A 71,635-nucleotide genomic window follows, 5' to 3' on the forward strand; every position below is an offset into this window, starting at 1 on the left:
CACCACAAAAAGTCCTCTGAGAATTAAACAAGCCCATTTTAAAGCCATGTGAGAGGCCGAGAGAGAGGGATATCGCTGCCGTTTCTGTGCGCTAAGCTCTAATGCTGAAAAAGACACTGTGCTAGGATGAAGAATTTATGGGATAATGCATTTACAAGACTATGGCTGTGACAGGTTGAACTCTCCAGACTCTTTCTTTGCTGGTGTTCTGTTTTGTTCTCTTTTATGGCATGCTTTTCCCCCCAGTTAGTGGTGCTTGGTGCTCATTTTACAGCGAACAGCATTATTACTGCAGGCTCTCCATAGGAACTCAATTTAGAAATGTCCTATCCATGTTCACAATGCTTGCTGCACATGAACCACAGACCTAACCAGGAACATGGAGCATTGAGCCTTTAGGATATGGTTTCCTGCAGCTTTTCAGAGCTCATCCAATTGCATAGAATAAGAAATCAAGATTTAATGTCTCCAATAACAATACGCCCCCCCCCCCCCCCCCCCCCCTCGAAAACCCTATAAAAGTTCTAGGAACTGAAGCCAAATGTTCATGTTCGCTCTGGTGGACCAGATGTCTTCTGCTCATATGGTCTTGTTTAAGAACTAGAGCAAGCAGATAGGTATTCGTTTATCTCTCACACTGCTCAGATACTTCCATAAGGTCCACTGGCACCACTCAGACAAAGCTGCAAACAGGAAGTACTTCAGAAATGTTCTCACGATATGTGATCCGGAGTGGCTCAGAGATACAGACTACCCCATTTCCTAAAACATCTTCATGAAATCTTAAACCCCAGGTTCATCCAAATAATTAATCATTAATTTAATTAATTGTTTAAATAGAAACACAAGACTACACATTAGTTTCTTATCCTTGTTCAGTCATAGGAGTTTAATAGGAACACGAATTTCATCATGGAACTCAACGAGGAACATGCCTGTATCGCACACACCCTGCACTATACATGGTAATGAAATAATGAAAATAGGCAAGCATGCCAAAATTCAATTCCACATTCTTAATCACATCCAAAATGCTATTTGCCTGTGCAAACAGCGATCGAATGATGGACCCCATCATCTGTCATGTTACTGCATGATCCTGAGGGCTCTGCCTTCATCCATGCTGTGCGTCATCCAGCAGGTCGAAAACGCAGTAAAGTCTCAGCAGAAGAGCCTCGGGGGTTGGCTGGAGATAGAACACGTGAGCCCTGGAGCACAGATCAGTGGGAGCTGGGAGGGCTTCCCAAACCCAGGGAGAGCGATCGCCTTGGTGGGGTACGGCAAAGCCCCATGGCTCTCATTTCCTGCAACCATGGCCACGTTTGATAGTTCAGCAGGCACCTGACGGAGTTGAGAAATGGCCCGGTGACGGAGTGGGCTGGGTGCTTCTTTCAACAGCGAGCTGCATGTTGATGAAGCGTTCATATTGTGTGGGGAATGCTTGAATGGCGACTTCCCTGTCTGCCCCAATGCACAACAAAAGCAAACAGGGTAAAACATGTTTGCAAAGGCAATCCCCTACACAGGCTGTCAGCCTTGTGCAAAGAGCTGTGCTGGTAACCTCCACCTGTTTTGCATTTTCGGGGGTTGAACTGTTCCTTGGTGCAGGAAAAGGCACATTAAGATGGATGGATGCCCCCCCCCACCCCCCCCTTCCCCATCTCCTTGGGGTTAGACTGTCTACCCACTGAATTCCAGCCGGTTCTGGCCCTTTGGATATTTGTCATCCCTCATCTCTCCTTTGATCCAAGCGCAAATCTCCGCCTTCCCGAGCCTCATCCATAGCCTCTCCACCACCAATCATCCTTTTCTAATTAAAACCAGGTTCTCACTGCACATTCGACCCCTTCAGCTCACTCTGACTCTAAGCCCAAATACAATCAATCCAGAGCCATCTCTGCCTCAGTAAATTACAGCCAGTGTATATAGAGGGAACTTTATTTAGCTTTCTAGTTTTTAAAAGGGCAGCCTGACCCTCAAGTGGGTTTATGAACTGTAAAAGGACCGCTCTCTGTGAGTGTCTAAACATGTTGCCTCCATAGTGTAATTTAGCTGTGCATTAGTAATACAGTAATGAGGTAATAAGGGTTTGTTGTGCTACCTCTGGCTGTTGTGCATGGCTCTTCAGGTTTAAGGTTGTGTATTACTATCAGTCTAATCAATTCTTCTACGATTCTGAGTACTGCGTTTGCCAGGCATTATGCAAACTGTAACCATGACTACAAGTGAGCAGTATTAAGAAAGAGGGATTTGTTACAGAGGTGTATTATTGCTGTGATGTATATGTGGTACACCAAATGAAAATACCCTCTTAAAAGATAACAGTAATTTGTCAAATGATTGTAGTACAGATTTTTTTTCTTCTAATTAGCAAGTCTTTCTTAGACCTTTAGAAGGACTTTAAAATCCCATGACATGTAATTAATTAAACTTTATAACAAACGTCTTTTCAACATGGCCAGTAAAAACATAACATTTAAAAGAAAGCTCCTTCTAAACACGGACCGCAGCTGCAAAAACAGAAAAATGCCTATCTTGTGCTTTATGAGCCCCATTTAATGGCACTTCAGCTATTTACTCAAACAAATGTAACAGTACGACCTTTAGAGAGGGTTTGGTCTCCCCGAGCGCTATATCACGACTGAGCCATTGTCCTAACATCCGGTAAAAGCTCGTGCGGTGAACCGGGCCGGTCGTTCGCTGCGTGTGGTCCCTCTACCGTGTCATCTCATTCTCTCCTCTCTTCACTCCACTGCCGCTGACCTTCCGAGAACAATACAGCCCGTGAGTTAAAGGGACCCTGGCCTGTGCGCGTGCCCGCCACGAGGCCGGCTAAAGTGCGATCTGGCTGTGAGACTTGGCTTTGCCCTGTGTGACAGTTGATACCCGGATCATCTCCCGAGTCCCGCATAGCATGACTAGACAAAATTAAACACCCTCAATTTAAATCCATTAAAAACCTTTCACGTAGTCTACTGCATCCGAAAAGTGTGCAAAGTAATATTCGTCGCACTGCTTATTAAGTAGCATCTGAAGAAACCTCTTGAGTAATGCCACGCAGCACGTATTATAGCTTTCATTGTATTTTTAATAACACTTTTTTCCCGAACAAATATTGCGTTTGTTACATATCTGATAGCACTGAATTAGGAGAACCACCGCAAGAGGATTAGAAATGCTTAAGGCAAGCTACTCACCTCGGTGCCCTTGCTCTAGTTTCATGCACATGGTACAGGGCAGAGGAGGAGAGAAACATAGCTCATCCACACAAACCAATGAGGACATGTTTTATCTTTTTTTACAGTTGTGTAGGTAAAAGTACAACAGTAAAAAAGTTTTACAACATTAACAGAATAAAAAGTATTTGGTAATTTGTGAATCTAATATCATACAAAATGGTACCTAGCCAATCAGTTGTTAAATATGAAATATGCAGGTAAAAATAAAAAACACAGATCAAAACAAGAGAAAGGGGAGCCAAACCATGAGCAAAACATTCCACAGAAACGACCAATTAACCACCTGCAGTTAGTAGGTAGTGTCCTGCTAACCAGCGCGCGCAGCCGCGTCGTTATCCCTCCCCAGCCCCTGGTAGCAGCGCGTGCCAGTGTTCCGGTGTCGATGCCTCTTACATAAGCAGTGATCATTAGTTCCGTGCCATGTAGCATGTGAGGGGGGGGGGGGGGGGGGGGGGGGGGCTAATGGCGTCGCACCTTTTTTAATGTAACGTGCATATTCTATTCCAGCTGTCAAAAGGAATCCAGGACGCCACTTTCTTTATATCTGTTTAAGTTGTGTTCTTATGATTCATAATGAATCGTAACAAAAACGGCTTTCAGTCTCGAGTATAAGATAGCCCATCTGTCCTGATCTCTCGTCTTTCTTTTTTACCTCCATCATAGTGAAGGTGCGGAAAGATGTGCTGCTCTTGCATATTTTCTGTCATGTGCAGCAGATTTTGGTGGGCTGTGTGAATGAGCTGATGAATGGACCTGCCCTTTGGCCCGAAACTATAGATTTTAAAAAATGACAGCGCACACACACATGCACACGCACATACATGCACACACGTTGTGAGGAATGTATATTCGTCATCTTGACTTGTCAGTACATCAGGGTTGGTGGAAGCACCAGCCTGCACGCACAGTTTAAAGACAGTTTAAATATAGCGTTTAATGTGTGGAGGCTTGTTTTACTGCCTGGACACTACGTCATGCTGATCAGCATTCGTAAAGTAAGAGACGGGAGGCCTGTTTCTTCTTTCTTCTGTTTATAACTGTGAGGTCCCAGATCAGGGTTTGATTATTAAATACAAGCTCCTGAGCGACTGTGAGATTCTACGAGGGCTTGTGAACACTGACCCTGAAGTTGCCAGGTGTTTCGGAGTTTGGAAGATTCCATCAGTGGGGTCATGTAATAGTGATGGTATAGATACCAAACATGTATCTGTGTTGTTCTCCGGATGACATAGTTCAGCCCTGTTCCCTTCGAGAGCTACTTGGACATCCTTATCCACTAGTAAACCCTCCGGGGGCCTCCAGACCAGGTGCTCTGGAACAGTAAACAGTGCAGTATGGTGGCCATATAGAGAAGCAGCGATTGAGAGCATGAAGAGAGACAGGATGTATGTCCATGTATTCACTACTGCTGTTACAAAACCAAACCAGAACCTCATTATACAGCTGCCTCCCACTGCTGAATCACTACCTGCCCGGGAGCTTCACCCAGGAGGGTGGGGGCTTACTGTTCATTAAATGCACCACTAGCCCCAACATAGTCCTGTCTTAATGTAACACACACACACACACTCCAGTCCAACAGACATGGACCATCACTGTGCCTGTCCCTCTGGGCCCAGTGCTGAAACACACAAACACATTCACACAATGTTCAAGCAAAGCAATAATTTTTCTTTATAAACACAAGATGAAACACATCAAAGCAAGCCACAGCATCTATACAGAACACAGAATGTACTTCTGCAAAAAACATGTAAATTAAATAACAATACAAGACTTTTGCCTTTGTAATGTCCCTGCCGACCTATCGGTAGGGAGGATTCTGATTACCCAGCTGACCGGTACTAGCCTCTTCCCTCTCAGTGCTCTCCCTGGGTCATTGGATGCTTCTGTCTGTCTTTCCCTTGGCCATTCCTGTCATTCTGATCATTGGCCACAGGGATGAAAGTGTGAGGCACCAGGTGAAGGAGTGTGGTGAGCCGTTGTGGGACTTGCCCTGGGCCCTTTGGCAGCCCTGGACGGCCTTGATGCAGACAGTACTGCGTCTACACTCATCATCATTATCTACACCCCCCCCCCCCCCCCCATCAATACACAATTATCTCCACTGTCTGCACCATGGGGCATACGGCCAAGAACAGTTTAATTTCATGGGAGTTCTGGAGCGATCCCGGGTCTTGCCCGGGTCTGGGTTTTGCAGCTACAGGTTGGCCTAGTGATTACGAGTCCTTTGGGTCTGTCCCAGGGCAGAAGAGAGCAGCTGTGTCCTTGACCAAAGTGAGGAGCCAGGCAGGGCAAGTGGATCACAGGGGTACGGCAGAAACAGGGCTGGACGGAGCCCCGCCGGAGACAGGGAGCAAATTCACCATCACATGATCTTGATCCCTTGGTCCACACGCTGCACCGCTGAACTCAAATCTAGAATCTCAAAACATTGTCAATCATTTCCATCAAGGGGACATATAAGCCAGGAGGAGCAAAGCAGGTTTATATTGCTGTACATTAGCACTTTGAGCAGAAATTCATGGTGAACAATAAAATGAATCCTGACCCACATTGAACCCAAACATTCAGGCACGACAAAAGAGTCTTTTGGATCTACTATTCCATTTGTTTTGTTGTGCAAAATGAAGGTCACGTTTGGCTGAACTTTGGCCTGGTGCAGACAGTGTCAATTACCACTGAGATTTTTACGTTTCTGAGATTTTTTACGTTTCTGAGAAGCTATCAGCAAATGGTCTGGAGTTGCTGGTCTGTGTCATGCCTAATGCAAGCCTTTCAAAAGGTTTTCAAAGACCTCTGGGTCAGACCATCCCACATACAGAGGAATGAAGCCTCTTAAGAGTGTGTAGGATTGGTTGTTCATGCAACTGGACAGAGGACAAAGTCAGGAAGACAGTCTTGCGAGTCTCTTAGATCTCATTCCTCACATGCATTATTAATAATATGTAGATAGTTTTGCATTAATCACTTTGCTTTTATTCATTATGTTTTGCCAGTAATCATTATTTTGATAAACATGAAAATACCCTCTGCGATATAAAACTCTCTAAACCAGAAATCAGCGTTCATTTTTTTCTATCCCACAATAGGTGCTTTACAAAATCAGATTAATGTTTAATGTGTAGTTAACCTTAAATAAAAATTAAATCACATAATGAGACCCCCTAAAAATCCCATGAGCATCAAAGCATGTAACCTAAGACATTCTTATGAGCCGCCCCCTTCACCCGAGAGACTCTCTGGGACTCAAAGGTTGAGTTATCTGCAGCTCACTCTATCTGTAAAAGGCAGAGATTCTCTACCGAATGGGCTCCGAGACAGCAAATCGATACGTCCTCCCGTCACGCTCCGCTATCTACACACCAGCAGCTGGAGAAGCTTCGGTGACCAGAAGTGCTTTCTCCAACTTTATCGCTGATTACCGATGGGTGAAACGTCAGTGAGTCGTGAGACGTGGATCAGTATTTGAATCACAGCCATCACCCCTTTTATTTAGCGTGTAAGCTAACTAGCGAGCCCTTTACAACTTAACCAGACTGAAGTGGACAAAATGTCGATTTGGACACCGGCGCTCCATCGTAACGGTATTACCCAATTGACCCCAGCTCTCGAAAAAGTACAGGAGAGTGCCTGCTATCTGTCCCATCAGAAACCGCGGCGCTATCTGTCTTCCTTAGATCGAGGGAAGGTCAACGCTGGAGCGACTCACCTTGAGATGATAGCGCAGATAATACACACACACACACACACACACACACACACACACACACACACACACACACGCCCCCAAAAAAGCACGCAAGACACAGAGTCCCACTCCTCCGGATAAACTGTGAGCCACACTGGCCCACGAGACTGCAGAGACTACAGTGACATATGTTTATTCCCCCTATATCGAGAACATCGATGCTAAACAACCTCGGGTCACCTACTTCCACTGCTGCAGGATTTGTGGGCATCAATTAAGTGTTGAGCTATTAACTCAACGGTCGTTTTTCAGTTGAAATGCTTAATAGTACAAATCAAATGACCCGAAGGCAATTCAAATTAGGATGATAAAGCTCTACCACCTTTATGATTTCCCAGTTTTGTAGCCATTTAGAAATCAAGATGTTCCATTAAGTATCTTTCTAATAAACATAACTAAACATTTACATGGTCTCGTTTGCATATATGACAACCGCCACGCAAAGTCTGCAGCAAAGTGGAGTATTTCTGAAAACTGCAGCCGTTACGGCTTTTATTTTACATAATAACATGTACAATCTTCTATGGTAATTAGTGATAATGGCGCTTTACAATGGACTGCATTAACCGATAATATTGTAATATTTAATAAACAGATCAACAATAGGTCCCTCTATTTAAACACAACTGAATAATGAACGCACACACCAAGCTTGCTTTATTACCTTGAGAGCAACGTTTTTGACAAGGTTTTGTAATAAAGTCTGCGTCTCTCGTTTCTCATCAGCGTTTTGCGGTGCACTCTGACCTGCTAAAAAGCGGCTCACTGCCACAGGCGGCGCATAAACAAGTAAATTATCACTACAAACCGAAGCTATTAAAACCCACCTCCGATCCGAAAGCGCATTTTGCGACTAAAAAAAAGGTTTATCGCAGGCCCGGCGATGAAACACACCAATCATGACCCATTCGCTAATGGCCTCCTTTATTTTCTCTGCTGTAAGTGAAAACAAACATTTATGTTGAGCGCGTCTTTAATGGTGCTACGTGTGCTGGCTGGAGGAATGAGGGTGAAAGGTCTCCAAACGCCCTCACGTATTCGGGCCCCGAGATATATTGAAGTCCTCAGGACAGAAGCTCAGGCCCATCCGGACACCCGCATTAATTATTTACAACGCCGAGGCCGCCGCTGTGCCAGATAAGTACGCGTTTGAAATTCTGCTGCGCTCCGTGGGCCGTTTAACCGAAACGGAGTGCTCGAATTATCGCATACTTTATCTACCCCAAAAACGGTCTTCCCGCGCGCGACTCCGAACGAGCTCGATGCGCTTTAATGAAGGGGGGGGGGGGGGGGTTGTACATCGGAGGATGATGATAACTCGGTCTGCAGGCAAGTGAGAAGAAGCACTACGCCAAATATGATTTGTTGTGCTATACTCTTCGCATGCTCGCGTGCCACAGAAAAAAAGACAAATAGCTCAAGTAACCAACTGCAAGAATTTGCATGCAATATTCAACATAACATTAAAAGGGACCTTACTTCTATAAAGTGGTTAATGGTGTTGCCTAAAAAGTAAAGTCCCTCCCAACAAATTTACCAAAACTGGTCCACTCTGATTTTGCGTAATTTAGCATTAGTGACTTCGATCCATTTATTCATGCAAACACATCTAATCTACGTCTCAGAATATTTTAACAAAACGAATCTTCTTTTTCGTTTGTGCCTACGCTGAACATGTTGCATAACAGCTGCGAACACTAAACTGAACTGTGCGCTGAAGATGAAGCACAAAACATTTTTCCTTGTCTATTTTCATGCAAATGCAGTAAATGACGGAGCAGATTTGCACCAGCCCGGCTTCACGTGGGCGAGTTTCAGGCGTGGTGTGGTACAAACAATTTGTCGCGGTTACAACTTGCTGTGGCGAAATGTCAGCAAAGCTGTTAGGCGCGGAGAGAATGTTCCCTCTTCCACAGACGTATTGGTCTCTGCCCTTCTGCCCTGAGCTCAGCACGGCTTTAGACACAGCACGAGGACTCTGCAATAAATGTGTCTACTTTGAAAGCTATGGGAGGTTTCCTTTTTTCCGAAATCCATTTTCACTCCAGCACATATGTGATGATAGCTTACTTCAACTGCTGTCCTTTGGGGGAGGAAGAGGGGAAAGAGAGGGAGAGAGAGAATCGTCCATTCGTCATTACTGAAGGCAGAAAGGCTTGTGCTGAAAAGCGTGTTCTCGGCGCGAGCTCCGTGATGGCGGGTGGGAGAGGGCACCGAGCTGTGAACGACGTGCTGCTGTTACACTGCAGCTGTCCTGCAGCGGTCAAGCACGAGCTCAAGAAACGCGCCTCAGAACCAAGCTTCGTTTTAGCTGGTTTAGTTAGCTGGGCTAACTGTGAGCTGCTTTAATAGCAAAATCCCCAAATATATGAGTGAGTGTACGACTACATCACCACTAGGTGAGAAAACAGTAAAATGAGCAGTGTGGGAAATGATTGCGACTCGTGTGGTCTACAGTGTGGTCTGAAGTACACTTCAGTAGAGTTCACTGAAACGCGGGAAGTTTGGTTGGTTCCCTTTTAGTCGAATTATGGGATTCCAGAATTGCACTACTGCCATCTGCTGGATCTATTTGATAATGCAGAAACAAGTCATAAATACTGTGAAGTATGTCCTAATTAACCCTGGGCCCATCTCGTATACGTGTCTCGTATATATTTATATTTATATATAGAACAAAAGCGGCATTTTAAGCCATGTTTGCTTGCTACCACTGAATCTCTCCTGCTACACAAGGTCTGTAAGACCATTACTAAAACACAATTTTGTTGGACCAAACACCTTGACTATAGGTGACCAGAGAAAATAAAGAAAGCAGTTATTTTTAATGATGTCTATAATCCATAAAATCCACTTAATAAGAATCTTAGTGTTGCTAAACGAGACAGACCAGGCTTTGTGTGCACAGTGAGAGTGAGGTGCAGGGTTGGCTAAACTAGGTAAGAACAGGCTGTACAGAATGATGGGAGGGAAAATGACTGAGTGGCTGAGGGTTGAGTCAGACTGAAGGCAAGAGAGATGCATTAGGACAAATACAATATGTTGTTTAGTACTGTGTGTGTGTGTGTGTGTGTGTGTGTGTGTGTGTGTGTGTGTGCACTGCCTTTAGAAAACAAACCCAGTGACAAATAACTGGAGGGCCCTTGGGAATATGAATGCCATATTTAATACATTTTGACAACATATTGAAAGTGTGCAACTGGTTAATTTCTCATTACTTTGTGCACTTGAAATATGTACGAATGACCAAACAATGAAACAAATTGAAACAAAAAACAATGAAAAATGGATCTGGTTTGAAATTATCTTTTGGCTTCTCAGAATTCTTCTAGTGCAACTATGACATTGTTATATTGTTATTGTTGTTGTTGTTATTGTCTTGTTTGTGATTTAAATAAAAATAAATGACATGTTTACAAAGTATTAGCCTGTGGTACCTTAGGAATTCAAAGGTGTTGATTGATGTCTGGGAGAACAAGCTCTGTCATGTGTGCACACTATTTGATGCAAATGGGTTTTCCAGCAACCTTCAAATGACTTTAAAGGCCTTTGGGAGCATCTGAGTGATACACAAACACTGTTTGCCAGTAGTAGCATTATAGGAATACAGATTTGGATCTGGATCTGGATTTGGTTACAAACCCTTATAGTTTAGGGCCTGATGTTTTGATGTATTTTTGATTCTCCATTACTAAGGTGACATCAAATTAAAACGGTACATTTCTGTGAATACGTAGATACGAGCTTGTGTTCAAAAGCTGCAGTGATGTCCTTGATGTAACTCGTTCAAACTGAGCCTTGCCAAGTGCCTCAGCAGACGACATTCTCCTGCTGGAGGTTATCACTGGCTCTGTACACACATAATTACACCAGATAAGGGCTTCCTGCTCAAACATGTGCCATATAGGCAGAAAGGGGGGGGGGGGGTAGCCCTCCTTTAATGTAAAGGTCCCAGATAAACAAGGCACTGATGATTGCTATCCACAGAGGGTAATAGTAGTTAGTCCAAATGACACGCAGACTCTGGTTCCATTCTGTGTTTTCCACTCATGAGTTTTGGATAATTCTGACAGTTCTGACAATTATGTTGATGAGAATGACAGTTAAACACAATTTTCTAGCAGCTATCCAAGATGCTGTGTGAGTTATTAAGCTTCACAGACAGGGAACTGTAGAGAAGGAACGTTTTATCATCTTTGACACCACGTGTGCTGATAGCTTAGTTATGACATATTGCGTCCTACAAGATCTGGTCAAGGAAAATTACACAGTACATGACAGGCACATGATAGGAGATATCACCTGTGTTTACACACCAAAAATCAACAGCAGGATAAATAAAATATACAGAGATAAGTAGATACTTAGTAAAACCCCAAATGCGTAACTCCTGTGATCTCCTGTTATTATGCATTACCTGAGATGCAACAACCCGTCCTGCTCGAAAGGTCTCATGGTTTACACACATACTGTGAGGAGCCCAGCAGTGAGTGCGTTTGCACTTCCTATTAAGTGAGTCACTAAACAAGTGAATTAGCCTGGCTGCTAATAAAGCAGTGTGAAATCCACTTAACTAGCTTAGGAAAGACAAAAAGAATTGTTTAGGCAAATTTGAGGATTTGAATGTGAGAGGATTCCATTTAAATGCCGTCCTGAAGATAATGGGTCCTGATCGAAGCATAGAATATGAAGCATAACATATTTCCCTGCAGACCTTCAACCATGTCTAAAAAATGACTGTAAATTTACTCTCTCTCTCTCTCCCTCCCCCCCCTCTCTCTCCCTATCCCTCCCTCACTCTCTCTTTGTATTTCTGTTTCTCTTTTCCTCTCTTGGTCTGTCTGTGTGTATATGTGTGCACAGCTAGACCACAGTTGTCTTCATGTCATCCTATACACATGACATCAGGCTGACAGCTCTGTCACCACGGTGACAGAACGGAGAATAACACACTGATATGGTCAGAGTCTGGCAACGTGCCATGCCATTGACTGACAGTATAGGACAATAGAACAAAGCTCTGTGTTTAGTCCCACAGCGCCACCTTGTGTTCAATTATGTGATTGCTCATGAAAAAAGGGTCATCTGCTGAGATCTGTGCCATTTAGGTTGATAATGATAATTAAATACAATACATTCAAAATTAACACTTCACAGCCATAGTGTTTCAAGTTTTGTCTGGGGAAAAGCTATAGAAGGGTCATCTCAGTCATTTCAACTTTGAAATGATAGAATTCTCATAGGCTTTATAAATCCTTGAACATGAATATTCTAGCTATAAATGATGTGTGGGGTTAGGATGTTGAAGCATATTTTATTGGCATGTAAGGGTAGTTTGTCACGGGGATGTTACATGTGGAGACATAATCAGGTGCTTAGCTTGATAATAAGTGCATAGAGGTGAACGCTTTGCCATTAGTGTCTGTATTGGAGTAATTAGGATGGTGCGTGAGGAGCAGTGTGGTGAAGAGAGATTGCAGGCTATAAATATCAGCAGATTGGTTGATGTGCAGAACTGCAAATTGGTAGTAGATGCAGGGTGAAAATGACAGGTCCCATGTTACATTGCAAAAACTATGCTTTAGCTGGATATGCTATCGTACTCAGAAAGTAAACTGTAAGTTTACATTGTAGAGTTCACAATTCCATTTGAGAATGCAGTTGATGAAGCATTATAAAGGAAAAAGCTGAAACGTAGATTTGGAGGCTGAGGTGAGAAAACGTGGGTGGCAGGCGTATATAAGGCCAGTAGAGATGGGTGCTAGGGGATTTGTAGCTATGGCCGCCACATTCTTGCTTGAGGAATTTGGTTTTAGAGGCTGTGAGCTGAGGGTACCGAAGGAATGATCTGAAGTGGCTGAATTGTTAGCCAGAGGTTATGGATGAAGAGAGCTCAGGTTAGTTGGGGAAATGCAGTATGAAGATGGAATAGCTGGTGTTTTTGTTCGCTCTATTGGGGCTGTGGCGGACTGGCCAGGTGAGTGGATTGTTGTGTCGTGTCATTGTCGTGTCTGGAATGGTAGATGCAGATGGAACTGGTGGCATTGAGAGAGCTTGCGCTGATATTGGCAGTGAATCTGAGTAAGGCCTTAGTCACCAGGGAGGCCAGTATGGGGCGTATGTGTTGAGGAATGTTTGATGGTGGAGTGGGAAACTCATAGGGCAAATGTATGGAGGTTTTTTCAATGCATTAATAGGGTTTGGGGGAAGGGGGTTGGTCCAACCAGGAAGGCCAATGGGGTTTTATATTTTAAAATGTTTGGTAAAGGTTTAGTAAAGTGTGTGGAACTCCAGAGCAGAGCAGTTGAACAGTTGAGCCTTCCAGAGGTGCCATATGCTCTTTTCAGCAAAACGGGGGGGTGGTTGGGCATCCTAGTGACATTTGGAAGGTCTGTACAAAGTAGTGGCTTCTTAGAGGGTTATTATGAGTGAAAAGAGTGAGCTAGGCCCTATGGGAAACCATAATGGTTTGACGCAGAATGTTTGACAACTCGTCCTGTGTATAATTACATTTAGACTACTCAGTGATTCTTCAGTCCTGGCAAAGCTACAATAAATGGACTGTCACATACACTAGTGCATGTTGACTGACATTATACTCAGAGATATGTTAATTTATGATGAAACTGTACTACTTTATGTTGCATGACTGAGTAATACTTCACATTCAAGAGCTGTTATGATAAATGTTTAAGCCTCAGATTACGTTTCTACTCAGGTTCTCAAATGTTATATGATGTGTCTAGTTCATTAGGTAAAAACAAATACTGGCTACAAGATGAAGTTTGTGAATCCTGTAAAAATTCATGTTCTGGTATTTTTAATACTGTCTATAACAAAGTAATACTCTTAAGTTTGTTGAATTTTTTTTTTTTTTTAGAAAAAATGCAGATGAATCATGAATCATTCCTGAAGGCGGGGTGGTGGTGGTGATGGTGGGGGTAGGGTTGACACACATGAAAATAGCTCATTTGAAGTGTGACTACTCACCACACAAAAACCTTCTTGCATGTTTCATTTCATGTGTTTTTGAATAAAGTTTGATTAAGATGGTGTGTTATTGTTAAAAGATTTGCGAAGGAACAGATGTAATGCTAACAAAATGGACAGTATAAAACAGCACAACATGATAATCTAATTCATAATAATAATAAATAAAGTTCTGATTAAATTTGGGCAGACCGAAAGGGCATAAACCTATTTAGAAGGGATTCTCTCTCTCCCTCTCTCTTTCTCCCCCTCATGCTCTTCCCCTCCTTTTCTCTATATGTTTATTTTTTATCTCTGTTTATTTCCTCTTCACTTTACCCCCTTCCTTTTACGTGTATGGGTGTATATGAGTGAATCTCTCTCTCTCTCTCTCTCTCTCTCTCTCTCTCTCTTTCTCTCTCTCTCCTTTCCTCTCACTCTCACTCTCCTTTCTCCTCCTTTTCTCTCTCTCTGTCTCTATGTTGAGGCTGACTCCTCATCTGTCCTGCTCTTCCTGTTTTTAAGCTCACCCCACCAAGGCAAGCATAATTAAAGGCAGGCACTTCAGTGTGAGAAGCTGGACGTGGAGGCTGGTATCAGTGAGTCACATGGCTGCTGACTCAGGGCTGTAGAGGGCAAACAGTGTCGGCTCCCGAGCTTTCGAATGCAGGGATGGCACCGCCAGGTCAGTCCTTGGAAGGGAGTTACTCTCTGACATGAACTCTGGCCAAACTTCTAAAACTGATCTGGGATCAGGTTTTCGCATATTACATTTCAACGAGTACAGCTATGAGGATGGCAGAGGGACAGTATCCTGATGTTTGACTGCTTTATTCACTTGTCTCTTGTACAAGCAATATGTTTGTGTGTGTGTGTGTGTGTGTGTGTGTGTGTGTGTGTGTGTGTGTGTGTGTGTGTGTGTGTGTGTCTGCATATATATACGGCTACAGCAGGAACATTTACAAAAAACGCAGTTAAATAAACAACTAAATAAACACAAAACACAGAAAGGATGAAAGGAAGAAAGAAAGAAGGTTTTGAAAAACATCACATTAATATTTCATGGAGGATGTTTATAATAATAGTGTGGAAGAATATTTTAAATTCTTCTTGATGAATGAGCTATATTTTGAATGCGTAATCAAGAGTGATTATGAATAAAATTAACAGAATAAAGAGTGGCATTTTCTGGTTTTAGAATGGCCATTCTGAGAAGTGTACAGGAACTGGGCCTAGTTAGGAGTGACACCATCAGGGCCCCCTCTGTGTACATGAGGACGCGACCGTGAAATGAGCCAAGCCTCACAAGGGTAACCCGTCCTCTTTTGGGTGACATGTCACTGGCACCATATCGGATTACCCATTTGTTTTTGGTATGCCTTTGTATGTTTTTAACTGAGCCAAACGCTGACCCAGTTCAGGCCTGGCCTGGGCTTTCAGTGTTTGGAATGTCCCCTCTTAGCAGAGGCCTGGTCCACTCTTGTGTCCACATAGCCTCTTCAAGGATCTTGAAAGCCTCAAGGTTTTGCTCCACGGTGGGATCAGCATGACAGCGAGCGGCGAATGGGATGGTGGGGTGAGCGGGCGACCCGCGCCTCCTTGTGAACGGGCGAGGCTTTTAGCCTGAATGCTTCCTCTTTTCTGCCCCATCAGGGCTGAAGTTCGAGGCGACACTGAGCTCGGGTGCCATTGTTATGGTAATGGAGGGTGTTATAAAACCATGAATGGTCGCCTGCGCCTTTGCTAAGAAATAAGCCACAACACTCCCCACTGCTGTCCTTACTGTGAAGAAGAACTGCAGAAGCGGGTCAGATCAAGGCAGATCAGGGCAGATAAGGTCTTGAACTTAACAGTCTCCAAACAATCCAAAGAAAATGTAAAGCGATAGATAGATAGATAGATAGATAGATAGATAGATAGATAGATAGATAGATAGATAGATAGATAGATTTGTTCAAATTAATTTATTTTTGCTTGAATACAGTTTGAAAGTGATGTTCTTTCTATCTTATATTTTTGGTAGTTTTTTTATTGTAATGCTTTTTATCTGAATGTTCCTGTTATAGCTGGGTGTATGTGGGGTCTAAAAACAGACCCATTTAATGTGGGTCAACCCCACTTCCCATCAGCTCACAGCCAGTTTTGCACTTTGTGAGTTAGACATTAGGTTGTACATACTGATCCTAGATCAGTTTTTATATAAAGAAACCACTCTGCAAACATATATGTAGTCAGCATAAATGTAAAACAGTGAAAGTATTTTACTTCAGCATTTTAGAATCAAGTTTGCCTGAGCAGTTCTCAAAGGACCCTTACGCAGTTAACACCTTAGAGCCTTAGTGTACATTTATTTCAGTTAATTATATTTAGATATTCTACCGTTATTAGAGAAACAATATGCTTCATTTGTTTATTAGTACTATTATCAGAATCAATGACCCAGTCTTCAAATTAATTGTATATATTGTTTGCTCAGAGACTTAAGTGAAGTAAACAGATATGACCACAGAAATATCTGGAGTTGTGCCTCTGTCTTGAGCATAAGTAAGTTAACGTACTGGCCTCAATAAGTTTATGCTCATATTATGACCGATTTGTCCGTCATATATATATATCGTGATCTCATACACGATTTTCTTAATCAAAGAATCCCTTTGAAAGTATCAGATACTTTGATGGAGTGCATGCATGCGTCTCCTTCATCGTGTAGGCAACTGGCTGAACGAAGTATTCGAAGAACTGTTCAGAAGCAACAAAGAAACAGCGCTTCGCAATGTGGCGGCAAACCATTTCTCGAACCTCATCATTATTAAAATTAATGACTACCTCCCCAGTAGCATCCTCTTCACGTGCACGCGCTGCGCGCTCGTTTTAGGGGGCGCGCGTAGAGGCGGTCCGGCTGCTTCAGTTTCTGTTATCGTTTTTTTTTCTGTTGCTGCTACCTTCAGTTAAATAGCGAGGAGACGAGAACGAGCGGACGGCCGACTCTGGATATCTTTTTCATCAACGAAAATCATTTCGGATTCAACATTGACGGCCGCTTGACAGGTAACATTTCCGCACGTCAATAAGTGCCCTTCGACCGTGCGTGAAAAGTCGGTAAATGTCCCGTGAAAGTGGTGTTTTCCACTGAGGGGATGTGTGTGTGGGACGTGCCTCCCTTTGTGCCGAGGCGGTGCTCGTGGTGGTCACTGGCGAGACGTTGGCGGTTTCGCACCGTTTCGAGCTGCGCGTTTGGTCGTTGAGCCTCGACGGGCTCCTCGCTGCCCTCCAGACGAGCCGTGTTCGCGTTTAATCCGCGCGTATTCCCCGAGTTGTGGCCGCTCGGGCCTGTATCGACTCAAACGGTCGCTCCTAACGAGCACAATCTGCGTTTTCATGCGGGGTTCGTTACGTCCCCCGTCTCGTCCTGACAGCTCTCGCTCCGCTCGTTACCTTCTTCTCTCGGCACCGAACAGAGCCCCGAACCGCTCAGGGACCCATATTGTCGCTGCTGAAAGCATTAGGCGAGTGAGTTGGTGACCCCGAGAATCAGGACAGAAACTCTTCATGCGTTTAGATGAATAAAACGAACATTGCAGTCCAGTGAAAGTGAAATAACTCGCGACTCTAAACAAGGGAGCATTAAAATATTAGTCAAAATCCAGTTTTGTGGTCTTCAGCATCGCTTCTTTGGCGAGAGCGTGTGGATTGTGTTGTCTGAATGTTTTATGACCCATTTTCTCTGTTATAAGGAACGATGGAAACCTTCTGAGATTATACACTTGAGCAGCTGTATCATCAGCTGGTCAACGCAAGAGCTCCTTCCCATGGCAGATCCGTTAGAATGGACCTTTTTGTTATAACTTAATGTGATTTGAGTGTACCTATCTGGGAGTTCCCTCTGATCGTCAGCACTGCCCTGCCAAAGAGATTCATGATGTCTAATCCAGTCTCAGTTTGTCGGGACACGTCAGATTATAAGAATTGAGGAAGCCACGCCCCTTGCAGGACGCATCAACTTAATTGAACTGCTTCATATTACCTAAATAACAGATGGGGAAGGTTTTCCTCGTGGTGATATAATATTTTATCATCACAGTGGAGAAGGCGCTGGGGGACTTTTTACATTCGTAACGAGTGGCAGTTAGAATAATTCAGCAAGCTATGGGCATTTAAATTGAAATAAATGACCAAAGACATTTATCAAGTGTTCGTGGCAAAATGTCACCGATGCCCCATATCTGTTAAATCATAAACTATTAGCAACAAAAGTGAAATTTTATTGGAATGCTGGGGGCTGTGTCAGAAGCAAAAAAGGCAGTAAATTCAGACAAATGTTACAGGCTTTAGTTAAAAGTCTTTTGTAATGCTTTCCTGTGAACATGACTTTAATACCTGATACTGCAGCTGTAAACCCGCTAAGTACTTCAGACACCAATACTGTATAAATGGCACACGTGTACTCCAAAGCCTTTTGCTAGTCAGCAAATGATGTAGCTTTGGTGGTATGTGGTATATGTGTGGCCAGCTGCATTGGGTTATGTGATAAGAAAGGTGTGTGGGGCTCTTCTTCTTTCTCTGATTGCTTCTGACTGCAGTGGCTCTAGGTGGCCCTTTGCCATCCCCCTGCTAGATCACATTTTTGTTGCGTTCCTGCTCCGAGCATGCCTGCTGTGATGAACTGATTCAAGTGTGGATGTAGCTGAAGGTGAACGTACAGGTAGCGTCTGCGTCCTCTGACCGTCTCAGGTTAGTCTTGATTCCAGCTGTTGTGCGTTGTTCAGCAACAGGGCTGGACCCAGTGCAAGCTCACTGCGAACCGTATGCGTTGAGATTGATTTGTTGTCTGTCTGTCGCGTTTCGAGTAACATTGGGAGGTCGTATATCTCAGAAGGGACCCGTCTTCCACCTGGAAAAGGAAGGCAGGCTGTGAACCGGTGTTAGGAGGCTGAAATCGGCATGGCTGTCCACACAGCTTCCAGTCTAGTGGCGTGTGGGTAAATGTGGGCTGTTGCAGGGCCAAAGATGTCCAGCGAGGTGCAGAGACCGGACGACAGCCCCAGCACGAGTGGAGGGAGCTCGGACGTCGAGCAGCGCGAGTCAGCTCCCCCGGAGCAGGAGCGCGAGCAGGCACAACCCAAGAAGAAGGAAACCAAGATCTCCAGCAAAACCGCCGCCAAACTCTCCACCAGTGCCAAGAGGTGAGACCTGGGTCAGAGAGAGGCTTAGCTCCACCCCTTCCTCTGACCTCCTCCTGCATCTTAACTTCACAACAAAAGTCTGCACAAACCAAAAGTCTCGCTCTCTCTTGAAAGGCATAAGGGGGTGGTGGTGTTTATACAATGGCCAAAGATATTGCTACAGTGTGCAGCCCTGAGTGTGTGGCTCCTGATTCACAAGAGCCAGCTTTATTAAGAGCCATTTTGCAAAGAATAGAGACCCAACGAACACCTACTCCATTAGTTCCCTTCGTTACAGGACACTGGTGTCCTTATGGGCTGCATGGCATGGAAGAATTTAGATCTCCGTACTGATGTGGTGCTTGTTGTGTGTGTCTCCTGGGACAGTGGCACAGTGTTCCCTGTAGCCCTGATTGATCTGCAAGCTGCAGACGTGGTGGAGAATTATGGCCTAAGCTCATGCGGAGTGCGATGGTTGTGATGTCGTCTTTTTCTTGCCTTACTGCTCCACTCTTGTTTGGTAAGACCAGGGATCCTGGGGGCCCAGGACTGCCATGATGCAGTCATGCGGGAGGCTGGCTGATTGGTCCACCAGGGCTGTGATGCTAACTGTCGTCCCCTTGCCTCAAAGTGCAGCAGTCTGGATGGGCATTGGAGAGGGCCCAGGCTGGGTGTTGGAACGGGCCCAGTCTGGGCGTTGGAGCGGGCCCAGGCTGGGTATTGGAGCGGGCCCAGGCTGGGCGTTGGAGAAGTCCCACAGCTGGGTGTTGGAACAGTCTAACGCTGGGTGTTGGAGCATGTCCAGGCTGGGCGTTGGAGGAGGCCTAGGCTGTTAGCTATTAGGGATTTTAATTTGGGTTGCAGCCTGGCATTGTTCATTTCAAGCAGAGTGAGGGCAAGGCTTCAACCACCAGAAGATCAAGAGTACAATAAAAACAGTGGAGGGAGGACTAAAAACAAGATTCCGGGGACTCTAATTGTTTGGGATGTTAAGAAGACTTTCTGTGTGCACAAGCATCTTTTAAAATGCAGTGCTGGTCGTGGATTCTTCGATTCAGGCCCGTTTGGTCAGGGCTCATGCTCTCAGCATCCTGCACGAAGGGGCCTTGCTGCTGATAGGGTGATGTACACTATAGAGCACATCTGTCACCAGCTGTGATTCACTAGCCGCACAGAACCGTGATCTTCATTATGCTGATTGGACGGTGTGAGAAGAATACTGCAGCACCACGTCACTTTAGTTTTGATAATGAGTCGTACGTTCATCAAAATTCACAGCTGTAAACCGTGTTTCAAGCAAGTGTTTTTATTTACGTTTTTGACCTTCTAGTTAAATAACAACAGTTACCTCACTGGCACAAACAGGTCTTTTTTTTTCTGAAAACAGTTTTATGTGCCAGGTCATTTCTCAAGTTCTTGAATAATGTCAGAGAGGTGCGCAGTGTGGTGTTTATAAGAGGCAAGATTGCACCATTATAACAAATGATGCAGTGCTTCTCTTTATGTAGTATCACTTTAGTCACTATATTATCAAGATGTCATTTGTAAGAGTTGTACCTGTGCCACATCCATTATAATGTGCTTTTTCTTTAACGTAACATAAATGCAGGAGTGCATGTGTCCTTTCTGTTGGACTTTCCATGAATGGTTGCTTTTCCTGGGAAAATAAAATTGTACTTTTGATTCAGTCTTAGATTTTTTTTCAAAATAGTAAAAAAAAATGTTCCCCTTGCAATCCTCATCTTATCAACCTAATGAGCTGCTCCAAATAACAGATGGAAAAGTTTTTTTTATCTTAGTGGTAAGATGATCTCTTATCACAATGCAGAAGCCACTTGTTTGTGTGAGATATCACAGCTTCTCTTCTGCATTCCTTGCAGAATTCAAAAGGAGCTTGCAGAAATCACACTAGACCCGCCACCAAACTGCAGGTAAGATCACGGCCTTCCTGTCTGTTTCCTGTCTGCTGTCTGTTGTGCTGATACCATCTGAGTGGCTCCTTTTTAGGAGAAGATAGAGAGTGAAGTGAAAAAGAACAAAAAGGGCGAGAGAAAAGTGAAGCGAGACTGCGTGAGATGGGGGCGAGAGGCGGGCGAGAGGAGGGCGAGAGGCGGGCGAGACCCTGCTCCAGAGAGGCCTGGTTATTGGGTGTTGATGAGGTTGTCGTCTGGATGAAAGGGTTAGGAGCGTGGTGACACGTGTGCAGCCCCACGTCGGTTGCAACGTCAGCGCTGGGAGAGCCTTCCAGGAAAAGACAGACTTTGTCGAACAGAATAACGAAAACAGACACCGCCATTGATTATCCGTGGTGTTTCTAGCAGGTCAGTAATTGTTGTAAGTGCTGCATTTGGAAGCCGAACAGGAGCGGACATTAAACAGCATTAGTTAAGGTGAGGCCGTCCTAAGAGGCATGGGAGAGGTGGGACAATTATGGAAAGGGTCAGATAGTCGTGTTTGAAAAGCATAATATATTGAATACAGCACTGCTTTAATAATGTTGTATCTAAATATAGTACTAATGGAAAATGATTTCCTTGATTAAATACATAAATCTATGTAATTACGGGCTTATGAATTACGCAAGAGCTCTATAATATGAAGCTATTAGATCTGATGGCTTGTACATGAAAGTATCGGTGATTGTCATAACAGGGAAGACACCAAGTTGTTACAAAGGAACAATTAAGATGTGTTTCTTTTGTGTTTACTTTTTCTCTGCTTCTTTCGTCTCTGACAGTAGCAGGCCCATTTTGTGCCTTGTCAAGAAACCTCAAAATTACACAAAGATAAATCATGTTTAGGATGTGAATGTTTTCTTGATAAATGGCATGATTTGTACAGGAATATTCTAAGACTTATTTTATGTTAGAAGCTTGATCAAAGAAGGCACCCATAAACTCTGCTGGCATTCTTTGAACAGTGATAGTTGAACTGATGATGACAGTTCAAAAAATTGTGATTTTTTTTTCTGAAAGCATTGTCTACCAATAAACAATAGCTGCCTTATTACATTAATTAGACTGTTTCCAAATCAACATTGCAGTTCATGTCTGCTGCAGGAGAATTGTGTGGATGCTGTTTCAATATTTGTGTGCAGGTGGTTATTGGGTTTGTGTGCTGTGTGTCACACGACTTCTGCACCAAGGGGGAACAAGAGCTGCTGTTTCTGGTTGAATGAGGTTAACAGTGAATACAGTAGATCTTTATTTGCCATTGCTTTGTCCCTGTAAAGCCGTTTGGTAGCAGTCCGCTGGACAGGTAAATCACACGTTCAGTCTTCTGCGAGAGCCAGTCGCCTGGCCATCTTAATTCAAACCCCTGTGATGATGTAGTGAATGTACAAAATGCTGAATAAAAGCCTTCTGGTCAGTCCCTGCATTGGAGCACGCCGATGAGCGTTATTTCTCTATTTCTTCACCACTTACCCATTTTCATCTTAGCAATAACTGCCCCCTAAGGCTAAAAGGAATGGGGCAAAAAGTCACAGGGGTTGATTAGGGCAGCAGATCTTGGGGGAATCGGCCTGAGGCCTTGAATCAGAGCTGTTTTTCACCTTCTGACCATTAGCTGCAGCAGGGCGCAAATGCATATTCATAAGGCGGCGAGCACATGTGGTCTTGGGGGGGTTAATCCTCATGATCAGTCTTTCAGTGGCCTTGCCTGAGCCACAACAGTGCAGGAGGATCTATAAGCCTAGACGGCTGAACACAAAAGAGAGGGAATGAAAAGGGCCTTTCTCGGTTTTGTTGTCAAGTGCCAAGTATAATATTAGAAGCGGCACCTGAGTGCTAAAGAAATTCTTTAACAGAACTCCGTTTTTATCTGTCATGACATAATAATAGTTTGGGTGGTTGTGATTTGGGGGAATTTGTGCAAAACGGGCATCCAGAAAGACACTCGAAGAGGGTGTAGCCTGAAACATTTACTGGCTAGGGTTATTTATCAGTGCTTTGATTCCCAATACACACAATCACACAGCTATGTACTGAACAAACACACACAGCTATAGACTGGACAAACATACATAGCTATACATTCCACACACACAAGGCTCGTCATTCCATAAATAGACGTGACCGGAATGGTGCATTGTAAGTACAGAGAAGAAAAAAGGGTCATATCCTTGGGGATGTCCAGTTGGGGGGGGGGGGGGGGGGGTGTGTTGTCACCGGTAGGGTTCCCACTCCACCTGCTATCTGGTGAGTAACGGGGGCTCCAGCCTGTTTCAGGTCATTGACTGTTTGATAATGCTTAATATATATAAGAAGAGGAATTATCTTTAGTCTTACCCAGTTCTGCTGTTTTGGTAAGCGTGTACTGTTGATAATACCAGTGTAAGTCCGGTGACCCTTTTGCCACTCAGCTAATTTGATATTCAGTGTGGATAATGGAGCTGTAAGCTTGGGACAACACGAGACTATACATCAAACGGCCAGATCAATACATGCCATTGGATAAGCTACCTGCCAGTAGTAGCCAGTGTGTGCTGCGGGCTACGTGCTGTCCATCACACCAGAGAGTCTGACGGCAGTGTCATGTTGGTTTAGGGTCCAATATGTCTCTGTGATTTACGCTGCATGTACAGTGTCTCCTGTATGATGTGTCTCATAAGAGAAAACACCTGACCAATCTGGTGTGAGAATGTCCTTAGTTTGCTTAGTTCTGTGTTTTTTGTTTGTTTGTGCTTTCGTTTTTGGATCACATTGTCTGTGTGTGTGTGTGTGTGTGTGTGTGTGTGTGTGTGTGTGTGTGTGTGTGTGTGTGTGTGTGTGTGTGTGTGTGTGTGTGTGTGTGTGTGTGTAACATATTACAAAACAGCACCTGTCAGCATAAACATGTGATGGCCCAGATACTTTCACCACCAGAAAATAATAACATTAAGCTATTAGCTAATAAAACTATCAGTTATTAAAAGTAAATGACCAACATGTAATCGACAACCAGCATATATTCTTTCCCTCACAGTCTTGAGTATGGATCATGATTTGAAAACACTCAGTAAACAGTTAGTTTGCCCCTCTGTAAACAGTTGTAGTTTGACAGCAAACAAAGAAAGCGAAAGTAAACATTCACCCTGAGAATCCATTAGCCATTAAAGCAAGGATGTTGTCCCACCTCTGATGGCCTCCACGGCGCTACACCCGATCGATACACGAGAGCTGGTCTTTTCTTTGTCCTTATCCATTAATCAAAATAAACAGCGGCACCGATAAAGGTTGGTTCGGGCAATCAGTACGTACAATTGACGTAATACGGATTTCAGATTAGCAGAAAGCAAGCACAGTGAGGGACATGCGTCGTAATGTGAGTGCCTGTGTGTGTTCGTCCTGGCTTCACAGTTTGTTGTTGTTACTTCAGGTGTTGCATCACTCTCGTGCTGCATGCAAATCCCGCTCATTAAAATAATTATCAGGATTACATAAATGCCCTAAAGGCAAGCGTTGCAGCAGGCTTGGGATAGTGCTGCAGGCAGGCTGATCTGAATGGGAGGGGGCCTGGTATTCTTCTTCTAAATTCATCACTCCTTCAATTTTAAACCCCCCCCCCCTGACAGTTCGGCATCTCTAATACATATGCATGTAAAACAGATTACAAGGACAACTAAAGCACTAAAAAGGTTTTTATTATGGTGCTTCGCAAAATAGAATCCCCCCCCCCCCTCCATCAACTGCAGCTACCAAGGAAGAAGACATTTGTTTGGAAGCGACATGGAAAATTCTATTTTATCATCTGTGTCCCTGTGAGACTGGCAGTAGGGTAGTCTCTTAGCCTTATATAGAGCAAATATATCCCTCTTTGGTGCATGTTACGGCGCTAATTGCTTCATATAATTGTGACATTTGTGCTGGAGATTAGCTATAAAATGATGGCATTAAAATGAACCATATCATCTGAGCAGATCCAGGGTAGAGGAGGACCCACAATCCCCTTTGCACTGCAGCTGTAATTGGTAGTGGGGCATTTCACGGTCAGAGGAAAGGAAGATTGCTTCATTACGTTTCTGTTCTGATAATCACCACAGCCCTGCTATAATGGAAGATCCTAACTGAATGAATACACGATTAGAAAGAGAGACTGGGAGGGTGAAGCAGCTTCGCTTCGTGTCCCACTGAGAGCTCGAGCTCGATTGCTATTAACAAACCTGCAGGCAAATGTCTTTTGTGGTGAGGATTAACACCCCCCCCCCCCCCCCCCCCCCCCCCATTTACTAGCGTAACCTTTTCCCGAGATCGTTTTAGACCAGCCGCACAACTACCATCAAGTCCTGATCGGCGCAACAACACACCCTTCCTGGTCGTAAGTGGGGCACGACAGCTCTGTGAGCGCTTTTAACGGGTCTGGTACCAGGCTGCACGTAGTCCTGAATTAACAAGCAGGTCTGACGACAGAGTGTTTGAATCTCCTGCCTTCCTGCACGTGTTCCGTGCCGTTCTCGGGCCCGGTCTATCCTGTCTCTGGATAATTAGCTTTGCGCGCTGTCTGTGGGTCTGACCTTGCTCCTGGCATGCACATAAATAATCACACACTGGTTCGTTGTGTTGTTCCTTATTGTGCTCTCAGTGCAGAAATCCGGGCCCAGATGTGCTACAAGAGCAGGAGAATGTTTTGTTGATCTTCACCCTGTTTGGGTATGTTTGTTTCTGGTTTTGTTTGTTTTGTTCCCTTTTGTCTGCGTTGGGAAAAGCAGAGACTCTGGTTGGGAACATGCCAAATGTGTCCTGATGTCTTTCTGCATTAGTACTCAAAAATGACTCATGAATGAGACCCACTGTCTGTGTGGAAGAGTCTTAGATACCATAAAGACAACAAGGTGATGTTTAGTGTTGCGATTTAACAACGCTAAGCTGGCTATCATGTAGCATTACAAATCACAACCACAGTAACATGGCTGTGATAATAATTGATAAATTTGACATATTCTCAAATATCAATTTGTGAAGTATTACGCTCTCTTAATTTGAAAGGCCTGAAGGTTTTCAGACAGATGCAAGCACAGAAGTCACTTTGTTTGATGATGTACACCAGTGATAAAGTAACACTGTGAATACTGATCACCACTTTAATACTGTGGCTGTACGTTTTGCCACGTGGCTTTGATATTGGAAGGTCTCTTACTCCACTTTCGGCATGCAGACCCACTGCACCCGCCAACGACCCCCTAATGATCAACTACCTGGACTGCAAATCCATAAAGTCTGTTAAAAGTGTTCTTTTTACTACAGTTAGCTCGGAGGTGCACAGCGCCAGGCAACACATCACCTGTGCTTGCAGTCTCCAGCCTCGACAGGCCCATGAAGCCGTTTCACGCCGGGGGTCCGTATGTCCCCTCCTAGAGATCTGCCGTTTTGCCAGTTTTGAGTTGGAAATCTAATCTAAAGCACCTGTGCTTGAGTGTTTGAGTGTTTGAGTGTTTGAGTGGTCTCCTGGAGGTGGGCGGTGTGCATCAGGACGGTGCCCAGGCTTGCATGCCCCGTGGCATTCTGGCAGACAGCAGCTTCAAGCAGACATGAAGGGGCCCACAACACCAGTGCTTCTTTGGAAGATACATAGTCCTTAGGTGTCTTACCCTCTCTTCTTCTTCCTCAACCACCCTTCCTTTGTCTTTTAGTAGTCAGGACTGTGTTTACGTATCATCCCCGGTACACCCAAAAGGCTGCAGCGCCTTTGATTGCGGCTGAAGAGAGTAGAGGTGTCGTGCGGCTCTCACAGGCACTTCCCTGCACCCGTGAAGCCCACACTCATCGGACCCATAATCGGGCCTTTTTTTCTCATTCCATTTCTGAGTTGTTTTTCACCGTCAGTCACAGGATCACGTTTAAATTGGGCCTTCGCCGATTTGAAGAATCTGTGCTGTAACGGTTTTACACTTTAACACAGTTCGACACAAGAAGCCAAAAGAAGCTCTCTCCGCGTACCTTGAGTGCTCTGGAGTCTTTTGATGATCAGCCTTGGTGTTGAATGATTAAGGAGTTTTCTGAGCCTGAGAGTCGTGTGAAGGCGTCCTGGTCAACAGCCACTCTATTAGGCTCTCTGTGTTGACATTGTGAGGGGTCTTAATCTGCTTGATGTGTGTTTACAGCAACTGCAGTTGTGATTTCTTCTATTTATCTGTAAGAAATGATTGATGGCTATATCTATTGTATCGGGTGGCTGGTTTGGGTTAGTTCTGTGTGTGTGTGTGTGTGTGTGTGTGTGTGTGTGTGTGTGTGTGTGTGTGTGTGTGTGTGTGTGTGTGTGTGTGTGTGTGTGTGAGATCCAGAGCAGAGGAATACACTTGTCACCCCCAATCTCATCAGTGGGCATCCTTCAGTGTTCATTCATGCACTAGTTCAGTAGGGGTTAAGTAGGGTATTGGGCCTAGGTAGCTGTGACATTAATGCCTAGGGCAGGGCATTGTAAAACAACGATCATCTTAAAAAGGCAGAGCTAGTATTACATGGAGCACACACACTCGTTTAAGAGTATCTTAATGCTACAGTGATTTGGGGGAAGGGGGCCCAGTGTAGACGTGTGTGTGCTGGGGCTGCCTCCGGGATTCTTGGATGTGAGTATCAGCACAGACTGTATCCCACCCACATTTTATTGACAATGAATTACCAGATGATGGATTACACAGTTCGAACTAACAGAGCTGGGAACATAACATTTGGTACATTTGTATCATATTAGAAGAATACAAGAGTCGTGCTTTATGATTGGTGTGTGTGTGTGTGTGTGTGTGTTTGTCTATAGAACCTTAATTGGAAATGTATTAACTTTCCTGTAGCATTGTACCTACCCAAGGTGTTTTTTTTCTCAGGACAGCCTAAATTGGAATAGCCATTGTTTTTCACCATTATGATGCTGGCAGGGACCTGATCTGGACCTGATAGAGTTGCTCATTTGTGGTATATCCCTAGGGAACAGCTCTGGGTGCTTCTGGACTATATCTACAGAACTCTTCTATCCACTCCAAGTTAATGACTTGACTCGTATTTAAAATATGGCTTCACTATCCCAGCATAGAAGAGCTGATATCTGGTTCATTAGGGTTACGTGCCCGGGCAGTGCTGTCACCTGAAGAACGGGGCCACAGTTAAGCCGACACACGGAGGCTTGTCAAAGAGACAGGACTGCTGTGTGAAAATGAATAGCTCTCCCACAAAACAATGTGGCAGGCATTTTATTGAACTATGGGCGGTATGTTATTAAGTTTTTATATATTCATATTTTAAATGGCATTGAATACAGACACACCACCACCAGGCTCACTGAGAGCACTATGAGATGTAAACAAGGTGTTTGTGTTTCAGTGCATGACAGCAAGAGATTGCTTATTTATGTGATGAAAGTGAGGAACTGGTTATTTGATTACAAACTAAAAAACATGTTCACTTTCTAGTGAAGCTCTGTGTTTTGGTGGTCACACTGATTAGGTGAGGCATTTATCTGAAGCTGGACTAGCAGGTGATACTCTGTCTCTTAAGCCCGACCCGACCCGGTCATCTAATTCAAGTGGTCAGGCAGCTGGGGTCCGTAAGCTGATGCTTCAAATAAAACTGTTCTGTTTGGCTTCTGCTGGTGGTACTGTGAATCCGCTCACGGCGGGTGTGGTGGGGGATGAGGTAGAGGTTGGTTGTGGGGGTGGGGGGGGGGGGGGGGGGGGGGGGGGTTGTTGCTGGGTAACCATGAGTTCTGGCATGTACTTTAAACTATTGACTTAGCATTTAGCCAGAGGTCAGTGTCTGTCAGACATGCACACGAGTATACATGCAGAGGTCTGGCAGGGCTGATTCTCTGCAGGCTCGCTCTCATTCTCTCCCTCCCTTCCTTTTTATTTCTCTCTCTCCATCTCTCCACCACTCCCTCTTTCTCCCCCACTCTCTCTTTCTCTTCTACACTGCAATATGGGTTCCCAGTCTTGCCTGTCAATGAGCTTTTAGGAGATTTTTTTCAACCTCAGCTTAATGGAAAAATAACTCCTTTTCTCTCACTTGTGCTAAGACTTACAGATACATCACCCTTGCCACAAACCACATGCCACACATTGTTCATCCAACAAAAATATTTGGGCAGTGGGATTTCCGACTTGGAGCGCTCAAGTGTAATAAAACACAATTTTAATTGTTTTTTTTTTTTTTGTGGTTTGGTCCACGTTGCAGTGAAGCGGTTTTGAAACATTCTTCGGGGAACCTGTGGTCGCCTAACGTAGCGGTCCTCATGCGCTGGTTCTCTGCAGAGCGCGACAGAGGTGACCCCCCCCCCCGGTCGAGAGCGAGCATATGTCTCGGCTGGATTTATGACTGACTTGCATCTGCTTTCTCCGTATAATGGCCGTGCGATAGGGGCGGTATAGCCAGATTGTGCTCTGCTCAGCAACCGGCCAGCAGGTGCAGCTCATCATTCATTACGTATATACACACAGGTTATCGTTCATGCGTGCGTGGATTCATTCATTTACAAAATACATATTCAGAGGACTATTGAGTCGGACAACTGGGCTTTCACATCTTCCGTATTTGGTCCCTTTGGATCAAATAATGATGCGTCTCCACAACACTTTACCATAATCCAGTTTAGAAACAGGCAAAGGTCAAAGGTAGAACGATGCATAAATAGGTTACAGCATTTAAAATATGGACGGAAGAAAATTTCATTCGTTAGCCTACATTATGTAACTCCTCAGTAGAAGTCTCTGGGAACCACACATACATGTTTAATGTAATTAAATAGAAGAAGAGGTTGAGACAAAATGAGATTTAGTTTTGTACTATGGTGTAGCTAGACAGGTGATGGGTGAGATTTTTCAGTACAGTTTCGCCAGCACGCTCCATTTTAAAAATAGCTTGTCCAACATTGTGAAGAGCACATGAAAGAAATGAATTAAGCCCACAAAAACAGTGACATTCTGGGATTTCTCAGGGATAGCCAGGGCCAGGCACTGGAAAGCCGTCGTGTTTATGGCCAGATAGGTTTGCGAGGCCATTTCCAGCCCTGGCCGCCGTTCCCACACACCATTCAGCAAAAGATCCTCGCTTTCCTGGCGCCTGTCTGTGTGTGATGTCGAAGCAGACCAAATAGAAAATGAAGCAAAGGTATCGGTTTCACTCTGATTTAACCGTATTACCCTCCTAAATGTCGCTGAGCAGTACCTTCTGGTGGAAGCATGTTCACCCGCGTCTGCTAAGTTGTGGTGTAGCACACCGTTTTGGGAAGCTGGTGTGTGTACAGTGGTATGGTAGAAACTCTTGCTTTTGTGCGAATAGCCTAACAGGTGAAATACTCCCGCTTCTGTCGGAAAATGTTGCCTAGCGCCTTCTTTCATTTCCCCGTCCCAAGTGCTGTAAGTGATGCAGGCCCCTGTTAGCAAGCCCACCGAGAAAGCTAGAGTCTGTCAAAATTCCCTTTTCATTCATTTTTGCTGCTGTGCACATAACACTGAAATTGCTTATCTAGACCTGCAGTGGCTGTGCACGCGTTTGCCTGTCAGTAACATTACCATCTGTTTGAATTCGCTTCTTTCATCCATAACGGCTTATTCTCCTATACAGCGCCGTGCATATATTTCAACACACTCTGTGGTCACACTCGCACGCACCATCCATTGGAACCTTTCACATAATTCAAATGGTGTCAGTGGATCAGTGAACACACGGTAGATTTTTCACCATGTGAAATGAATCCATACATTATATTTATATGCATACCGCTGTTTACATATCTTGTTCACTACATGCTTGATGCAGGACCGTATGTGCATATATGTGTACGCTGCTCTTTCTTGCGGGGGTAATTACATAAAATTCGGTTCTGTGTACTATTTATCACCCTGTGCGCTGGACGCTGTCCCAGGCTGCTCCCAGCAAGCAGGCAGCCGGGATCCTGCCGTCAGCAGCACCGGGACGGAGGCGGGGGAGGCCCATAAATCCTACATATGGTGCTGGTCAGCCAGGTGGTCCGGCAGAGGTGGCAGCCTCTTCGATTTAGAGAGGCCATCAAATGTCAACAGAGACACCTTTTCACACGTGCCACATGAGGCAGGCTGTTGAATTGAACTCGTCCTGAAGATCATGGTAGTTGTTTATGATACCATGGTAGTGGTTTATGATGACTGCTGTTTATAAAACACCACAAAGGTAACAACCCTATAGCCTGCACACAGTCACTTCTCTAATTATTTATTTTAGTCTTCCACGTGTATCAACAGATTGTATTGATTGATGGTCTTCTTGATCCAATAGGTGCTATTGATTAATGGTTTAGTTAATAATTTACTTGTAATTAGGCTGTTCTCAGCTTCAGATACCTGTGATCAATCTTCACTGTATAATTCAAATGCATAGCAGCGCATTCTGTGGCTAAAACAGAGTAGCTAAGGGCTGTGTTTGATTTTCCACATTATGGTTGTTGAAGACCTACAGCGTGGGTTTAATAATGCGGTGTTGTGATTGTTCTGAACCTCATGATGGTTAAAAAGAAACTGGCTTCTGCTTTTTTGTGGTTGTATTTGTGGCCAATTCATGACCACATGTCCTCAAGGGGTCTTATTATTCAGTGTTTGCTACAATCATGTTTATTCACTGCCCATTTCTATTCCTGAAAGAGTTTTTGTGAACATTTATCCATTATGAGTCTTGCCTCTTCAGATTAATTTCGATTGATTAGCGTTTCTGCAGCCCATGTGCACATAGACCTTGGATGAATTTCAGACAACTATGCTCTGAGTGCAGACAGCCAAAGTGCTGCCATTAACAAGACCTGGAGTGGATGAGTGTGAAGACTTTGAAGTATCTGTATAGAAAAGGATGTCATTTTGTTCACAGTGCCGGCCCCAAAGGAGATAACATCTATGAGTGGAGGTCAACCATCCTGGGACCACCGGGATCTGTGTATGAAGGAGGAGTCTTTTTCCTTGATATTGCATTCACACCTGACTACCCATTTAAGCCACCTAAGGTGAGAATCTCATTACACAGTCATCCCTTTATTCCACTTCAATTTTCATTATTTTAGCCTCTTAAGTAAACTTTTTACTGTCTGAATTCATTTTGGAATATGGGCCTCCTTCTGGAGAACTGTCCTTGTGTCTCTTAATAAAAACATCTTCACACTTGAGTGCAGTACCCACAAAGTGAACTGAGTACTTGCAGCACATATGCTAACATTGCTAACGGTTAATGAAAGGCAGCAGGTCCAAGTAAATATGGAAGTGAGGGCGTGTGAGGTGATCCCTACAGAATGTTATCCACTTTGACTTGTTTTGGGTGGCGAATCACTTTAAGTGGTGTCAGGATGTCTGCCCTCGTCTCTCACTAGGGTAGTGGGGGAGTGACTTGTAGGAAGAGACGTGCTTTCTCTTCGGTTAGACATCACCTTCCACAGGAAACGTGTACGTTGTGACTGTCACTGCTCCACTTCCAAGGCAAACTGTTATCACTGTTATTATGGTGGCTTCAGCCTGCAGTTCACTGGGCTTCAACACGCACACCATTTTCCCCTGCTCTCATATACTTTCTAAAATCAGATGTGAGTGATGGTGTCGTAAACGGTCATATTGCCTCACTCTTGTGAGTCTTTCATGCCTTGTTTCCTTATCTCTCTGTCCCTCTCTCTGTTTTAACAGTTTTAAAATAAAAATATAGATTAAAATCCAATACATCCTGCTGTACTCAGATCAATCTTTCTATCTCTCTATACACACTCACTCCACTATATACACACATGCTCTCTCTCTACTCTCGCTCTGTCACTCTCTCTATCTCTGTCTATCTATCTATATACACACACACACACACTCACACCACACCACTATATACACACATGCGCTTTCTATACTCTCTCACTCTGTCTCAGACTGTAGAACTAGTATGTATTTTATGCATTTATTTGGGGGGGTCTGTGGCTTGATGTATTGGCTGGTTTTGTACCACAGAGGATTAATGATCAGAGAGACATTTTTAGAGACATGCCTGCTCAGTGGTCCTACCAGTTTGGTTGTTCTCAACAGCTCCAGTAAATTTATACAGATTTAATGCTGTAGTGAAAACAATAAGAAGCTTTTTAGATTTAGGGGAATATTGCTTGTGTTTAAGTGCACTTGATGATGAAGTTCAGCCAGTGAAGAAATAACGACATAAACTTGTTTTTCCACAGTGGACGTAGTGCATGGAAGAATATAGACACGCTTTTGTTTTCCAGGAGACAGAATTATTTCCATACCTTTTCATACCACTTCCAATAGCCCTGGGCAAGTGTATCAGCATGCTTCCACAAAGTAGGCTGATGTCGATGATTATCCCACTGATGAAGTGGTGGTTACAGGCACAAACTGCTTGGATCTGCCCGGATCCAACATCATTCATCAGTGTGTTTCCATGTCAAATCAATGACAGACTATTATAGTTCTGATGAAATTAAGGTAAATGAACAAAATATCACGGTAAGTCATCTAACATATGATTTATAATCATGAGCTAATTATTATTTGGAAAAACTACATTTTGAGCTAACATCTACACTGAAATGAGATCATTGGCCTGGAAGGGTGAAACAGTACAAACACACTGTACAAACACACAAAGAACAAAAGGTAAAGAAACATTTAAAAATCCATTTATATGGTGTAGTCCTGCTGCTAATGTACACACTCAGTCCCATAAAACCGTGTTGGAGCATATTAAACCGCTCCTGGAGATCGATTCACTTAAGATGCCCCCCCCCCCCCCATTTCTCTCCCAGGTAACGTTTCGTACGAGGATCTACCACTGCAACATCAACAGTCAGGGAGTGATCTGTCTGGACATCCTGAAGGACAACTGGAGTCCTGCCCTCACCATCTCCAAAGTGCTGCTGTCAATCTGCTCCCTCCTCACAGACTGTAATCCAGGTGAGCAGCAGAGTCAGCTCATTCTTTCTTTCTCTTTTAACCCCTGTGATTAAGTGTGAGCAAATGGAAAGAACCCATATTATCCCCTCGTTGGAAAGGAGCCATTGTTGTTATTGTCTGAAACACAGTAATGTAATGTAATGGGCTATAAAGACGGAATTGGGTTAGTGCCTGACAATTCTATGCTTTTTACCTTGTTTACAGGGTAGCTGAACTCTAACCTCATTTTTGTTTTGGGGAGGGGGGGGGGTACATTAGGAGTGTCTGTGAATGTTGCTGTGGTGTATGGATAGAGCACTCAAGCCCTCTGGCTGTCAGTGTCATAATTAAATGCTGTATGGGCCGTAAAGTTAACAATAACAGCTCAGTGGTGCCGGATGAATTGTAGCCAGCGTGAGTTCGTGCCGAAACTGCGCACGCTTCACAGTGTCCTTCTTGTGCACTGGTGTGTGTGTGTGTGTGTGTGTGTGTGTGTGTGTGTGTGTGTGTGTGTGTGTGTGTGTGTGTGTCCTGCAGCCGACCCCCTCGTCGGGAGCATCGCCACACAATACCTGACCAACAGAACGGAACATGACAGAATAGCGAAACAGTGGACGAAGAGATACGCCACATAAAGGACGTCCTCCGGGCCAGGCGCTAGACATCCTCCCTTTTCCGTCCCCACTGTACCTTTCTACCTCTCCCCCCGTCCTCTCAGAGCACACTCACCAAGTGCAACACTCTGTATATCTCAGCCCCTCCTCCCAGGCCTCTTATAACCCTTTTGGTGAAGAGAACTGTCGTTTGTTCCTTGTTGACTTGAAATCTTCTTTTTTATACAAAGAGTAGACTGGGATTTTATTTTCCAATTATCTGAATGTTTGAATTATCCTAGGAGGAAATATTATTGTTGTTGTTATTATTATTGTTGTTGTTGTTGTTGAACTTAATGTATGTACATCTTTTAAGTGGCATCAGGAACAAACAGATTATAAACCACACTACCACACGTTCTGACAGAAACTGAACACAGTATGTGCATGTAACAGGATGCCAGTTTGCATCCACTGGAACTCAGAGGTCTACCCTTTTGTTTGTATGTATTTTTTAAACAAGCTGTCGAAGCAGCCACTGGGGGGGACAAAACAAATAAAGAACAAAAAAATGAAACGAGTCTTGCTAGTGGATAGATCAGAAATCACACAGACCTGTACATTGCTACATACCACATCTGACTGGCCAGTGAGGTTTGTTGTGCACTTGCTTTATGGACTACATACAATAAAACACTGTGTCTGAACTGTAGCTAACATGCTCGGCATTTGGGTTTTATATGAGTGTGACTGCATGCGTGTGTATGTTGAGGGCAGGGTTTTTGTTGTAAAATGCTTCCCCGGGAATTTATGGTTCTTGTGTTGTAAATACTGACTTGTCTGTAGTTTGAACACGTCTCATCAGATGGGCATGTACGTGGGTAGGTAGGTAGCTCTTTGTGAGAAAGAATTGATAGCTAGCGAAGGTAAACAGCGAAATCAAATAATTTTACTAACCAAAAAAATACATCTTGTAGTTAGCTAACCATCGAGTTGTATTTTAACTAAATATAAAACTATAAAACATATACGCTATAAAACAACTACGCTTTTCCCCAAGATAAGCGCACACACAAAACATTTTATCTCATCAATGCGCTTCAAATGGCGAAATAACGTCTGTTTTAGCGATTTTAGACTAACCTCTCAAGTGCGGTTTGGGAACACGCCATTACGCTGCATTATATGGTGCTTAACTGCTGACACACCTGATTCAGTTCCTAAATGTCTTGATAAAGATCTTAGTCATCAGTGTATTAAAAAAAGATTACGCTGAAATTCGCAGTAGGTCCTCACTGTTGAGAACAGCTGAACTGTAAGATAAAACTCGAAGGCGGACGGAATTGGGTTTTCTGAACCATTAGATAAGACCCGTCTGCTATCTGACACCAGTCCTCCAGCTGACGACAAAGGATAAAACTGCCTGCTTAGAAATCGAGCTTGACCCTTTTCTTGACAAATTCGTTAGCAATGCAAAAAGAAGAAAGTGTGTAAATAGCCTCGGTTATCTTGGTGATTTAATTTCATCTCTTGCTCTGTCCTTCGTGGTGTTGGTGGTGTTTTGACATGTTTGCCACTGAGAGCAGAGTCAACATTAAAACACTATAAACTGCCCCTGCTAGCAGTGCAATGTAATCAAATGCACGTTTGGAGTACACTGATCCTTGTGCCAATACACCTCGTGTCAGATTTGAACCCCTATCCCACTACAGAAAGACTCTTGATGTTGTGATACCACACATCGCCTCTGCACTTCCAGTAGGTCTCTTTATTAGAAACAACTGGCTTGTTCTTAGGCCTACTGTGATTTTATTACATACACCTGTAGGTGCATTTTATAAGCAGACACCACAGAGTTACAGTTTGTAGCCCATATGCTGCTGTAAATTACCTTTCATCCAGTTTCTGCCTCATTTATCACTAATGAATGTCTGACAGCAGGACGAGGCAGGGCTACTACTGACCAGAAATTGTTGGGCGATGGGCCATTTCCCAACAGAGCAGTGACTCTGGCATGGTAGTGAGTGTATTGTGTAGACTTTACATGCGTAATTTGTCACTACTGTGTTACAGTTTTTCTCAGTCGATTTGGTACAGTTCTCACATCATGATTTACATTGTTATCACAACAAGTGCATTTCTCAAAACAGTGCAAACAGCAAAACTCAATGAAATACCTCCAAAAGCACATACTTCACTAAAATTCTTTGTTTTTGCCTCAAAAGCAAATATTTAGGTCAGTCAATTTGTCAGTGCCATCAGAATATCTAGTCTGTGTGCCATTGCCTATGAACAAGGCAGTCAAAATACTTAGTCATGTTGTCAGTGCAACTATAAGTCACAGTCAGTGCAGACTGTATATTCTGATGGAAACTAGCTAAGCTTTTGATTTCAAGAACGCTGCACATTCTGTGGTATATCAAATACATGTTACACACATACAAACTTACATGGAACACAAAGTTACACATGACTGTATGTAGGAGACATAGCAAGAAATTGGACTGGAATCAAATTTGTACAGCAATATTGTTTGACTGTATTGTTCGCACTGTAATTCGTTGACAAAAGCAAACCTGATTAAAATTGTCAGAATTTATGTCAGTGTGCAGCATTATAGCAGAGATCACATTTCTGAATTACATACATGTTTTCTCTATGAAATGTTTGAAGGATTGAAAACACAGTTGTTCTTCTAATATTCAGCTGCACCCAGCGACCAGCTCCAGCCATTGTAAGACCATGGGTTACATGTAAAACATGGTCAACTATTGTTACCCTTATTTCACTGTTTTGTCCCCTCAGCCTTAAACCACACAGTCTTACCCCTCTACACGACAGTCTTACTCCTCTTCTTGGCTGTTCACCCTGTACATGGCCTTGTCCTTCCATTATAAGACTTTGTGATACTGCAGTGTTTAGCGTCTATCAATGTTTGCCAATTACAGTAAAGGTTCATGAGACGCACCTCTGACCTATGGTTGAGACCATTGGTTGATCTAAATCTTCACCAATTCCCTTTCTTACTGTAACTGAAAGTTCACCTGCAAGCAATTTAATAAAATTAGGAAAATTACCAAAATGTAACAAAAAAATAAACTAAATAAATAAATGTGAAATGATGCCTTAGAGATTATGACATGTTCATGTAATGACCTAGGCAATGACCTAAAGACTATATGTTTTGGAGAGTAAGACAATTCAACAGGCAATCCGAACAACACATTTTGATAAACATGACATAAGCAATTGATAATGTAAAAAACAACAGACAATTGTCCATGTCCATTTGCAAAATGTTAAAAACAATGATTAATGCAATTATGATGTGCACAAGTGACAAGGAGATGTGGAGATTGAATGAACAGTTTTGAGAATTTCAATTCTGATCTGAGAAATTAACCAAATCGACTGAGAAAAACTGTAACAGTTCACAAGCATCTAGAACTATCCATGCTGTCAACACCAGATCCGTAGGAGAAACTGACCATTAATAAAAATGTTGGATGGTGGATGACACAAATTACACACGGCACACAGATGTCTCAGACCGTTTAACTATCAGGTGTTTTAAATAAGTGTTTCTTTGAAGGTGGAGGGTATTCACCACTGCCACCACCACTGCTGTAGGAGTGACAGGACTGGAGTAACTGACACCCACTGTCAGTCATGTAAATTGTCTGTAAAAAAAAAACGAATGCATTTCAGTTCACAGGGATAGTCTGTGGCTTTCATCATGTCGTTGTTACCACTGCAATCATGAAAAAAAATTATTTTCATGAACACTATGTGCTTTGAGGGTGGCCTATGTGTTTTTATTTCCTTTCGTCCTGTGGTGGTGGGTGGTGTTGCAAAAGTGCTGCATGACAATATCAATATTTTTTCCATCTTTTCTTTTTTTTAAGTGCAGTAATTTTATGTTGCCTCAAAAAATAATGTCACGCAGTGTTAACTGTCCCACTCAAAACAGCACATGTGCCTTGTTCGTTGTCTTTGTGAATGGTGCACTCTATTCCTTATTATTCCACACGCCAGTGTGTCTGAGACAAACCGTAAACAAAACGCTGTGTGAGAAGAAGTGAACTCTTTGTCATTCTTTTACACAGTGTTTTCAACAGAACTGAATGAACCATGTTAATTTTCTCAATTTCTGTCACCTTAAAAAAGAATTCATAATTCTATACCTAACTACACGGATAATTTAATGTCCTCTACAATTTGTTAGAAATGCTCTACAATTTATTATATGTCATATGTTTGACATTCCTATTAGATCAGAACATCACATGACCCACTTTCTGTGAGCTTAATAAGGAATACTATACTAAAGAGAGAGGGTATTATAGCCAATACCTATTTAAATGTTTTTACTGTGAGGGGACCTACCAGACTCCGTGTGCAAAGGGTCTTATTCTCAACATCACCATGATCGGCTACCTTTTGAATTAGGCCTGTATATACTGCACTCCATTTGAGGCAAGATATGTCGCCTATCCCCATCAGCGCATGCCAGGCGGACTTTGGTGAAAATGTTAAAGCTAAATTCATACCTTTTTAGAACGACCCTCTGATCCAGCTTTATTTAGGTCTGACTGTTACACTACATTCACATTTTCACTAACAGAAGCAACGCGAGATGGTAAAATGTTAAATTTAGTCTGACGCACGTTCACGCATAATAGTTTAGGTGTATACGGCACTGCTTTTAGTAACCACTAGAGGGCCCTAGTGATCGTTCGTTTTCACATGAGCTATTTTGTAACCAATATCATAGCATTAAGCGTCTCGTTCTCAGGTATAGTCTTTGTCATAGCTAATTAACCCCTTGTGTTGCACCTAGTTAATGTTTTACGAGGATCTATCTCTGCAATCAAAGAGCAGCCAATTGCAATTAGAACTAATTCCAAAAACTAGTGTTATTAATACAAAGCTTTCAAAAAAAGTTCTCTTTTTGCTGAAGCAAATTATGATCAATTGCAAGTAATACATTAATAAATGAGGGAATAAATAGTAATAAAAGCAAAAATATCCGTGACCATTGTATTTTGTAGTCTGGATATGGTTTATATTTCACACATACAACGCATTTTACCAAAAAATCATATTTTGAAGTGCCAAGAAAGGATGAAACAAGTTCTGCACTATAAATCCCTGCTCCAAATGACTGGCATTCATGGGCTGATAAAGCCCACAGAAAAGCATATAACTCAAAGGTCACAGAAGCCTGAGTGTGCCATGAGGGAGTGGGCAGGAAGTATCATGGCTCCATCGTTTGTGCACGTATAGATCCTACAACTAGACGAAAGTGGAGGCTTTCAATCGCATAATGCAGTCTAGAGCCATATGCCTCTTCTGGTCATAAGGTCATATGTACTAGTAGACAATGTTTCGAACATACACATTGACGTCGTAGAGAGCTGCTCAACCCTGTGCCAAGGCCACACATCAGATGGCTGTAACCCACAGCACCAAAGGTGCTTCTGAGTTAAATACAGACATTTTACAGCCGATCACAAATGTGCACTTTTTGTTGTCTATGATTGATGCCACTGTGAGTTTAATGTGTGTAATTGTGTGGTTCAGTTTGTGGAGGGATTTTTGACAGTGACTTGGCACCTTTGTGAGAAGAATTATAGAATTATAGAACATTCTGTTGTTTCTTTTGAAGAAAGATTTAATTCTTCAGAAACTGCATTGAAAAAGCGATGAGGTAATTTAGGCAACAAGATACTCAGAAATTGAAGACAAGTCTTCTGCTTTCACAAAACCCAATGACTTTGTTACCAGCAGACCGATCAGAACCAACCCAGCAGACCGATCAGAACCAACCCAGCAGACCGATCAGAACCAACCCAGCAGACCGATCCCAGCAGCCTGATAAATTGGCAACATCATAATCAAGCACACACTGAGCTAGTGAACCAGGCGCTGCGTTTATTCTATATATAGTCTTTTTCCTTCAGAGGCCTGTGAGCTTGGTGTCCTTTGTAGTATCTTAGCTTCTTCCCAGGTCTGCACTCTCCCGGTTGTCATTCCTGGGACCTGCTGGACTGCTGGATACACTCTCCCAGTTTGGACTGCTGGATTCACTCTCCCAGTTTGGGGGTCACTGGTGGCTTTGATTCTCACTAGTCTTTGGTCTCCTTCTTACTGTTAGAGTACAGTTTCACAGTGCTGGATTAGGGATGAAATATTCTATGCACTGTACGTAGTTCCCTTTCTTTTGACCATTATTGCAGAGGGGTATCTGATGACCGATAGAGCACAAGTGATAATAGCACAGGTGATAATAGTCTGGATCTTGTTCTTTCTATTCAGAGATTCAGGGTATTTCCTTGGTAAATCCCACAATGGATGGTGACTCATGCCGCTGGCCTGAAGTTGGCCTCTAGGTACAAAGGTCGTCTTCCACAGCCCTCCAAAACAGGCTCTTAGACTCCTGTTTGGTTTCCTGTAGTCAATCCAGCCGCTGTGCAGGTTGCTCTGCCTGGTTTTATGTCACCTTCCTGCACCCAGCTCAAGTAGTGAGTGCTGCACCTACTCATGTGCCTAGATATTCAGTTTGGATCACAACATCCTGTCTTTCTGAAACTATTGTGTGCCTCGCTACAACCCCCCCCTCCTTTCTCTCTCTCTCTCTCATTTTATATACATACACACACACACACACACACACACACACACACACACACACACACACACACACACACACACACACACATATATATATATATATATATATATATATATATATATATATATATATATATATATATATATATATATATATACTGCTAGGTAGATATATAGATAGATAGATATCTATACATAATAATATAGATAGATAGAGAGTATACTGAATATATACTGTACATTTGTATTGATTTATTCTTGATGTTATATACTTGAACACTGTTGAACAGTGATGAATGGAACAGAAGCCGATGACGAACTATGCAATGCAACAGATCAGGTTACAACCTGTAAATGTACGCCTGCGAAATACAACTGTATAAATGCAATCTAACACAGTGGAAATGTACGTGCAAAGTAGGTGTCAATAAAATGAGCGGTGAATTCACTTTAAAAAGCTTCCCTTTAAAATGCCAAATGCCTGTACAACTTTGAAGGTCATCTTACGTAGGTCATTCCCGAACAGTGATCCCTGTCACTGACTATAACTGAGTGATTTTGTAACGACATAGACAACGCTATCGAATGGACAGATATCATATAGCCTAATGACTCACTACACTCAACCTTGCGACGACGATGACGTGTGACTTGGTTGAAATACAAACCAGACGAAGACATCTTATCATTAAGCCTGCCCAAACATTATCTGCCTGTAGCCTAGTTTTGTTTGCTTTCTGTATTTTGCTCTGTGTATTTCTTATATGCATCGTATAACATTTTCCCATCTAAATAACCGAAACATACACCCCAGGCATATAATAATTCCACATCCATCAGATGTTTTGCTGCAGTGTTCTGCTCCGCCCCGGTCTGCAGAAAGTGTGTCACTGGGTTAAAGCGCCTCGCGCGCCGGGGCAGGGGGCGTGGCCGACGGCAGCGTACATCTCGGAACATTCAGTACCCTACAGTCACTATCAGGGAGTTCCGCCGTGCGCCCTCACATAGTGTCTTCCAGGACATATCGGCAGTTTGAGAGACGCATATTGCTTTCGTTGCGCATAGGACATTAGTAGTTTTGCGATTATACTATAAACGTTGTAAAGATCGAGGAGATATCCAGACGTTTGGGCATAGCATGGTCGTGTCTTTCATTCACGCCTTCAAGTGGAAGGACTTTGTTGATGAGAACTAATAGACATTCTCTCGCATCCTGAAACCTGTACGGGGTGGCCAAGTGTCATTTGATTACTAAATTATAGCTAGAGTGCTGATATTTTAAGGAAAGAAGACATGGGATCAACTAAACCAGGTAAGGACCTCGATTATTTTAATAGTAGCTAACGCTTCCTAGTTACGTTAACCTTGCTTGTTTTTTATTTCAATGAAGGTAGGGATAAACCAATGAATGACCTTTAGCGATCGGAATCATCGTTAAGATTTTGTATTCGTTTCGGTCATACTTTAGTTGCTCGATTTTAAGATATATATATATATATATATATATATATATATATATATATATATATATATATATATATATATATATATATAATTATTTATTTATTTATTTATTTATTTAGTTCCACGCGTAGCAGAGCCACGGCTGGCGGCGCCGTGCTGCGTGTAGGAGGGAGTGTTTGTGTCGCTGCGGCCACTGTGTACTTTCAGCTCCTGTTCCTGAAACTCACATGGCACGGGCAGCCTAGCCACGTGCCTCTGTGTACGCGAGTCGCTACGCTCTGGCTTCCGATTGGCTGAGAGGAGGAGCCACGCGCTCATTGCATAATCGTGCACGGCGCCCTGGCGCGGAGATTGACTGCAGTACCACGTGAGGCAGCGCGAGACGGTTGTGGTGACCCAGATTATTTCCCCGTGCAGAATACGCGACGTATCCACGTGTGGGCTGGGTAACCTTTTCGTTCGTTTGAAGACAGACGGATCGGCTTTCGCTCGTCGTTAAACGTTGTAGCTGACTGCACACCTAATTTATGTTTCATTCCCATTTTGACAATGATTAGGCCACTCTGTTATACTATGCATTGGATTGTTGAATGCATAGGAATTAATTATTGGAAATACCTTTTAGTCTATAGTCTGCAGCAGCGACGTTCCTGAGCGTGTTTATTCCGTCCAAATCCCACTGTGATATCACCTGTTGCGCTCTGTAACCCATGGTTTTTTTTAAGTGGGACAGGCAAATATATGCTTTTTTTGTACAACGTTAATTAACAATGAAAGCAGAGAATGAAAATGCTGGTACTATTGAAACGATTCCTTGAGGCGCAACTCTGAACGAGCTGCTCTTGGTAGCTTATCCGTAGCCGCCGGGGCCGTTTCCTCGTTTGTGACGAGACTATCTTTTGAAATGAGATTATGTAAGTGTTATCCAATTTGTGAATGAGCAGTATTAAAACAAAACAAGCCGTGTTAATGACAGTAAAAGCTCTTCTGCCGAGTGCTAGTACAACACACCTTCACCGTCTGTGTTGCAAAACTGCAATACCAGGATATTGTTACTGATTTATGAATAGCGTTGACACTGAATATGTACTGAAATTTAAGCCTTGTGAGCTTTTCTCTCTCCATTAAAGTTTTGACTCTGTCTTCCTCTTTTTTTCAGCTGGTGTGATAGCCTACATCTGCTCTTCGGGCCCCGCCTCTAGCCCGGAGTCCTGTTTGAGTGACACCTCGAGCAGCCACTCGCTGTGCACATCCCCGCCCCCTTCCACCACACAGAGCTGCAAGGTGGAGCCACCTGCTGCTTCGCCCCTCTGTGTGCCAAAACAACCCCACTCCCGCATGCCTACATCAGAGAAGGCTACCCTGTCCTCTGCCAAGTGTGGCATCACGAGTAAGACCCGTCCTCTGATTTACGCTTCCCACGTTACGCTTCCCATGTTACTCCGTTACTGCAGGTGCTCATCGGGTCGCCTGTTGTTGTTGTTTCTTCCAGAGCTCAGTGGGATGGTGCTGCTGTGTAAAGTCTGTGGTGATGTAGCCTCAGGCTTCCACTATGGGGTCCACGCCTGTGAGGGATGTAAGGTAAGACAGCCTCAACGCCGACGGGACTCGCCAGCCCTGGTCCACGCGTTTGTGAAACGCTTCTAATTTCATCTAACAAGGGACGGAGAGCTTTAATTAGTTGAACCAGGCGTGGTTCTCGTGTGCTGGAAGCCTGAAACCACTCTGTGGTCCTTTGTCTGTTGTAGTCTTCTAATTTGCTGCATTTTGGTATGTTAAAAATGAGCTGAAACGGAATCGGTCCTCATCAAACATGACCTGCAATTACATTTAAATGCATACAGCATTTTTGGGTTGAGAGCCAGTGGATGGTGTCACTGCTGTAGATGTGCAGTAGTGTGTAGTGATAGTGCCGTAGTGCAGTAGTGTGTAGTGATAGTGATGTGCCGTAGTGCAGTAGTGTGTAGTGATAGTGATGTGCCGTAGTGCAGTAGTGTGTAGTGATAGTGATGTGCCGTAGTGTGTAGTGATAGTGATGTGCAGTAGTGTGTAGTGATAGTGATGTGCCGTAGTGCACTGTTAGGTGTTTGATTTGTGGGCCGCTCTTCCCCAGGGTTTTTTCCGGAGGAGCATTCAGCAGAACATCCAGTACAAGAAGTGCATGAAGTCGGAGAACTGCACCATCGTGAGGATAAACCGCAACCGCTGCCAGCAGTGCCGCTTCAAGAAGTGTTTATCAGTGGGGATGTCACGCGATGGTGAGAGAGAGAGAGAGAGACACACACACACACACACATACACACACACACACACACACACACACACACACACACACACACACACACACACACATACACACACACACACACACATACACACACACACACACATACACACACATACACACACACACACACATATACACACACACACACACACATATACACACACACACACATATACACACACACACACACACACATATACACACACACACACACACATATACACACACACACATATACACACACACACACACATATATACACACACACACACACACACACACACACATACACACACACACACACATGCATACACACACAGGCACACACACACATACACACACACACACACACACACATGCATACACACACAGGCACACACACAAATGCATACACACACACATACACACACACACAGACACACATGATTGCATCAGCCGTGCTGTAACAGATGTTACGCTCACAGTCCTGGGGTGTGTTTTGTTGGGAGGTGGCCTGGTTACTCAAGGGGGGTGTATGTAGGTTTTCACAAAAAAAAAAAGCCACAAAGGAGGGTTGGGTTTGGCCGTGCTTGGGAATGTTACGAAGTTGAAAGTTGTAGTCTTGCTGGCATTCCGTCTGAAAGCAGACGTCATTAAACCTGTCTGACCAGAAGCCTGTAGATGCAGGAGCACCTGTTTCCACGGATTTTCACGTGCGGCCATTTTCCTTCCACAGCCGTGCGGTTCGGCCGCATCCCCAAGAGGGAGAAGCAGCGCATGCTGCTGGAGATGCAGAACGCCATGAACAACATGATGAACACTGCCCAGCTGCACAACATACTCCACGACTCCAGCTCCTCTACCTCGCCCTCTTCCTCCTCCTCCTCCTCCTCTTCCTCACCCCCGTGCTCCCCAGAGTTCCCCCAGGACTCTGAGCCGGCAGTCCCTATGGACACCTCCATGAGCTCAGCCTCTTCCTGTTCGTCGGACAGCGGCGAGGAGGACGCGCCGGGCCCCGCGTCTCGCTCTGAGCTGTTTGCCCACGGCCAGTCTGCAGGCTCGCCAGCGGGGGGCGCCCTCTCGCCATGCCTGACGGAGAGACTGAGCGATGGCTGCACACAGACCGTCACCGCTGGGTACCATGCTGCACAGCAGCGCAGCTGCGCCCCTAGTGGTGGTCAGATGGATAACACCGGCTACTGCCACTACAGTAGACATAATATGAACGAACTTGCTGGAAGAGGAGGGAATCGTGGACATCTGGTAAGTGGAGCTCCATATAAAAAGAAATAGTATATTTGATGATCTCAAATATATATATATTTGGCATGATTACCTGAAAATATATATTTTAACAAAATTAAACAAGGTAATAATACATTTTATGGACAGACGTTGATGTTAAAAGTCTTTTTGTCCTGATTTGTGTCATTCTAACTGTGATTGTGACTGTTTTCAGGTGTGTCCTATGAACACCACCCCCATAGTAGACCCTGCCAAGCCCAGCCACACGATCTGGGAGGAGTTCTCCATGAGCTTCACCCCTGCCGTGAGGGAGGTCGTAGAGTTCGCTAGGCAGATTCCTGGCTTTCGCGAGCTCTCCCAGCACGACCAAGTCAGCTTGCTCAAAGCAGGGACGTTTGAGGTACGGACCACGGCTCCAGCTGCTGCCATAGCTCAACATGCACGAGGGTAGAGGTCACAGGTCTTCAATTGGAGGACATGTCACTTCTTTTTTAGACATAAGAAATGTGACCTTTTAAAGGTTGTAAAGATTTAAGGGGTTTGGATATATTTAGAGTAAGGTGATGTTAAATCAATCACGGTTATTTTAATCAAAGTAGGAGTATTTCTTGAAGAAATTTTGAGAAAGGTTAAAAAAGTAAAGTCTAAATACTGCGGTAGCATGTTATCTGAGCAGTTCCCTTGTCCTCTGTCCCTTCCACAAAATATTGAGCTTGTTTATTCTGTAGTTACTCTCTTAAGACCAGCACATCTCCAGACCTGAGGTAACTCCTGTCCTGATTGGCTGTCCCGCGCAGGTGCTGATGGTCCGTTTTGCCTCGCTCTTCGACGTGAAGGAGCGCACGGTCACCTTCCTGAGCGGCGCGCGCTACAGCGTGGAGACCCTACGCTCCATGGGCGCTGGCGAGCTGCTCGCCTCCATGTTTGACTTCAGCGAGAAGCTGATTGCCCTGCAGCTCAGCCCGGAGGAGACCAGCCTGTTCGCCGCCGTTGTGCTCGTGTCTGCCGGTGCGTCCTCCGCCCGCCTCGCCGCCCAGAATGCAGTGCACCGTTTACGTATTTTTAAGTTGTCTGCCGATCTAAAGGGTTTAGCGTTAATGGACTACATCGTATCTGTAATGAGCTAAGGTTAAATTACGTTTATATTCTGTACATTGTGTATTGATACAAGATTTGGGGTTTAAAAGTCTAAAAGGCCTTTAAATGAATGCAGCGTTTGATAGAGACCCCAAGTAGCCTACTGAGCAGTACCGTGAGAAAATGGAGCCGTTGTTGGCCTGGTCTACATCTCAACTCCCTTCTTGTGTTGTCTTCCAGACCGCACTGGCATCGAGGACCTTGGCTCGGTGGAGGCTCTGCAGGAGAACCTGATACGGGCACTGAGGGATCTGGTGGTGAAGAACCACTCCAATGAGGTGGCCGTCTTCACCAAACTACTGCTGCGGCTCCCAGAACTGCGATCCCTCAACAACATGCACTCTGAAGAACTCCTGGCCTTCAAGGTCCACCCTTAAACCAGGACCAACTTCCACTCTGCCTCTGACCAATCCGGGTTGTATATTTCAGTCCTGAATGTATTTAACACAAGGGATCTTATTATTATTATAAATAATATTATTACTATATCAAAAGCTTTAGGAAGAGACTATTGGAAGATGTTGTATCTTAAGTGTGTGTATATATATATATATATATATATATTCTCTCATATTGCACACATTGTTTTTTGGAGTTTGCCGTTTCATTGATGTGAATGTGTGTCACTGTTGCAAACATACTGAATGCCACAGAGACTCATTTTAATTTAGACGCAGCACCACTGCTTACCAGGTGTCTGGAGTCACGACCATATTTGGTATGCCCAGCCAAGACTGTTCTGTTTGCTTTTAATGCACTGCTCTTTGCAACCAGAGACATAGACTGAATAGTATCAAAGGTTTTGATACATGTGCAATAGGTGCTAATGCATGGTTACACGTAGCTTGATGTGATATCTTGTCCAGAATAGTTTGTGTGCCTTTTTTTTTTTTTTTATACCACACCTCCAGTTGTCATGCGTTTTGTGTCTAGTTTATTTTTGTTTGACCTGTGTGTGTGACAGCAGTTAGCCAGGATGCACGTGAGCGTCACGTTCACTTTGTACCTCACGTGTGATGCTTTTGCACATGGTGACGCGGAACAGATCAGAGGCCACAAGCACATCTCGCAGTGTTCGATATCTGAACGTCTATGCATAACCCTCACAGCAGTACAACACGCACTCAAACGGACTGAACGGGCTGGCGGCCCGAATGTTGCCATGTTCACGCGGTGTTGTCCGTCTTCCTTTATGAAACCCCCAGGGGAAGATGGTTCTGGACTGGACATGAACTCCTATTATGCACAACACAAAGAGAAACTGTTTATGGACTCCTTTAGAAGCTCACAAGGACTCATACGGATGGCCTTACACCGTTTGTCATCACGACAGACAGACGGACACGGTTTTTTTTGTACTTTTTTTAATGATGTTTCATTTGGTCCAAATGGAGGCAGACGGCCGCGGTGCCGTAGCCCTGTAGCTGCTGGTCTCGTCTCCTCTCTCCTTTATCACTCTATGCATAAGAAAGCTCAACAGTGTGGACAACCTTCAGTATGTAAACCATAGGAAACAAGTGATGGAATGGTCTTTACATGTCCATATTTGGTCTGTTGTGTATCTATTTCAGATATCTATATATAGTATATCAATAAATATCTATTTAAAAAATCTATTTTTTAAACCATCTACTTATTTTCTTTATGGCTGGAACATAACATTTTTTTTAAATCTATTTATTCTCAAACGTGTGTCCATTACCGGGAATAGACCTCCTGGCTATTGTCCTATTATAGCTGTTCAGTTTGTTTATTCACAACTGCAGTTGAGAGCATGACTGAAAGTGCCTCAGTCAGCTTGAGACTGCGTGCAAGTCCCTTGAAGATGAGACATACTTCTGACAGGGCTTGAAGAAAAAGCATCGGAGGTCCCCTAAGCAGGACCGATGCTTAGGAAACTGAAACCATAGCAAACCACAACCTCAAGATCTATGCAGGGGTCAGTGTCTACACACACACACACACACACAACAGAGATGTGGTCCATTTCCCAGCTAGCTGTCTGCTGTTAACATGTATAGTTCAAGATTCATTAATGCAACAAGCATAGGAAGCGTAGAATTTAACTGCATGCCAAATATATTTTCCTCATCGCCATGAACAAGGTATACAGCATGTATTCTACAGAACCTGGGTCAAGAAATTTAGCTTATAAACAACATTTTTGGAAGCACTAGGTTAACAGGTATTTTGGGGGATTTCTCCACTAAGGGGAGAGACACGGTTCTCGGGTTTCTTTGTGCTTGCATGTATTCAATGTTGCAGTTCAAAGCACATGATGTCATGGACTTGCAGGTCTGCTGTTTCCAGCCCTCCCCTCTAACTCACCCCTGCCATTGAGAGAGAATGAGAAAACATGTTAACACACACACACACACACACACACACACACACACACACACACACACACACACACAGGCAAACTTTTTAAAACATATTTTCCAAACAATACCTGACCACAGGTGCATTGTAACAACCACATTGGTCCAGTATGTCCTCGATCATAGTCTGAGAAGTAGCAAAAACACAAAAGTCCAAGATGGCGTGAGCGGAGTTGATACAGGATATGTGTGGGATTCTTTTACAAACTGACCTGTAGCTGCTCGTATGTGATCCCCTCCTGGAGGCTCGAGTAACCCTTCTCCCCTGTTTAAAAAAAAAGACATTTTTACTCTTTTTATTCTTTTACTACCAGCACAAGACCAGTACACATGGTCACCATGCAGAGCTACCGGGTGTCTCAGCTCTGTGTGGGTGTCTGCTAAAAGACCGGACCATGGACCACCGCCGCCTGCTGCCTGATATCAAGTCCACCATCTCTTGACTTCCCTGAAGGACCTGTTTAGGTCAGAAAGCAAAAAATGCACTTAGAACTAACGTGGCTAACACTGGGCAAAAAGTAGTTATGGCCAGGTTACTTGCACAGTGCACAGTAAATGATCCATTTCACTCAATATTTTACACTTTGGGATAGGGAATGCAGTGAAAGAAAAAGTGTCAATATTTGTTTACCTTATTTAGCTCGATTTTCAGGACAGACGGACTGCTGCCACATTGGAAGAGTGTTTTCTTGAAACGTTCTACTGCACGCCGCTGGAAAGTGTTTTCAGGTCCTGGTGGAAGCTGCTTGCAACATAACGAAGTACAGTTCAGATCACCAAAATGGCTTCGCACGAGGTCACAACAGAATCGATGCCATAAATGTTGCACAATTTCACCTGAGTAATGAATATAATCTTATGAAGTAGTCCAAGTAGCCTAATGTTAGGATCGTCGATTTGCCGAACCTTTCTGTGGGATACGCAGATTCCTGCAGGTGCTGTGAGCCATGCAGGAAACAGGGTGGTCATAAGACAATTATAAGACATTACAGAAACGTACTGCGGTGTACAAATTGTCCAGAATGTAGAACTTGTTGAAGTGCAGTTGGAAATCATCATCCACATAACTAATCAGGGAGTTTCATGCAAGCTTTACAACCGTGTGCTGGTTGACGATTGCTTCTGCACCCAATCAGAAATGAAAACAAGCACTGTTACCTGGTTGCGCCTTGGACTGCACAAAATCAAGCCCTCCACTAAAACATGAGAGAAGTGGTAATAAATAACTCATGATTGAATTTGCTAAAACCCTTCATGCATCCAGCACCAGTGCCTCATAAACAATCATTTAGTATGATCGATTATATAATAAGATCGATTGATCTTACATACATATATACATACATACATACATACATACATACATACATACATATATATATATATATATATATATATATATATATATATATATATATATATATATATATATATATATATATATATATATATATATATATATATATATCTGCTCAACTGTGGAAAAACATTCACATTTGCTTACCCAGTTTGGGTTTCTTCCTCAAATACTGAATAGCTGTCAAGGGACTTTACTGAGTCTGAACCTTTCAGAGAAGAAAGATCTTAATATCAGATGTCAGAGATAAAACTTTCCAGTATGTATATTCCTGTTTGGTAGAAGACTTACTTTGACTTTGGAGTACATTTGCCTGTGTTTGGCCTGTATTCATAGTAGACCCAGCTGCTATTGTGATATGACTTGATTCAATATCTGGTCGAAAATACCATGGTTATATTTCTGGATCATCATGTGCACATAAAAATATACTGGTATTTTTTAAATTGCCTGTTGGGCAATAAAACCTCTCAAGTTCAAATTAAGTTCAAATTATTTAAAGGTTAAGTTCAAAGGTATGCTCTGATGTTTGGAAGGTTTACAGCTGCGGTTTTCTGACCTTGAGTGAGGTTCTCTCCAGAGTAATGTAGGTCACTTCTCACTGACCAGTGGGTATCTTGAATAACAAGGGAACGATCTTTAAACGTCGAACCCTGAGAGACATGGAGAATAAGTGATGGAATTATCATCTCTGAAAATAATGAGCAGGTTCAGTTCTGGTGTACAGCAGACAGGTTCCAATCATTATTTCACACTAGAGGAAAGTGTTTTCACACAAAGATGAAAATAAAGCAGACACTGTACTAGCAAAGCAGATGTCATTTCATTCACCAGAGGTCTGCAAAAACTGCTTTATCTGAATAGTCCTTCAAAATGAAATGTGTATTTTGCACAGCATGAACACAGCCTCCACAATGCTGTGTTCACATATGCTCCACTGAATTAATTCATACAGTGTTTCATTAGTGTTCAGCTAGGCTTAAACATTGCAGGTGTTCATTACTGCTGTGTAAGGAGGATTCATCGGAGGGCGGGTCTGTCTCGTTACCGGAGGCGTGGCCAAAGTGTGATGTGTGAGCTTCATGCGGTTGTTTTCCAGCCAGTACGTCTGCGCACGCCTCCACTCTCGCTCCGCCCTCTTCTCAAGAGTGTTATAAGAGGCACTCAGGCCATCCAGGAAGAGCATCATCAGATCACAGATCCTGGAGCTGACCTGTACAATGTCAGGTCGCAGGTCAGCACTCGGGGTCAGGCACCTGGCCAGTGAACCATAACAGGGGACATGCAAGCTTTACATGTGGAGAAACATGTACATTAAAGAAAGAATCACAGAATAGGTGATTGATCTAAACAGTTCAATCAAATACTTATTAAACAACCCTAATTAAAAAACAACAATTATTAAAGTTTAATAAATAGTGAAGACTTTTATTTGAATTTGTAGGGATCTCACCATTTAACCATGTCTGTAACTCTTTCTGAAAAATTGTTGTTCTCCACTGGCTCAAATGCCGCCTCCACTATCTAAATCACCACCATCACCCCAAAGGCAAGGTTATGACAAACTGGTTAGATCCACCTGTACAGGACAGCAGTTGAACAGTGACCTAATAACACATTTTCATCTTTGTTGCTTATTTTTTCAGAATAAACTGAAGCATAATAACCAGGTGGTGAGACATTAGTACTGGGATGGTTCCACTAGCCCAACGATTCTGGCTGTTATTGCTGGAAACCAGTCAGTTACCCCACCACCAAATTCCAAAACAACAGTAAGGTTATATTAAAATGATATCATAGGAGTTTGGTGAGTTTCAGTGTGTTTTTTACTGATTTTTGGTGGTGGTCGGCGATGGATGTGGATTGCCCACAGTATCTGGTTTGTAGATGCAAACGGATCTGCTAACAATCTAGAGAGCTGCTGTAAGTCACCTTGGTAGCAAGGGAGAGCATGTTGGCACTGTAGAACGGAGGTCTGAGAGTGACCATCTCGTAGAAGACACAACCCATGGCCCACACGTCCGCCTTCTCCCCATAAGGCTCACTCTTCACGATCTCTGGACTAACAGAAACACATACTCACTTACATTTCACTCTGACCGTACTCACATAGGTCACCAAAAACACAGACTTGTGGGGATTACATAGCACAACTGAATTTGCACAGTGCTAAAATGTCCATTGCCACGCATGTGTGTAATGACCACACTAACCAGGAGTAGAGAATGGTGCCCACAACAGACATGAGCTTGCTACTTTCTTCCTTTTGCTTTGCCAGACCAAAGTCAGCTGCAGAACAAAATGGTGGCATTTTAGTGTGTGTGTGTGTGTGTGTGTGTGTGTGTATTATGTTACGCTAATGAAGTCAGAGCAAATATTGGGGAAGACGTTTATGTTTCACTGACTGATAGTGACTTTGTCTCTCTCCCCAAGCATGATGTTGCTGGGAGTGAGGTCTCTGTGGACAATCCTCTTCTCCTTGTGTAAGTACCTTAATGCGAGACACATCTGTGGGCGTGGCAGGAAGTGTAAGGCCCCGTCATTCAACCACACAGTGCAAATGTACTCATAGCTTCTGTTATAGCAGCGTGTAGCAGTGTTAGATTTATTTCAGTACAATCGGCCTTGCGTGTTACTTTACATAACTGAGACAATAATACATATTTATTATTCCACTTAGAATGATGACATCTGATCATCTCTCAAAAAAGCTCAGCAAATTTGCATAGAAAATAATGGCCACAGAGACATTCAGTTTCTGTGAAGCAAAATGAAAGTATTTTTGTGTGTGCTTTCAATCATTCTGATAAGATTTATATGGATATAAAATTCCTACAGCATATTTATCACTGCCAAACTGTCTGATCTTTAAATATGTTTCTACATATTTTACATATGTTTCTACATAATACATTGCATGATGATATAATGCTTTTTCTTTTTTAGTTGCATGCATTCTCAGGAAATCACAAGACAACACTGAGAAATTTCTTGAATTCTCCAAGGTCTGTAGTAGTAGCAGACCCTGGGGAGCTATGTTTGTTTGTTTCCTTGCCTGCATGTAAATCTCAGAAGACAAGATTTCTCTCTAGATTTATGTGTAGCAGATCTAACATGGGGTAGTGTGTTAGTCACTTTCACACCATATACAACAGAACACACAGAGAGAAGTCACAAGAACTTAAATTTTGCTCCATAGAAACTAAATAGCATTTAGGTTTCATATAGCTCTTTGTAGACATAATTCTATATCTATATCTACAAAGCCAAATTTCTCTGGAGTATTTTAGAGCAATACAAATCAAGCCTCAGCCTTGGAAACAACAGAAATTTAAGAATTATTTGCAGTTTAACCTGGATAAAAATGTTCCACACTCTCTCTTCGGTGAACGTGTGCTGTTTCTCTTTGAGAGAGCTGATGTAGTCGGCGAGTGGAGCCCCTTCCACAAGCTCCATTACAATATATAGCCGCTCACCTGATGAATAGAGGCATTGCAGTTGAACCAAGAAACGTGTATACGCAGAGGTGAACATTCCAGGTCCAGAAAGTAAAACTCCTTCCCAGGATTTTACTCTAGCTTGCTGGATTTTCTATTTAGTGCAAGCCAGGTAAAATTAGTGGAATCAACACAATCCAAGAAGCCTGAGCAAAATCTTGGTGAGAACTTTTACTTTCTGAACCTGGAATGTCCACCTCTGTGCATACGTAAGATTGCTTAACCAAAATAAATCCAAAAAAATGATGAGGGATACTTACCTTCTATAAATGTCCTTAAGTATTTGACAATATTTGGGTGTACCATCTCAAAGGAAAGACACAATAAAGCACAATAATGTCAGTAATATTCAGAAATGTTCTAGATATTAAAGCATTTTTTCTTGCTTTTGGTATTTCACATATGTAATTTGTTACCTGTTCTTTGATTATGGTAAGCTCTGACACAATCTTCTCAACATTGCTGTCTCTGGACTTCTTGTCATGCCCAAAAGCAGGGTTGTGGAGGTTGACTTCCTTCAGTGCTAGGAGGTTCTGTGCACCCTGTTTACGCACCTTGCAACAGAAACCCAGAAACTAGTGATACAGGAATCTCATCAGATTCCCCCAAACCTTTACAACTTAATTATGGTTATTCTGTACTAGAATGAGGACCATTATGAGTGTAATGCCATATCTACTCTGAAGACATGATTGTTTCAGCTTGGGGAGTGTATTTCTCACATATCCAAAGAATGGGGCATTATTAACAGGTGGACCTTTTTGACATTACCTTGAAAACACTACCAAAAGCTCCACTGCCCAGATGGTCCAGAATGGAATAGCCATTGATAACTTTAAGGGGTGTCCGGTTCTGGTTCACTGACTCAATTCTCTCCCTCAGTCCATCCAGTTCTTCCTTCTACAGACCAGAATATATGTCTCATAAAGCATAAATGTGTGTCATTTGCAGGTAAAGTGAGAGATTTGTACCGCAGGCATATACACGCATTTCAAGGGTAAACACGCAGCATGTTACGTCAGTGTGAGCAGAACGGAGCAGAGTTCTTGGGGATGGTCCACACTGTTCTAGCCCAGCTCCTAGTGCAACTCTATTGTATCAGTAAAGAACACTAGTGTTTACCGGAAGTAACGTGACTTTTTCCCGCAGTGGCTCATAAGCAGTGATGTCTCTCACATAGTGTCCGATGTCAATGAACATCTCAAATAGTTCGGGTGGGAAGAGTCTGCACCAACCAATCAAAGGCTCAAATTCAGTGCATATTAAAGATTAAAATGAATAATTAATTCCTAATAATACTCAATATATATTACCTTTTAAAAACATGCCTGTTGCGTTTTATACTGAAAAGGAATCGTAGGGCCCTGAAAGCGTAACACTTAAACAGTACATATAAAATCAATTGTATGAAAATACAATCTACACAAAGCAACTGTATCAAACAGGCGACATATATTTTGATTAATGATTTAAATATATCTGACGTACCTGTAGTGATGCTGCCTTTTCTCCAGTTGCTGAGCCGTGAGGCAGTATCAGTCGGCCTATAATGAACACTCCGTTCTCCTGTGACGAGGGAAGATGGGGTCAGAAGGCAGTGGGAGAAAGCAGGCCAAGGACAGGTGGGGCAGGTGGAGAGGTAGAGGTTGTGAGCATAGCGGTTTGGGCTACCTGCACCACGTGATGTGCCGCCGTGTCGTCCAGTGACAGCTCCGTTATGGCCGCGCAGCACGCTGTGCAGAGGAACACCAAAGACTTACGGCAGAGGTCAAACAACGCGGAGTCAAAGCAAATAACGATGCGGTCCGGGTGTGCAGGGCCAGGGAACACCGCTAGCGCGTGAGACTGAAGCGGAGTGGGAGGGATTAAGGGGGAGTGGGAGGGGTTAAGAGGGAGTGGGAGGGGTCATGCGGGAGTGTTGCGGGCAGGCCCTCACCGGCGTGCAGAGCCGTGGTGTTATCCTCCGCTTCGTGTGGACTGAGCTCCTCGGACACGTGCTGCACACGCAGGCGTCCTGCGGCGTTAGCGCTGGACAGCGTCTCTATGGACGAGCGATCACACACATACGTTCGCTCTCTGCCGAGGTATAAACACAAAGCAAAACCCTTATGCCATTCATCTTGCAGAACACCCCAATAATCTGTAACATAAGAAGTCAAGTTCAGTTAGGCAACCCGGAAAATATTGATAATATTCATTAGTGTGTCTGTTTGGATAGCATGTTCCACAGTCCACAGTGCCTCTACTGGCAACTCGGGTGCAAAACAGCTGTTCCTGATAGACAAAAACCCCATTACCACGCTGCTGCCATATAAGAGTGGAGCTCCACTGACCCCTGCAGGATGTGCAGCAGCTGTTGGACGCCGCCCCAGGCGCAGATGTCTGCGCTGCTCTCCGGGTCCTGGCACAGCTGAACAAGGGTCCACGTGGTGCTCCACAGCAGCTTCAGGTGATCCGTGTGGAGCGTACTCAGAAGCACAGGAACTCCCTCGCTCTGACGCACCTGCTCCCGCACGCGTGGGACGGGACAGAGCAGACGCAGCAGCTCCGCGCTCAGCCTGAGGGGGGCGCACATGCACGTGCTCACACACCCGCGCGCCCACACACACACGCGCGCCCACACACACGCGCGCCCACACACACACACACACACACACAGGCACAGAAATGCACATACACACACATACGATTAGATGATGTTTGTGTAGAATGTGTAGTAACTTTGGAGGAATTAACCTTTTACCTTTTTGATAACATTTCATATTCTTGCAAAATGACAAGAAGATTTTCCACAACAGACAGCTCTCCAATCTTCTCCTTGGCCTCCAGGCTATGAAATATAAACCCATCAATGACCCATAATCTAATAATATTATTATGCACTTTGCATCAATCATATTCAAAAGCACACCTGTCTGCTAGCGTGGTGAGGGCCAGAAGAGCACCTAATAGCACATCGTTGTCCTGCGCAGAAAGAAGCCTCACCAGAGTCTGTAAACAGGACAGATCATGAAAACTGCAGAGAGATTTTCAAATTCTCATGTAATGACAATGATTATGATTATTAATGTTATACAATGAAGAATATTATAATGAATAAGACCTTATGAGCATCACATTCAATCACCCACTTTCTTTGTTCTTCTGTTGTGGAAAGTTTTTGACACATATCTGCAAGGAAGAAGGAAGTGGAAGTTGAAGCATTAAGCATTTCACTTTGTAATATCTAACTGAAGCTTCATATATGTCTCACAAGTCATAGTGACCAGCTGATCTCGTTCCATTGATTGGTCTCCATACTCCAGATAGCCACTGGTGACTAACTCCATGTACTAACAAAGAAACACCCCCCCACCCCCAAAAAAAAACAAAAATCAAATCAACAACAATAACACCAACAAAACAAATGATAAATGAGTCTCTGACATTGGTATAACAAGATCTCCAAGTGATGTCAAAAGTACATGCATTACATTTACAAAAATGTAAACACTTTTAAATGTAATCATTGACTACGTTATGGCACAGTCATGTTATCGTTTATAATTTACCTTTAAGAGATGACTTAATCCATTGAGCTCATAGAAGACTTTCTGAAAAATTAAAACAAATAAAAAAAGTTATATATTTGCAGTATTTTAATAGTTGGCCATTTTATATGAAGCACCATGGGAAATATGTTTACCTGGTAAGGCGGGTCTCTTATTAACAGTCTCAAACAGATGAGAACTCTCAGGATGCTTTCTGATGGAGAACGTTCCATCCACTCTCTACAACATGAGCAGTGTTTATTGTAAAAGGTAACAAAATAATTAATAGATAAATAGTACTCACTGACAAACAGCAAATACACCGTTCTGTGTACTGTGAGCAGACTGTCACAAACCTGGAGCTGAGTCTGTTTTTGATCAAGGCAGCAAAGATATCCAGGAAGAGACCATGATGAGGGTCGCCACAGAAATGCTTCTTATCTCTATATTTTACACTAGTGTGAAGAAGCACACGTTAAAATAGCTGCATATATCGTTTGTATAAAAGTTTATATAGTGTATACAAAATAATAAGGAAACACCAGGCACTGAAATATTGGTAAAACACAATTAGCCAGCACCTGAAATTGTCCAGCTCTCGTGCCTCGGTGTATGAGTATTTCATATTTTTCTTTTCATTTCCATGACGGGACCTCTGGGGTTTGACCCATATGAAAGTGAGTAAGCACATATGCTCTGCGACTGCTGCTGCATGCGTTCAGTGGTGCAAGGTTACTGACCATGGCTGTTACCTGCTGTTTAGCAGGGGCCGAGACGATTGAAAGAAGTCTCCTGAGGTCGAGTAGCTCTCTGAAAATGAACACAGAAAACTTTAGCACATCTGAGAGAAACAGGTTTTTTTCACAACGAGTAATGCTAAAGACTAACCCAAATGCTTACTTTTCCTTGGCTTTCTTAACAGGTGTGTCATGTCTTCTTGTTTGTCTGTCTGGGGGAGGCATTTTGAAAACGTCTGTGTCCCCCTCATCCCTGCAGGTAAAGCGCCATAAATGTCAATGCTTTTCACTTTTCACGTTAGCCCACAACTCACTTGAATGAGTTTTAGCACGTTGATATTTTACCTACTTTCCTAACGTAAAATGAAATACAAATACTGAAAATAGCATAATTTCCTACGGCAAAACCTCACAAGACATTCACGGACAGGTCATTAGTGTTCGTCGCGTAACGTTAGTGCACATCGAGACGTTAAAGTGCGCAGATCTCTCACCACGACCGTCTTTATCCCTCAAACCGTGAGCGGCTGCGCCATCACCGGCGCCCCTCAAGGTCGCAGCTTCTGTCAAGTTTGAGTTTGACAACAGCACAACAAAGGCGACATCAAATCAGGTGGCCTCGTATTTAAGAGTCAGCCAAAACAAACCAATGAAAAGACACGATGTTGACGCCCGGGCTGAGTAACCATGGTAATGCTCGACGCTATGTGGAACACTTTGGCAGTTGGTTTGAGTTCGTTGAGTTCCAGAATAATATATCTTATATATATATATATATATATATATATATATATATATATATATATATATATATATATATATATATATATATATATATATAATAAATAATATCTTCCCTACAACCTGCCTTTGAAAACGAATCAGTGCGTGATGATGGCCCACAACTTTAGTAGTAACTGCAAAAGAACTGAACATAACATAAAATATTCATACAAATAAATGGTAATGGTAAATAGACAAGCTATCCGAATAACATTAGTAACAGACTCATTTTAGATCCATAGCCTATATTTTAATAAATGTGTTTTATTTGCACCAGACCTCTTTTTGTAGAACCTTACAGGCGGTTTCGTATAGATGTTATGTTTTGCTAGACCTAACTAAAGTTTAATTATTGTCTCGAATGTAAATGGTTAACGTTCTGTTAATAGAAAACGAAATAAAAACTAGATGAAAGGAACACATTGGCAACTGCCAGCTTTTACTTTTAAACCAATTTAAGAATAACCTGAACCCCATTTCATCGCCTGCTTTATTCGAACTCTAGTGGAAGATTCCCTAAGTAGTTTACCGTATCACATTTATCAGTCTACAAACATTATTGGATATGTTCGCTCTTTATGAAGATTGCCAAAACGCGCTATATCGACTAGCTCCCTCTACTGGCCACGACTGCAAATGAAAAGTATTGTGCATATTTACGAGGTAGGCTTTTATGTGTACAGTGGAATGAAGGCAGATGTTCATGACAATGTTAATTTGCCAGTAGGACATTTACACTGAAATCTAAATTGGCTTGAATCTATGGATATAAACTAGAATACAGTGTGTTACAAAGGGTAAGGTACCTAATTAAATACATTTTCTACCAAATAAATTTAGATTATATGATGTGCACACGCTATCCAAAGACAAATATGACAAATATGCACACACACACACACACACACACACAAATTCTCTGTATGGGCTACAGCCAAATCTACAGCCATTGTCCTCTCTGCTTATGAGCTCTGGACTGGCTCATAACTGCCTAACCTCCAACAACAGCCGGGGATACTGCCAGGCATTATGGTTATATGTTAATATTTTCCTTTCATGGTTCTGCATTATTTATTCACACTATTCCATTTATATTGTGTAATATAAATTTACATATATTGTTATCACCATCAGTATTGGGTGGCTATATGCCTGAAGGATTTTCAGGAGTATTGTGGCACCTTCCATGGAGCGGAGGTGTGTGAGGATTCTCAGGGTGCCATGTACCTCTCTTCAGTCATAATTTACTTATTTAATTGGAGTGAATAGTTATAAATTATGAATTTTGTTATGATGTGTTTGGCTCCACCAGTGTCTTCTGTCTTAGTTCACCCTCTTCATGTGTGTGTCATTTTAGTTTAGGTTTGTTTAATCTCACTTCATTTTCCTCACTAGTTCAGTTTCATTTCTGCTTTTTTTTTCTGAGTAGAAGAAGAATCTGAGTAGAAATGGCATTTTTCTTCCACATTAATGCTACAATACTGATTTGAGTTTTATTTATTTTATTTTATTACTAATCATTTCTGCTTGATTAGTGTTTCCACTGTACATTCTCTTGCCATATTCTAAATATTTTTCTATTAATGTAATTCTATTACACTACTGTGACGGGCAGGGAGTGCGAAATAAAATGGAAGCGATCACGCCAAGTCTCATGGGAAAATGAGGTTTTAATATAGAAAGTGAGCAAACCAAAAACCCGTGACAAGTTCCAAATCAAGGATACAATGACCAGCAGTCAACTGGTACAAAGACAAGACATATATAGACAGACCCTCAGGTGAAGTGGATCATAGGCCCCGCCCACCTGAGGGACGAACACAACGCAACAAGACAACTGCCGCTGTGGAACACTTAGAAACAAAATTCAAGTTTCAGACACTCTCTCTGAAACCAACCTCTGTAATGGTGTAAAGGCAAAGACCACCCAGCGCTAAATAACTAGCTGAATAAACTCCACACTCTCTCATGTCTCTCCAGCTTCACTACTGAGCTGCTCATGTCACTGCTCGAAGGTGCAGGTGCCAAAATCTGTCACGGCCATCCAGGGAAACTGTGTGGTGGTGCCATGCAGGACCGGCCCTCATACACATGCGACCTGGTACAAGTATCAGCGCTCTGGCTACCCAACAGTGTATTCTACAAACACTAAGGATATAATACATCAGTTTAGAGGAAGGACATCACTCCTGGGAAATGCTGCTCAGGGAGATTGTAGCTTAAAGATTAACAATGTTCGTCAAGAGGATCATAGAATCAGTGTTTATGTATGGATCAATCCTGAAAAAATATATGGAGATTACACAGAGATAAAAGTTTGTAAGTATACAAGAATAGACAATGTCCAAAACTGGATTTGGTCCCAGAAAATCATATCGATCACTGATTTTATCATCTGTGCTTTTCATGTAGCACCACCCTCAGAGGCTGGCATTACTGTAGAAAGCACACAAGTGGAGGGAAGGCTGTTTTCTGCCAACTGCACCATCCGACACTCCTGCCCCTTGTCTCCACCTCAGCTGGAATGGTTGGGCCTATCTTCTGTGTCTAACGAGGTCACCACTACACAGGACTCAGGCGGCTTGTGGGTATCTGGGGCACACGCTCGGTTCAGTGCCAGCCGTGGAGACCAGGGCAAGAGGCTCTCATGCAGGAGAATACCAGATGGAAACCCTGTGACTGCTGATCCTCTTCATATCTTATGTGAGTGAAGACCACACCAATGCACTTTACTCACACTACACCAACAAACATTTTGAAAATGTAAATTACATTTCTGTTATGTGCCAGAGGAAATCATGAGATTAAATTCAATTAATTGTTAAAAACAAAACCTTAGAAATACATCCAAGAATTTCAATCCATTGATTGAACTGCTAAACTCTAATTGAGATTAACTCTGTATACAGTTGCATAATCTCCTTTGTAGGCTATATGAAATTTAACAGTTTATATATTCTGCATTTCTGCAGATGCCCCAAGAAATGTGAACATAAATATCAGGGGAACAATGCCTGTGGTTGAGGGAGGTAAGATCTCATTAACATGCAGTAGTGACAGCAACCCTCCAGCAACCGACTATAAGTGGTTCATCATCGAAAGGAATAGCACCCTTGACCACAAGACAAGACATTTGCTGCTTCAAGATGTCAGGCGAGATATGAAAGTCTTCTGCATTGCCCGTAATTCCTTCGGACTGGGTGAATCACACCAGCTGTCTTTGAACGTCCATTGTGAGTAGCTGTTGGTCTCGCCTTGAGGTTTAATTTTTCAGTTTGCTTTGCTGCCATCACACTTGAAACCCATGAATCAAGGGTTGTCAAACGGCAGTTATGACAGGTGACATTAATATGATTATTTTTATTTTAATACGTAATGTAATATTTACATTATTACATAATTTACATTTACATTATTAAGCACAATGGATTCAATAAAATCTGCAGATTTACCAGGTCCTATTTGGTACAACAGCTGTTTTTCAGGGAGAAATTCTCTAAATCTGAATTGCTGTTCTGAATTAGAGTCTGACATTTTGGCCTCATTGAATTATTGGTGTAATGTATGTACAGTGGAGTGACTCACGGTGAGAAATTATTTGGCACATGAGAACAGGCCCTCTAAGCTGGTCTTAGTGGAACAGTATATTCATACAGTCGTACAGTTCCTCCCACAGTCAATTATGGCTCTATGCCCTCTGCACAGATCTGAAGATTAATGTCCAGGGAACAAGGCCTGTTTTTGTTGCTTAGAGATGAGGGTGGAGACATGAATGTATCTTGGCACATGATTGGCTGTGCTCCATGATGTTTTGTCCTTCTAGAGCCTTGAAAAGCGAGACTGTGACTGTTATAGTACCAGTGTTTTATACATTTATAAATTAGTTACCTGGCTGGGTGGCACAGCAGATTCTGCGATTGTGTTGCTGATGACTTTCTGTCCAACTCTCTGTGTCTCAGTCCCTCCCACCATCCTGCCAGACTCCGCCTGCTCGGAGAGGGAGGGAGCTCTGCACTGCATGTGCTGGGTGGAGGCGGAGCCAAACGCCAGCATCTCCTGGACCGTTGATGGAAGAAATGACATCCTTCCACACTTTAACGTGACGAACAACTCTACAGGAAGAATGACAGTGTCAGTGATGACAGGACCAGCAGGCTACGCTGTAACTTGTGAGGCAGTGAACTACTTGGGCAGTGACACTTACCAGATGCCTGTTATCCCACCACTGGTACAAGGTACTGAATATTTCTCTGGTCTGCAGGGGAGCAAGAGAAAGATGTGGCTGCTTGATGTTCTGGTTATGTCCTTATTCTGTTCTTTCCAGGGATTGCTGGATTGAACAATTTGATTCTGGCAGCCATAGTTTTCATCGTTCTTGGAATGGTCATGATAGCTGTTCACAAAAGACTAAAAAAGAGGTAGTTTTGCAATATTAATTTATTCTGGTCACAATGACATTGAGATGGAATCTTTATGCTGGGCTAAAGTTAAGACTCTGCATCAGCGTATCACATGTGGTATAGACATGATTAAAGGGGATCTCTTATACTCACAACACAAATTAACATTAACACAGGTCCCTGGGAAGGACATGTTTTTAAAGATGTGGTTTTGTTTATTTAGGAAGTACACAGGGTCACGTGAAACCCAGACCAAAACCCGGCAGATGAACACCTACAATTTGGACAATGATGACAATATCTATGCAAATGCTGCATCAGGAGATGGTTTTTACAGGAACACCGAGGTAAGTTCACAGGTTCCAGAGGTAGCAACAGCACACTGCCCCCTAAAGGCAGTTTAGTGCCTCTACACTAAGTAATGTGGTGGTTTCTCAGGTCCAGTACTGGGGTATCAGCCATGCTCTGCACACCTTTGCCTTTTCCTATAGTAACACTTGACTCCAACTCACTTGTTTGTTAGGATGACATGTCCAGTATCTACGTGACCTAATGAGACCCTGTTGAATTTGTGATGTCTTTCCTGTCTATTATTAAGCTTCAGTATCTACTTGCTACCTTGCTGATGGACTCCAGGACCTCTACATCTTACCAGGTGGGAACTAGATTCTGTGTTTTCTTGTCAGAAGACGAGACTTTAGCGATCGCTTCCTCCTGCTCCAGCGCCCCCGGGATCATTTTTTGCCTGGACCCCCACCTGGAGACTCTATTATCAGCTGTGGCCAAGGCTCTTCTCCCTTTCCAGCTAAATGAACCTGCTGACAACTTTCTTGCACAAAGCTATAGCACAGTCGACACACGGATCTTTCACACTTCTTTGTGTTGGAGTAGAGAAACATTTGTAGAAAAGAAATGTCATCAGTTCATCAGTTAGTGCTGAGGCATACATAAACATACTTAACCTAAAATAACAAACTTAGCCTACTTAAGTTCATTAAACACAAATTCTAGTGCACAACATCTTGTAATCATTAGACAGTTCATTTAACACTGTCTATTTCCATGGCAAAAACATGGCATGTTTTTGCCATGACAAAAAAAAATATTTGTATGGTGAAACAATGGTTCTTTCTATGATAAAACTTGTATTTGTACTTTAACATATGGAATTAAACTATAACCTTAGCTGTAATTTTTTTAACTGTAATTTTTATGGCCATTTACAGTGTATATTAGTTATTTCACAGTAATGTATTGTTAAGAAAACGGTTTTTAAATATAAAATGCATGGTTACTAAAAAATGAAATACTGTAAAACCTTCTGACCGTATTCTCACCGTATGTTTTATGGTAAAATTATGGCAACCACAGTTGCCAGTATTTTATCTTTTTTTTTTTACAGGTATTGCATTGATTTAGCTTCAGCTCATGAAAGTAATAACTGCATTAGTTCTTGTTTATAACAGACATGGAGCCAGAACCGAAAGGTCTGTGTGAATCGACCAAGAAAGTGGTTTCTCTCCCTCCTGGCTGTACGTGTCAAGACTTCTGTGACGCCGGGGGCGTCGGGACAGAGGCAGCCGGAGACGTGGGTTGGACAGAAGGTGGTTTATTATCCATGGCAACCAGTAACACTCGTAGCGCATACACAGCAAGTAATGCACGGTAAAGCTCGTAGCGCACACACTGTAGATGCAAGGTAAAGCTCGTAGCGCATACACTGTAGATGCAAGGTAAAGCTCGTAGCGCATATACTGTGGATGCAAGGTGAAGCTCGTAGCGTACACACACGGTAGGGACGTGCTATCAACCAGAGACGCTCGTGTAGCGGCAATGTGCAGCACTGGACCAGACGACCTGCGGGCTTAAGAAGTGCAAAGTAAACAAGAAACAGGTGCTCAGTATGATGGTGATTGCGACTGTGGGAGTGGCTGCGTGCACGGGGGTGTGTGCTGGGATCGGCTGCTGGCCGGGTTGCGCGCCCTCTGGTGGCGACCCGGCCCCCTCACCGTGACAGAGCCCTCCCCCAAGGACCCCTCCCGTCGACTCCCACGCGGTCTTCCCCGTCGCCGCGGAGCTGGCCGGTCTGGATGTTCCCTGTGGAAGTCGGCGATAAGGGAGGGGCCTACCACTTGAGAGGCCGGTATCCAGGAGCGCTCCTCCGGTCCGTATCCGACCCAGTCCACCAGGTACTGTAAGCCACCTTTTCTGCGCCTCGAGTCCAGTAACCTCTCCACGAGGTACACGGGTCCGTCCGACAACTGCAGCGGCGAGGGCGGCCGTGACGTCGAGGCCTCCTCCAATGCACCTGCTCTGTATGGCTTGAGAGCGGACACATGAAACGCACGCGACACACGTCTGTCTTCGGGCAGACTGATGCGATAAGTAACTGGGTTAAGCCGCCTCACGATGACGTACGGGCCGGCATATCTCTCCCCCAGTTTACCTCTCCTGCCCAGGCGTCCATCTTCGGTAGAGACCCACACCTTATCCCCTACCTGATAAGATGGGGTCTCTCCCCTCCGATGGTCGGCTTTCCGCTTGAATCGCCAGATCGCCTCCCTCAGCCGCTGATGGGTGTCCTCCCACACCCGCTCGCTCCTCTTGCACCACTCCTCGACGATGGGCTGGTCTGAGGACGCAGCGTTCCAAGGATAGAGCGGCGGCTGGCGACCGAGCACGCACTCGAACGGTGTCATCCCCGTGCTGGAATGAGTGAGGGAGTTCTGTGCGTACTCGGCCCAGGGCAGAAGGGCGCACCATGTGTCCGCGTGCTCGCTGCAGTACACGCGCAGGAACTTTCCCACCTCCTGGTTCGCTCGCTCCACCTGTCCGTTAGCCTGCGGATGGTAACCAGAGGTTAGGCTAACCGTGATGTTGAGCTTGGATAGGAACTCCCGCCACACACGCAAGGTGAACTGCGGTCCCCTGTCCGACACGATATCCTCAGGCAGACCGAACTGCCGGAATATGTGCCGAAACAAGAGATCCGCAGTCTCCCAAGCGGTGGGCAGGCCCCGCAGGGGAAGGAAGCGAACCATCTTCGAGAACCGGTCTATTACCACCATGATGACCGTGTTCTCCTCGGACGGGGAGAGGTCCGTGACGAAGTCCAAAGCGATGTGCGTCCATGGTTGCTTGGGTGCAGGGAAAGGGAGGAGCTTACCCGCAGGAGGAGTGTGTGGCACCTTGCATCGTGCACACACCGCGCAGGACGCCACCTGCTGCAGTACGTCCCGGTGCAGCCCCGGCCACCAGTAGCGAGCCCCCAACAACTGAGCCGTTTTTGACACCCCTGGGTGCCCCGTCCCCCGCCTCGATCTCCCGATCGATCTGCCACTCCGAAGCTCCCACGACGCACTCAGGCGTAAGCACCGGCTCCTCGCTCGTTGACTCCGTACTGCCAGGAAAGGACCTAGATAGCGCATCCGCACGCTGGTTCTTCTCTCCTGGCCGGTATGTCACCTGGAACTTGAAACGAGAGAAATACAGAGACCACCTGGCTTGACGGGCGTTCATCCGTTTCGTGGTCCTGATATATTCCAGGTTTTTGTGGTCAGTAAGCACGGTGAATGGATGCTTAGCTCCCTCCAGCCAGTGTCTCCACTCACCGAACGCCTTGCGCATGGCCAACAACTCACGGTCTCCCACCCCGTAGTTACACTCGGCGGCTGTGAGCTTCCTCGAGTAGAAGGCTATGGGACGGAGAGAGCTATGCTTCTTCGGTCGCTGTGACAGCACCGCGCCTACTCCCACGTTCGACGCGTCTACCTCCACTATAAAGGGACGGTTAGGATCCGGTTGGTGCAGAACCGGCGCGTCGACAAACGCTTGCTTCAGCTGGCTGAACGCTCTCATAGATCTCTCTGTCCAGCGAAGCTTAACTCCTCCCCCTCTCAGCATGTCAGTAAGGGGCTCTGCGATCTGACTATATGCGCGAATGAACCGCCTGTAGAAATTCGCGAAGCCCAGAAATCTCTGCAGCTCGCGCCGTGTGTGAGGCTGCGTCCATTTCACGACCGCCTCCACCTTCCTGTGCTGCATGTGCACGGAGCCTGGCCTAATGGTGTAACCTAGGAAGTTCATCTCGCTGAGATGGAACTCGCACTTCTCGAGCTTGCAATACAACCGATTGCGCAAGAGCGTGCCCAGAACTGCCCGTACATCACGCACATGTTGGTCGTGGGAGGGAGAATAGATCAGAATGTCATCGATGTAAGCTACAATGCATCTATTCAGAAACTCCCTTAAGACCTCGTTAATGAATGCCTGGAAGAACGACGGAGCAGACGCCAAGCCATAAGGCAAGACGCGATACTCGTAGTGCCCCGTAGAGGTACTAAACGCCGTCTTCCATTCATCACCCTCGCGTACGCGAATAAGGTTGTAGGCGCTGCGCAGATCTAGTTTAGTGAAAACTTTAGCCTTCCTTAACTGCTCCAGCGCCGACGGCACTAGAGGCAGCGGGTAGGCAAAGTTCACTAAGAGGGAATTGAGCCCTCGGTAATCTACGCATGGCCTCAGCCCACCGTCTTTCTTCTTTACGAAGAAGACGCTGGCTGAGGCGGGAGAGGTGGAGGGAGTAATATAGCCCTGAGCGAGAGCCTCCTTAACATACTGAGCCATGACCCGCTCCTCTTCCTGAGAAAGTGGATAGACTCGACCGCGCGGTGGCGTATTACCTGCCTTGAGGGTGATGTGGCAGTCCCAGGGGCGGTGGGGTGGTAACTGGGTGGCCTTGGCAGCGCTGAACACCTCCGCTAGATCACGGTACGGAGCGGGAATGACTGGGGTGGAGCTGATGTTAGGGCTCTCAACGCTGGTGGATTGCGCGAACACACGGGAGGGAGACCGGGTGCCCTGTAGGGGCGCTACCCACTTCAGCAGCCTACCCGTGGACCAGTCGATAACGGGGTTGTGGAGTTTAAACCAAGGGAGACCTAATGTGATGGAATAGCGTGTGGAAGGGAGTACAAAAAAACTGATCTGTTCCCTTCGGCCCTGAACGTGTATGGTGACTGGTGCAGTGCGGTGAGAAATAAAACCCCCGCCCACAGGTCGCCCGTCCAGTGCGTGCACGCGTCTCGGCTCCTCGAGTTGGATCAGGGGCACCCTCAGCTGCTCAGCGACACTCCTCCGCATCAGGTTCCCCGAGGCTCCCGTATCCACTAACGCAAACACAGATAAGGACATCGCCCCGTAAGACACTGACGCTTCCCACGTTAAAAGATTACCCACCAGAGCGACACTTACCCTAGCCCGCCCCTTCCTCGGACCAGCGGTACGAGTGGGGGGGGGGCGGCAGCACCCATCTCCATGGGCTCGGCGGGTGTGGTCTCACGGGGCGGTGTGTGCCTTTGCCCTCCCGGGCTCCGTACTATGTGACTTGTTGCCTTCAAAAAGTTTGGCTTTTCACACGAATCAAAATAGGGTTACGCTCCTATGTTCGTGTCTGTCCTTAGTCTGGCAATTTTCAGCAGCAATATTACACATTTTGCACTTCTTCTATCTGTGGACTGTTGGCAAAGGCAGGGTACACCACGGGCAGATCGCCAGTCCACCGCATGGCCAACATACACGCACGCACACACACCTACCCCTACGGGCAATTTAGAGTGACCAATCAATCTAACAAACATGTCTTTGGACCGTGGGAGGAAACCGGAGTACCTGGAGGAAACCCACGCAGGCACAGGGAGAACATGCAAACTTCACACAAAGCAGCCCAGATCGAGAATCGAACCCAGACCGCCTTGCTGTGAGGCGACAGCGCTAACCACCACACCACCATGCCGCCCACAATTTACCACAATGGAACATTAATTAACAGTACTTATGGGAGTAATATGTGTTAAAGCATAAATTAGCATTAATATATTGTTAAGTACTGTAAGTAATGAAAAAATCACAAAACATGTTTGGGATTTTATATAATACTAAAGTAATGGTAGTTAAGGGCAGTTCTTGTTTCTTGTCATTATTTAATGACTAACTGTTAATTAACTGTTTATTAATGTTTATTTCTTAATTATTGTAAATTAATGTACCATTACTGTAAAGTGTTACCTGTCACGGTACGGCGGGCCCCCTACTGGTTGCCCTCGTCTACAGCGGCAGCTTGTCCGGTGGGTGTGGCGTTGTGTTCGTCCCTCAGGTGGGCGGAGCCCGCGATCCGTCTCACCTGAGGGTCGTTTGTTCGTCTATATGTCTTGTCTTTGTACCAGTTAACCGCTGGTTATTATATCCTTAATTCAGATCAGTTCACAGGTTTTGGTTTGCGCACTTTACATATTAAACCATCCTTTTTCCCTGAGACTCGGCGTGATCGCTTCCATTTATTTTTGCTCACTCTGCACGTCACAGAATAACCAGCCACTTTAGGAAGCCGCCAGTCTCCTTTACTTTCTCCTTCGTTTGTGGTCATGTCTCGTGGTAAGTGTTTGTCTGCGTGATGTTTTGTGTGGAGAGCTCCGCCGTGCTTATGTGTTTTGTGTGTGTGTGCAGCACGGCGAAGACCAGGGCAGTTTGCCCTGGGAAAGCTCTTCATGTCCGTTGCCTGTTTGTCGGAAGAGTTCCGCCGTGCGTTTGTGTTGTGTGTGGCACGGCGAGGACCAGGGCGTCTTCCCTGGGAACAACTCTTCTTGTTGTGTGGTTGTTGTCGTGTTGGTGTTTTCCCTGAGACTCGGCGTGATCGCTTCCATTTATATTTGCTCACCCTGCCCGTCACATTACCACTGAATGAATGAACACACACCATCACTGCATCTGATCTAAATGATGCCCATAACCCACACAGAGCTTTTGAGTATACTATTGAAATCACTTCGGAGGTCAGGATAATTGTGGTATCCCACTGGCAACTTTAAAACACATCATTAGTGTGTGACTGTGGTCTTCGTTGGAAGTCGTATGTTTCGATAAACTGAACAGTGATTGGGCCTCCAATCAAATTTGAACCAGTACTAAAACGAAGGAACAATTTAAGTGTATGCAAGTCAAGTTCCCCTATGTATGTCTTTAGATAGCGGGCTGCTAATGTTTCGAGTGCGTTCATTTCGTCTGGGAAAATGAGGAGATCCTTCACAGCCTTTGCAGTTGGAATTTTTCTCTTTAAGATAACATGCAGATCATCTAGAGGAAGAGCATTTGCTATCTCTTGTACAATAGGACGCCAACACTCAATAACGTACATTGGTGCCTGTATAAGGGCCTTGTGCCCCATTTGTGACAGCAGTGGGAGCAAACTTTCTTTGGTAGGAACATGGTGACACTCATGTGCCTCAAGGGCATCAAACAACACATCCCTTTCAACAGACTGAAAGTCTTGCAAAGCCTTGAGAAGGATCTCCCTTTCATGCTCAGGCACATACTGCAAAAAAGCATCCTTTAAGCTACTTGTAGCTGTGCCATACAGAACCTCTTCTAGAAATGGAGTCGCTAGTTGTACTGGGAAGTAGCCTGCTTGAAACCATCCTACAACAAAAATTCTGCCAATTGCCTGCTACTCATCAAACTGATAGTCATGCCGAATGAAGGAATTGTCCATTGAGAAGATGCATCTTCACAAAGACCTTCGTGTGTAGAATTGCAGTATTTTTGAAAGCATGAATCATGTCAAGGAGGCAATGCCCCCGCCTAATGATTAG

General features: G+C 44.0%; 3 protein-coding genes across 7 annotated transcripts; 2 read left to right on the top strand and 1 right to left on the bottom strand.

Annotated features, from left to right (window-relative positions):
* The first annotated feature begins 16,856 nt into the window (after window positions 1-16,856).
* On the top strand, window positions 16,857-35,271 carry ube2e2 (ubiquitin-conjugating enzyme E2E 2). The gene is made up of 6 exons (XM_077012410.1): window positions 16,857-17,007; window positions 18,959-19,142; window positions 21,002-21,052; window positions 31,925-32,057; window positions 33,840-33,987; window positions 34,504-35,271. Exons 2-6 carry the CDS (start codon window positions 18,967-18,969, stop codon window positions 34,599-34,601), a joined length of 606 nt encoding a protein of 201 aa, XP_076868525.1. The 5' UTR covers window positions 16,857-17,007; window positions 18,959-18,966; the 3' UTR covers window positions 34,602-35,271.
* Window positions 35,272-42,148: 6,877 nt separating this feature from the next.
* Window positions 42,149-48,918, top strand: nr1d2a (nuclear receptor subfamily 1, group D, member 2a). The gene is made up of 8 exons (XM_077012416.1): window positions 42,149-42,504; window positions 43,816-44,046; window positions 44,149-44,237; window positions 44,770-44,914; window positions 45,659-46,185; window positions 46,382-46,567; window positions 46,965-47,175; window positions 47,485-48,918. The coding sequence occupies exons 1-8, from the start codon at window positions 42,486-42,488 to the stop codon at window positions 47,679-47,681; spliced, it is 1,605 nt and encodes a 534-aa protein (XP_076868531.1). The 5' UTR covers window positions 42,149-42,485; the 3' UTR covers window positions 47,682-48,918.
* On the bottom strand, window positions 48,340-59,485 carry nek10 (NIMA-related kinase 10). 5 transcript variants are annotated; one of them, XM_077012413.1, is made up of 36 exons: window positions 59,301-59,483; window positions 58,970-59,059; window positions 58,822-58,879; window positions 58,651-58,724; window positions 58,426-58,524; window positions 58,225-58,309; window positions 58,091-58,132; window positions 57,793-57,871; window positions 57,643-57,710; window positions 57,451-57,530; window positions 57,283-57,369; window positions 56,873-57,097; window positions 56,476-56,615; window positions 56,211-56,272; window positions 56,028-56,105; window positions 55,853-55,917; window positions 55,662-55,764; window positions 55,311-55,439; window positions 54,956-55,093; window positions 54,800-54,845; window positions 54,397-54,518; window positions 53,448-53,550; window positions 53,256-53,331; window positions 52,975-53,104; window positions 52,496-52,566; window positions 52,091-52,298; window positions 51,602-51,695; window positions 51,334-51,417; window positions 51,190-51,250; window positions 50,844-50,881; window positions 50,523-50,623; window positions 50,317-50,427; window positions 50,037-50,142; window positions 49,898-49,950; window positions 49,757-49,812; window positions 48,340-49,634 (listed from the first exon to the last, which is right to left on the bottom strand). In XM_077012413.1, exons 2-36 carry the CDS (start codon window positions 59,029-59,031, stop codon window positions 49,586-49,588), a joined length of 3,183 nt encoding a protein of 1,060 aa, XP_076868528.1. In that variant the 5' UTR covers window positions 59,032-59,059; window positions 59,301-59,483; the 3' UTR covers window positions 48,340-49,585. The 5 variants fall into 5 exon arrangements, with proteins under 5 accessions (XP_076868528.1, XP_076868526.1, XP_076868527.1 ...); XM_077012411.1 differs by having other exon boundaries at window positions 58,810-58,879; XM_077012412.1 differs by having other exon boundaries at window positions 58,810-58,879; window positions 59,220-59,483.
* Window positions 59,486-71,635: the final 12,150 nt, after the last annotated feature.

This window comes from Brachyhypopomus gauderio, chromosome 7 (genome assembly GCF_052324685.1).
Source record: "Brachyhypopomus gauderio isolate BG-103 chromosome 7, BGAUD_0.2, whole genome shotgun sequence".
Lineage (NCBI taxonomy): Eukaryota > Metazoa > Chordata > Actinopteri > Gymnotiformes > Hypopomidae > Brachyhypopomus > Brachyhypopomus gauderio.

Excerpts from the sequence above, each read along its gene's own strand:
- ube2e2 (XM_077012410.1), top strand. The coding sequence starts at position 18,967 with ATGTCCAGCGAGGTGCAGAGACCGGACGACAGCCCCAGCACGAGTGGA. Across the intron at positions 19,143-21,001 it reads CTCTCCACCAGTGCCAAGAG|AATTCAAAAGGAGCTTGCAG; the intron begins GTGAGACCTGGG and ends CATTCCTTGCAG. Across the intron at positions 21,053-31,924 it reads GACCCGCCACCAAACTGCAG|TGCCGGCCCCAAAGGAGATA; the intron begins GTAAGATCACGG and ends TTTTGTTCACAG.
- nr1d2a (XM_077012416.1), top strand. Across the intron at positions 44,238-44,769 it reads ACGCCTGTGAGGGATGTAAG|GGTTTTTTCCGGAGGAGCAT; the intron begins GTAAGACAGCCT and ends GCTCTTCCCCAG. Across the intron at positions 46,186-46,381 it reads GAGGGAATCGTGGACATCTG|GTGTGTCCTATGAACACCAC; the intron begins GTAAGTGGAGCT and ends GACTGTTTTCAG.
- nek10 (XM_077012411.1), bottom strand. The coding sequence starts at position 59,031 with ATGCCTCCCCCAGACAGACAAACAAGAAGACATGACACACCTGTTAAG. Across the intron at positions 57,098-57,282 it reads TATGAAATGTTATCAAAAAG|GCTGAGCGCGGAGCTGCTGC; the intron begins GTAAAAGGTTAA and ends CGCCCCCCTCAG. Across the intron at positions 55,440-55,661 it reads AAAAAGTCACGTTACTTCCG|AAGGAAGAACTGGATGGACT; the intron begins GTAAACACTAGT and ends TCTGGTCTGTAG.